Consider the following 72,089-nt stretch of genomic DNA (forward strand, 5'->3'; position numbering starts at 1 on the left):
CTATTAGAGAGATATTTGACACTTACTTTCTCATCAAATTATGAATCCTACCCTTGATGATGGTATTCAATGATCCATCATCTCCCTTCCATTTTGTGAAGAAACAACAAACTTCAAAATGATCCTAAATTGGTTTGATAATTTTAGTGAAGATGACAAAAACCTTCTTCCTATTTTCTTTGGGAGGCATCCAATCCTTACCATAACTACTTGTTTCAACAGACTTTCCACATACTTCTTTCCAAATACAAATCGAGGCCACATTAGGACACATCTCTTTCTCCACTAGCTCTTTCAATTTGATTCCCAAATGTGGGAGGATATACTTCGCCACTTTTTCTTACATTTGATGGAGGTATAGGGCTTTATTCATGAACATATCTTTTTCTATCCTTGTTGATTGATGTAGTTCATATTGTATCTGATTTATCAAAGGGGCAAAATAAAAATTGCCTTGGGAATTTTTATTATGTAAAACTACCTCTCTTATTTTTCCCTCCTTCAATATTATTCCAATCCAAGGCATTGTTCAGATAATCCTAACCCTTATTTGGAGAATGTTGCTTGAGCCAACAACTACTTTGAACATTTTTGAAAATTCTTATTTGTTCATTTGGTAGGAATATTTTGTTGATTATATGCTTTGCTCTCACTTTTGTAGTAAACATTATTTTATTTAGTTATTCCTTATATTAACTATATTGATTAACATATTTCTTTATTTATCAATTATTATAATAATAGAATTATATTTATTATTATTTATATTCTAATTTTTAAAAATTATTATTAAATCCTCATTCAAAAAGAGGACATCACAAATAAATAAATAAATATTTATACAGTTACACGTGTATAAATATATGTATATGCATATACATATGCAAATACACATGTATATTACTGTTTTTTATATGATATACACATTATATATGTAACATACACAAGTAAATTAAGTACTACATCCAATCAAAAAGTTTGTACTAACCCTAGTGTGATGTAGGATACTAACAATGAAAAGCCTAAGGACAACTATAACATTTGTCATGAGCTAGACAAATTCATAACAAACCTTTGACTCCTTGCACATCAAACATTCCTCTTTAGATGAGAGTTTCAATGCCTTGACAAATTTTTTGTTGTGAAGGTTATGCATGTTGTTGCAACTCCTATAGTAGGAGAAAGAGAATGTGACCCATATGGGTAGGAACTCAAAGAAGCTTTATGAATTATGAATGGATAAGGTTCATTCTCTCAAGGTCGAGGAATGATTTGACCAAAAATTAGTTTGGTTATTTTATGGTCTTTTTGCTGTTTCTGTGGATTTGTTGGGATGAGCTAGTTGTTAAACTTTTAAATTGGCACTGCATGAAAAATTACTCTGCTAAAAATTTGATAGTAGTATTAGGAGTATTTTTTTCATATCACTTATTAATACTCTTAATTTTTAGTATAGTATGATGTTATATAGATAATTTATTTGGTTATGCATGTTCTATGGGGATGTATTTTTGATGTTATGCTTGGCCGTGAATACACTGGTTCTTGTTCCGCTATTTGTCCAGTGCTAACGATTTTTCCTTTGTTTTCTGTTGATGGACCAACCCCCTAGTTTTGATTGCTCTTAATAACAAAAATATCAATATTTAAAATTAAAATTTAGAGAATACCTATGTGTGAAGTGTTTGTTGACATTGTACACACATAAGTAATATTGAACACTACACTGAATATGAAAGAATATTTAAAATTAGATCTTAGAAAAAATATTTTAGTTTATAAATAATTGTATTTGAATTATTTTTGCTACACATTTTCATAATTTCCCTCCTTCCTCTTTTCTTTTCTCATTTCTAGAAGCCCAAAAATACATATATAATAATTATTCCAATAATTTCACCTTACAAATTTCATTATGAGAGTTGATTTTGAAAATAAATAGATTATTGTTAAACTTTCATATGCTAATATCTCAAAAAAAAAAATCTTTCTTTTTCATTTAATGACCATTTGACACATTCTTTAAGAGAGTTCTAAACATTACTCTACATTTAATAATAAATTAAAAGAATTAAGATAAACAAATTATAATAGACCACCTACCCACCTAAAATTGCCTAGTCATATCAACATCAATAATTCAAAGTCCATATTGAAGAAAGTTCAAATATGAAAAGGTTAGACTCAAGTCATATAAATTACAATGAAGTACACGTAATTTGTAAAGTGAAGTATTTTTAGTTAATCAAACCTAAAATATGAAAAAGGACAAATTGATCTATGCCATTTTGACATATCACTTTGTCATTCTTTATTTATTTCAATAATAATCCCAACTGATTATCCTTCTCCATATACGTAGTTCATTATCCTATTTGTATTTTCCCCCTCTACAATTGTAGATATGTGTGTTTCGTTCCTCTAAAATGTACAAGATACATATAATAAATAAATAAATACCAAGACATAAAGTTTGTGAACACGATCCGTCCGAAGGTTGGGGAGGAACCATTTTGTTCTTTGGTTCCCTTCCTCTCGAGAAAAAACGTTGGCAGAGTTTCGGGCATCCTTGTCAGTGGTACATTGACTGCAAGGGGGTTGCCCTTAAAACGCTTTGAGGTGATAATAAGTAATAATAATACTCTAGGGGCCGAGGTTTGACTCATCTATTTTCTGAATTGGCGGAGGAACCTCAACAGCGGAGAAATCTCTGCTATTCAGATCAGATCGCATGGCCAGTCAGTCTCCGGTTGTTGGTATGTTCGATATAGTGATGTTTATATTTCTTTTGAATGGTTTGCTGGTTTTCTGCTTTCGATGAGATTAGTTAGAAATATGTTATAGAGAATCCATATCGTGGCATTGTTATGACAACAAATGTTCAATTGGGCGTCCACAGGAGGATTGGTCTGTATATGTGTTTGGCCCATGGAATTTGGGTTTCTACTTGATTCCTCAAATGTCTGTATACGTGGTTGACACATTGAGTTTGAGTTTCTACTTGATTCCTCAAATCTTCCATTAGTTGCTCAATTTGTCCGTTTGATATATGCCCATGCACTGTTTTTCAGTAAACTGAGACCGGGGATCCGATTTGATTTATCAACAACCTGCTTCGATCTGCTCTAATATTGTTACGTGGGTATTTTCGATTTAGGACAAGTTCCCAATTTTGCATTATTTACAGTCAGTATATGTTGCATTGTGCGCGGGCTTTCATGTTGGAAGGTCTGGTTACAGCACTAGGGGTGGTTAGGTAGCAACGGTGTCATCATTATTGAATACTCTTGATAGGGTAAATCCTTTCGCTGGTTATGTACTATGTAGAGGTAAGACGTGTGGGCTTTTTACTGTTTGTAGGGCTGGGGCAATACTCCATAATGACAAGGGTTGCATGTTCATCAGTGATCATTGCTTGCCTCTCGCCGAGGAATTTCTTCATAGTCAAGTGGGTGGTCTTTAGCTATTGAACCCCGACTCTTGCCAGCTGACAATTATGTAGGGAAAATGGCAGATGAGAAAATTATTCTCTTAAAAAAAATTATTCTGTGCAATGGACTAAGAACGAGTGTGGACTTTCACCGAACTTGCATTTTTATCTTGATATGTGCCTTATAAGAAGCAGATATTTTTTTTCATTTTAAGTTACCTCTGTATAACATTTTGTATTGGCACTTTATTTTCACAATATTCAAGACGCTCTGAATTTTTTCTTTAGATTTGGTAAATGGCTTTTTTTGGGGCAACCTTCCATCGAGAACTTATATCTGGTCTTCTCTTTTGGGAATTCAACATTTGGCTTAATTTTCAAATTTATCAGTGTTTCCTGGCCTTGTCTTTTAGGGCGTTTGGCACCCCCAAGTTGAAAACGGTGTGCTAGACATAATTGTAAAATCTATTGGAGCCTCATGCGAGCTCAAACGTGCAACAAAGTCTAAAGAAATATTTTAGAAACTAATTTATACCTTTCAAAACTACAATTGTCACATATCTATACCTTTTGCTTTTTCTTATGGTATGACCATGGAGTGCAGCCCATTTTAACCCTCTAGTGCACAATGCTTTCTCTCTAACTTTGTTTTGGAACACATTTTTATTTTGCTGCTCTCAAGGACAGCTATAATTCACGTGCATGTGAAAGGAAAGTTTACTAAAAATTACGATAAATGCATTCAAATGCCATGTGATTTTTAAAGATCTCTTTTTTGCTGCTATGGCGGAACATAGTGTGTCTAGGGGACTCATGTGGAGGTTATATGAGAAACTGACCTACATCCAGTAATGCTAACTTGTTTAAGGGGATTGGACAGTGGAGATTTACATATCATCTATAGTAGAATCAGGTTTGGTTCACTGAGACCTGTCTATGGACATCTCCACCAATAGGAGTCTTAATTGACTCTCATTAGTTTATATTGATTTGCAAGCATGGATATACTACTAGCATCTTTGTATAATTTGCAATTTCTCTGGTAGTTATCAGTATTACAGTTGCCAGAGTGCTTATTTGAATGCTTCCGAGTTCACAAATCCCTGCTAAGATGGGTTTTATCTTAAGAGTACTACAATTTTTAATGAAATTTTAGAGGGAGCAGTGCTGATTAACATAAATGACCATTGCCATGCTTTGATAGTACTTATTTATAAATGATAGAAATATATTTCTATTATTTTGTATTCTACATAAAGAGGCTGTCTTACCTGCGATTTCACATTACAGCGTACTTAACAAATATGTCTTAATCCCACAGTTACATCAGATCGAGAAGTTCATGCCGTATCTAACACAAAAAAGGTACACACACACACACATATAAATTGCTGTCTACAGATATATTCCTGCACACAAGCAGTATACATTAACTGGACAAACTGAATGGTAAGTCAGTTCCTTTGAAATACTCCTGCCGAATCCCTCTCATCTCCTCATCTCTCTGTCCATGATACCCAGCCTGTGTGCACTTCCATCTCCTTCAGTACCTTATCATCCTGGATATGCTGGCTGCATTGGTGTGTTAGTCAACTGCAAATGAAACAGGTACATTTATCGAAAGTGCATTGTAATGTCCCCATTTTAGCAGTTGACCAAGTGTGTGTGTGTTAGCCTTGTTCTACATGGTCCCGAGGGCTAACGAAGGGTTTAATGGGATCCTGGAGTGTTTTGGCCTAGTCATTTCCAGTTTGGGCCAAAACGAAGTTGATTTACTTAGTTTCAGACATACTTACTATTTTTAGTAAGTGGGCAGGACACAATGCAAGTCAATTTTGGTGATTGGATTTGATACTCCTTGGTGAGAGCTTTCCGATGAGCTATCACTCGCATTATTTGGAGTCCGATTGCTAATACATTTTAATGCCTGAAGTTTTATTAAAGTAATGTCTAATTTAATTGTAAAATATTAAAGTGTTACTTTAATATTTATTTTATGGGGATGTGTACCCAAGGGAGACATAAGGGGTATTTTAATATATGTTTTATATATTGCACATCTTTTATCCCACATTGCCCATATGAGTTGAGCGGACCCTTGGAAATAGAATAAATAGAAGCATTTGTGGCTTCATTAGACAGATTGAATATGAGAAGAAATTGGTTGTGAGTTGCAGCTCCGTTCTTGGCATTTGAGGACGTTTATCCTCTCTTGTAACATTCTAGACGTCATTCCCTTGGAGTTTGGCCTTTGGAATTCTTTGTTATCGGCTTCATTATCAGGCAGTTTAGTTGCATTTCCAGCTAAAGGCAAATTTTGGTATTTTGCTCATATCTTTTTCACTACTTATCCGACGCTTATGCCGCTTTGAGGGAATGATATTACGAAGGTAGTGGACTGATTGAAGGACAAAGTACTGTAGCAGCACTGTTCATGCGGCACTATTCAGGCACTGTAGCAGCAAGTTTCGAAAGCATGGGCTAGAGTATTATGTCAATAATGCTGAAGTAATTAGTGAGTTGATAAATCTGCCATGTATTTGGTTTTATGAATTCTGAAAATAACATTTTATTGGCAGCAGTTCATTTCCACTTTGCATATTATTGTAGTTTCTTTCTTGTTTATGTTGTATGATACCAATTCCATGCACAAAACACAACAAACAAATAAACGTTTGATTTCCAGAGTTATAAGGGGTTTAAAACATTAAACGGAGAAATAAGAGGTTGAATGCAAACTGTTTGACATAATTCCTTTCAGCAATTTGGTTTAGTTTTTTGGGACATTCAGGGGTGCCCATTTCATGCATCAGCTACAGCAGTTGATATGACTGTTAAAGGCACTGCTGCCACTGGAGCATCTGTTGCGCTTTCATCTCCTTCCCGCGGTTGCTTAAGCTCTGCCATGAAATCATGCAACCCTGTCTCTAACGACATCCTCTCCTTGCTGCTTCTCCCCCATATATGGCCACAGGATATCTCCCAGTTGAAAACTCTTACTGTTCCATCTTGCAACAGGTCCTCAAGTTTCTTCCTTGCTAGCTTCACGGTGACTAATACCCGCATGTCATGAGTCTCCCTTGAAATTCTGTAAGAGCTCTAACCCTGCTACTGAAAACATTGCCATTTCTAAATTTTGAAAAAGCCAAAAAATCTCAACTGAAAGACAAGATAAAAAACATTGCGATCCTTTCTAAGGCTTAGGACATTATCAATACAATCTCAAAAATACTGATATTCACATTACTCATCATTGGAACAAACAATCTCTGCAACCCTCTCTTAAAACTTGCAAAATGGGCACACCAAAATGATAGAGCAAATGAGAGAGTACATGGGTGAAATGTTTTTTTAGGGTTACATAAAAAAATATTTAAAAACATTATTTTAAGTTGTTTTATTTGATTTTTTGTGCCCTACTGCTGTGGGTCCTCCTGGGTTCGCTCGGGTTCGTGCTAGCAAGGACCCGAATGGACCCACAGTCCGAAATCTGGATCCTGCCCGGACCTGCAGAGAACCTGGACACGAATCCGGGCCCGCACGAACTTAGACCTGAATCCAGGCTGCAGGGTGTGAATCTGGTAACGGAACATGTGCCACGGTATATCACTACAAGTACACAATAACTTTCCTTGGCACCTCTGTTAAGTAATATGTCTAGATTGACTTGCAAAACTCATGCCAAAAACTGACATCGTATTCATTACTTACCATTAAGTAATATGTTAGCAATCTCTGCTGATCCGACAACACAAAACTTACTCATTTATTCATCTTTTAGCAATAAGTAACATGTTTAGATTGTTTATTGTATTCTTTCCAGATCCACAATGCAAAGATATGTACATAAATCTAAACAGCCAAGTGAACTGTTAATATGTCTTAAGTTATGTAGGGGCAGGGCACTGCAATAACCGATGTGACTATCATGATTAAACTATTCTTCATGACATATAAATGCTATGAGTTATTTAATGAGCACACCTGTTATAGGATCCCCGCAAGTGGGCTTTTTCGCTTTATCCTAGTTATACTGTTTTAGACCTCAAACTTGCTTGGGAATAAACTGGGTCTCACCAATTCATCCCCACTATGTGTTCTATTATACACACATGTCAGCTATTGAAACTTATGGTGTAAGTAAATAAATTAACTGCCATCTCAAATATGGGATCCTCTATTGTTTGGTACTGATACAAATGGGGGTTTGCCTATGTCTTCCTGATTTGCCTATGTATTCCTGATGGAGAATCAGAGTGTGATCCAAAACATTGGTACAAAGAATATGACAATTGTATCCAGAAACTTCAAAAACTCATTGTACACAATGTTAAGAAACAAAATATGCACACATATATCAGTGGCTTTAAAGATGAAATTGAAACATTGTCATAAATCATTGTTGTTCGTCTATCATTGTAGAAAAAGCTGCAAAACTTGAGCAAAAGATAGGAAACAACATTCTTCTTTTTGAAAGAGGATAATTATTAACAAAGGACAATTTCGTAAATCAAAGAGCATTCTAGCTTAGAGATCATCATAAAAGTTGGTTTGTTCTGAGGATACTGTTCTGAGGACTGGCCTGATGGCACTTCCTGTTGACCATAAATATCCATTTACACAAGCACAATCTACCCTTTTAAAATGAAGGTCATATTGGGGTGGCCTCCTTAAATGTTTATTTAACCTCAATTGGATGTTTATCAGAGATTATTGGGCCCAGTATCAAATAAATTTCCGTTGCATTTTTATTTGGTTTCAGGAAAGATGAATGCTTGTTTAGTAGTGAGTGTGGGGACCCATGGATGCCTGGAGACAGATTACTGGTACTAGTATAGAGACATCACTCAAATTTGGGTATGCTAAAAAATTGATAAAGAGATGGCTATTTTATATGTAAATGTATTTATCAGAAATTGTGGGTACAGGGACATTAAGGAGTCAATGCTCCTTTACTGGAGTTTCCTGGAAGCTATGCGGCGGCCTCTCAAAATTTAAGCCTTATGTTGCAGGTCAACATGGGCTGAATTATATGCCAGCTATTTTTTAAGTCTTGAAGACATATTTGTGCAAAAAGCATGAGCCAGACCTCAATTCATGAAATTACAATATAAACCTATTCGTTGATACAGAGAAATCGATTCATCTAAACTAGTACATGCCTATTCATACCTGTAATCTTTCAAGCGCAAGAGTAAAATAATCATTTCTTCCTGGATCTTATTTAATCAATTTTCTCATTTCTTTTGTGTAACAAATTGAGTAGGCTTTGTTCTCACACTAGTTACCATTTTCCAAGGTTGAAAATGCATAAAATAAAATAGTGGGCATGTGAGATTTTGGTACTTATGACAAATGCAAGTGATAAGCTATAAAATTGTATGGGTCAACCTCTTTTCTTTATTTATTTGTCAGTCCCTTATTGCAGCACCCTAACATCATTTGGTGGGTGTGCAACTCAAGGTCAGACCCCTTTTCAAAGTTAGGCAGCCTATTGCAGCTTCTTTTCAAACTCACACAAAATTTAGTGTTTTTTATTATTCACTTCTTAATTGACTTTTAATTCTTTCAGTTTATGAATTAATGTGAGATCCATGATCTATGAAATCCAGATTTAACCACAGTTTTTTAAGTGACTTTCATAAAAATAATTCCAGTTTTGATTAAAATAGGTCACATTCATTGAAGTTCTATTTCCTTTTTTTATCAGTAATCAATTTTGACTGGAGCTTCCAACCAATGGGGTCATAGTGGGGGACCATCCCTGTGGTGATATCACAGCTTGAGGCATTAACACCATTTGTTGATTTGTCTTATGCAGTTGTCTTCTCCACTTTAACCTCTGGTCACCTTTTCCTTAATTTATCCCTCCATCATTCCAAACCTGAACACCTTCACCCTTATATCTCCCTCACCCTTACCACTTCATGCTTCTTTTCACTCCATGCTCTCTCACAATCCACCTTATCGCTCTATGCACTGAGCCCTCCCTTATCCCTCCACGAAACTTTATTACTCCAGCTCCTTATATCTCCACACTCCTTATCTCTCTGGTCTCAACTCCATACACCTTATCCCTCCAGCCATCTACCTTATCGCACCACCCTCCAATCACAACCCCTACTACATCTGTCAACCTCCTTTGTAGTGGGCACCTTGGAAATGCCCAAGAACACAACCAACTGCTGATGAAGGTTTTAATGTGTTTGCATAGATTTTGAAACCACATAACATGAACAAGAAGGAATTTATGCAAACTGAAGATTGAACTACTGCTGAAATAATATTAGTTTTCAAACTAATAAAATTAAATACATAGCAAACTCACTAATTACTCCAGCATTATAACATGATATTCCAGTAATGACTTCCCATCTTGCTGCTATAGTAATATGAATAGTGCCGTGCTACAGTGCTGCTACAGTAAAAACTGCCTTCAATCAGTCCAAGACCCATATAAAATCATCCTTCCACAATGGCATAAGTATTGGACAAGGAGTGAGAATGATATGAGTGAACACACAATCTGCCTGTAGCTGGAAATGCGCCCACGCTGCCTGTTAATGAAGCTGATAGCAATGAATTCCAAAGGCCAAACTCCAAGGGAATGACATTTAGAATGTCACAAGAGAGGATAGACGTCCTCTAATGCCAAAAACAGATTTGTAACTCACACATCCATTTTCTTCTCATATCGTACCTGCCTAACAATAGCCACAAGCTCTCCTTTTATTCCTACTTTATAGGGTCGACCACTTTTCACAAGCAATGTGGGATAAATAAAATAAAATAAAATAAAAGAAAAAGCTAACGGTCACACAACTGGACAATTGCTAAAGTGGGGACATTACACCCTTACTGGCTTCAGCATTAATCACCTTATGACTCCGGTACCTCATCAACCAACTTCCTCGTGTACTAACTCCACCTACATATGCCTGGACAGATATCGATCTCTCTAGAACGCATCACCAATCACTTCCAATCAGCTGTTTCGAATCTCTATCCAATCCCTACCATCCACCCCCTCTAGCCCCTGTATCACTTACTATGCCTCAACACTCCTTCCTACGCTAGTGGTCGCCTCCACTCAACTCTCATGTACCTTTGTGCCTTGGTCTTTTCAGGCTGGTCTTAACACCCATGAGCAGTGTCAAAAGTCGTGTATGTATCTTCTGTCTGTGTGCCAAGCCTCCTTTTGCTCATTCCAAACCTTCAAGAGATTTAATCGCAATGCCCCTGTTAATAAGGGATTCCAACAACTGTTGTGCTGTAAGCTCATGCCCCACGTTCATTGAAGTTTTATTGTTTCTATGATTTTTAAATTTTATGTTTTTGTAGACTATACTAATACATTTATTATTAGTTGATTTTGTTACCCAATTCTCCTTTGTCTTGTTTGAGATCACGTTCCAGCTAGTCATTTGATATAAGCTCACCTTTCAGTAATATGCTTCCCAAGCATTAAGAATTTCTGTCCATAAGGGGTCATAAGCAGTTGTGTAAATTAAAAAGCAGGTTTATTGACTCAAATTTTAAAATTACAAAAATTAACAAATGACATCCAATCATTAGCCTTAACCTTAGGAAAGTGTACAACCTTCAGTTAAATATGATATAAACTCTTGTTTCAGTTATAGGTCTTCTCTTGCATCAAGAAGTTCTGCCCACAATGGGTAGCTGGTAAGCAGTTGTGAAAATCAGTAATCAGGTTCATTAGCCTTTTTTAAAAAATTGTAAATGCAAGAAGTTGGTGTTCAAGAACATTAGACTATAATTAAATCTTAGGAAAGTGCACTCAACAACCTATTTTTTGTTTGCTTGTGTATATTCATTGCACAGTTCCTAGAAACTTTCGGTTGCTGGAAGAGCTAGAAAGAGGAGAGAAAGGATTTGGTGATGGGACTGTCAGCTACGGAATGGATGATGGAGATGATATTTATATGCGGTCATGGACAGGAACAATCATTGGACCACATAATGTATGCTGTATATATTACTTTGTGCATCTCTTGTAGTTTACTTTTGGTGCCTAGTTGTTTCACGATAATTTGACTAATAGTCAATACTGTTTTATTCAATTTTCAATACTTATCTTAGATATTCTATGTTTGGTGGATCAACTAGAATTTTTTTTACTTGGTGCAGTCAGTGCATGATGGCCGCATATATCAGCTAAAGTTATTTTGTGACAAGGACTATCCAACCAAACCCCCAACTGTCAGGTTTCTTTCTCGGATCAACATGAACTGTGTAAACAAGGAAAATGGAATGGTGGGTCTGATTAAACATCTTCTCTTATTTCAAAAGCTTTTCTAAATTTTACTTAGATTAGGATAGATTGCCATTAACTGTTTCATTTTTATATTTATTGGAAAATACTCATTTATTTCTCCATTCTGTCTTCCTACACAAATGAACATAGAATGTTAGGAGATTGAAAGTTTTACTTCAAAAGTAAATCCAAACAAATTTTTATAGCTTTTTTCTTTCTAATGAAACTGCACACAATAATGTCAAAATTTGCATTACTAACTTAAGCCAAAATATTTTTGATCTTTTGTTCAACTCAACACAGTGGCATGGATGAAGATGTGGAATGATAAATAGAATCTAGCTTTACCCATCTTGAAAGAGTCAAAGTCATATGATGATAATTAAGAATATAATGATTGGATGAGCTTTATTCTATGTGTATGCTCAAATTGAAGAACTCTATTAAAGAAATTAGTTTTGAGCTTCATTTCATTTGGATGAGCTACTTGGGATGCAAAATCTATATCATCCCGCAAATAAATTCCATCTAAAAGATATTCAATTGGGAATATAAGACATTGTATTGACTGATTGTTGAGAGATTTTCTCCCTGGCATCCAAATGACAGCACTAGAAACTGGTAATATGTAGACTTCAAGAAGTTAAACACAAACTAAATGGAAGCTTTCAGTCAATGCATGGAATAAAATTATCCATGTGTAAGTATTCAGATTGGGATATACTCGTATTCTCTCTAATGTACTCTTTCTTAACCTATCTGTGCTCTTGCCTCTATGAGAAAGGCTATTGTACATTGTTAAGTATCTCAATGCAATATATTTCATCTCATTGATGATGTATTTGGTTCTCCCTCTGAAGGTTTCTGCAGGTCGTGATTCTGGCTCAGGAGCATTGCTCTAACATGGTGTCAGAGCAGGCATTCAACATCCTCTTTGTTGAGAGATTTTCACCTATGTTTTCTGAGATTCTGGGAGTTTTTCGTGTAGAGGATATCTAATCTCTGTTTTGTTTGCATCATTTGTTTTGATGCACAATCCTCGGGCTCCTTCTGTATTACTGTCAGTTTTCACTCACAATATAATTTGCCATTGCTATTTTGAATTGTGTTGGCTGTTGCACAGTTGGTCCATATTTGATTTGACTGGCATTTGATGCATTTATTAGGCTGGCATTTATTCTGTTGGCAGGTTTTACAAATGAGGTGGCTTTCCAAGCGTGTAAGCAACATTTTGTTTGAGAGGCACTATTTCAAATGGATTGATAGACATATGGCCTCTAGCTGTAGATATCTCTGCTCGTTGACTGAATTTGACTGTGTAGTCATTTTGGCTTGGATCTAGGAAACCATTTTTATTCTCTGTGAGCAATGAGCTTAGAGCTTTGCGTCTTCTATCATTTCTATTATTATTTTTTGTCTTTGAATGCAAGGAAGGTTTGATGAAAGAATAAGGAAGAGGGGCATAGACATCTCCAACACTTGTTAGTAGGCTCATATCTCCTTGTCTTTTGAAATCGCTTAGGCTGAAGAATTTGTATTACTTATGTAATCGTGAGTTTGCCCTTTTACATTGCATTGGCACTAATTATATTTTCAGCCGGACATTTGCCTATTCAGTTTGGGCATCCATTGATTGGCAATTTGATCTTAGTGGGACCAAGTGTCCGTATTTTATTAATGGGACTTATTTGTTAATAGTTCATGCTCATTGCATGGTGCCTTCATTTTTGCTGGTTTTTTGTTCATTCAGTTATTACATGCCAGGCCTCAGTTGCCATAAATGCTTGTGATCAGCCAATTTATTTCTTGATTAGAGAAATCTATTTAAGATGTATGTAAATGTATTGAACTAGATGAAGTATGCACCCACTTGTGTTATTCTGGAAACTGCCTCTACCAATATCCTCTTCGCATAATCCCCTTAAGGAGCTTTATGCAAAATATTTGTTGTTAGGGTGCCGGTAGCTGGCATTTTGGGTGATAACTTTGGGATCTTTAGTCCACATTGATAGTGCACTTGTCTTCTTGTTACATTTATACCATGGTGCACTGAATGTATAGTGTTGGTGTGGGGGGGGGGGGGGGGGATTCTTTGTGATGGATGTAGTTGATATAGAGGCATAGGGAACCAGGCCAACTTAGGCTCTTACCTACAACATCAGATCCTAATCTCTTCTTCTGCACAAGCACTTGTCCCAACTAACGTCCTTCGAGCCTCCATTTGATCCCTTTTAATTTTAAACAATTCCCTCATTTCGCACATAATTTGTGTGATAAGATCCTAGGGCCTCTCTAAATACTAACCCCTATAGGCTAGAGTTTACTCCAAGACTTCAAAATGCTTCAATCTTGTGGGAAGTGGATCATTGCACCTCTTTAACATCTTTTCGAACTTGAGCCAACCCATTCTCATAGGCTCTTGGATAATTCTTCTAAACACCAAATCCGACATCAAACTCCTCAGATCTACTTCCCCTTTTCATCTATTCAAAGATTTGTCTTCTAAAACTGGCCTGTCACACTGAGATGCCCGACTAGGGCTTGACTCTTTGATCCCTTAACCAAAGTTTCCCATTTTGAGCTTTTGGAATCATATAGTACACATTCTCCGTGCATTCCTCTAGTGGCTGTTAGATTTCCATGGTGGAATTGCTAAAAAGAGCCAAATTTGTTTAGAAATCCTTCAATAGCGAGGGCTTCAGACCGATTGCCACAAAATTGAATGGATCTCACTCAATTCTTCACCAAATCCTATCAAACCAAATGGATGATTCTCCTAGTTCACGCCTTCATGCAACCCAATGATCAATTCAATCAAACCAATCAAAGCATCAAAGCAATTAGCACGAAAACAAAAATTGCTGGAAATTTCAGTTATGCTTTATTTCTTAATACCCTAGTTACATTCTTCTCCTTCTCAAATCAATCAAAGAGGACTTATATAGGCCAAATCTATCCCATCCAACTGAATTTCAAAACATCTGACCATTGGGGGAAGTTTGGTGGCATATTTTGCATTTTTGACAAAGTTGTTACAAATGTTGCAAAACAACATTTAGACAACATTACAACATTTGTGCAGTTTTTGTCAATTGGGTTCCAATTGCTAGGACTCTACCCATATCACTTCTATGTGCCTCAAAACATTAAATCCTAACTCTCCTACCAATCTACTAACCTTTTGACTAGTTTTGACCTGTTGGCTTATCAATGCCAAATATTTCAATGGTGTTACAAGTGGGTTTTATTTTATTGCAATTTTGGTCCAAATGACCTTTATGACATTCTAACCTAATTAAATCCTTCCATATGGCATTCCTTGGGTCTTTATTGGTTCTCATAATGTTCATGGGGTGCTCCTACACCATACTCCCTAGTTGACTTGATCTGAAGTCTACTTGAGATGAGTTCTTCTTAACTTGAGCCATGTTTCTTGATCTCTACTTCATCCAACAATACTGCTTTTTCTTCTAAAAGTCCATGTCACTTCACCAAATACCTCTGGTAGGTTTTCTTCCTTGTCTTCTTCACAACTTGTGTATCCAATATTTTTACAAGTTTTAAGGGCTATTTAGATGGGTTATCCTTGATCAATTTTTCTTCTTGTACCTGCACATTAGTACTTGCATCGTCATCTCCCTTGTAGGGTGCTAGGTCTGCAATATTAAAACAATAGGAGAATTACCAAGGTTAGGAGGTAGCTGAAGTTCATATGCATTTAACCCAAACTTTAGGAGTATTCTTTAGGGACCTAGTTTTCTCCCCTAGAGTTTAGTATGGTTACCCTTAGGCAACCTCTCCTTCAACTTTGCCCACACCAAGTCTCCAACCTGAAATTGGACATCTCTCCTTTTCTTATTTGCCATCTTCTTGTATTTGTCTATAGATCTTTGCAAAGTAACCCTTACTTGGGAATGGATCTCTTTGATCTCTTCTGCAAATTGTTCTCCATGAGCATTGTTTTAGCCATGTCAAGGAAGCCTCCCAACTCCAATATCCCTCTGGGATTTAGCCCGTAGACTATCTGAAAGGGGCTCTTATCTGTGCTCCTATTTACTGAGTCATTATATGCATACTCTTCTTGTGAGAGTATGCATCCCAATTTTCTCCATATTGTTTTGTAAGGCACCTATTTACAACTTCCATTTGATCATCTATTTGGGGATGGCAAGCAAAACTGAAAGACAAATTGATGCATACTCTTCCTGTGAGATTATGGTATCCCAATTTTCTCCATATTGTTTTGTAAGGCATCTTAAGTTTCCAAGTGATCTGTTTACAACTTTTGTTTGACCATCTGTTTGGGGATGGTAAGAAGAACTGAAAGACAAATTGGTTCCTAACTTTCAGGGTTCCCCAAGAGTGCCCTACAAACTTAACATTATGTCGGATACAATATTCAGAGGTAATCTACGGACCCTTACATTTTCTTTGAAAAGAAAACTTGCAGCATAAGATGCATCACTAGTGCTTTTCCATGTCAAGAAATGTGCCATCTTACTGAACCCGTCAACAACAACAAAACACTATCAAAGCCTTTTGTGTTCTAGGCAAGCCTGTAAGAAAATCCATGCTAACCAAAGTAACGAGAATCAGAATCGTATCGGAATCGGCACGGCCGAATCGAATCGTGAATCGGGGGTGAATCGCCGGTGAATCGGCGATGAATCGGCAAATTTGAAAAAACCCTTTAAATGTAGAGATTTTAACAATTTAAGACTTATTTCATGCACCCTTTATTGAATATAACTTAAACACACTATAACATCATCAAATAGAAGTTGAAACTTAACATATATAAACATGGAAGTTTGTGTTTACCACATGGGGTAAAGAGTTTTTATAAGACAGCTTCACATCCAACACCTACTCCAAGTGCTTCAAAGCATATCACCCCTCTCAAAAGGCTTGCTCTATTGTTCTCTCCACCACAGACACTCCATGCCTGCAACAGCTTCAGGTCTCATCAACTGGTGAGACTTCCCACGACTGATAACCGCAGCGACTGGGGGTCTAGGGGGCAACGCCCCCAGCGGGGTCGAGGGGCAGCGCCCTTGCGGGGTCCTGGGGCAGTGCCCCGGGCGCGCTCCCTGTCGCGATACAGGGCGGGGTCGAGGGGCAGCGCCCCCGTCGCCAAAACCAAATTTGCACTCTGAAACCCACACAAAACTATATGGAACACAGTGTTTTTGTGATTTTCTTCTGATCCCACACTCTTTTTGGGAACCGCTAATGTTTTACTACCTGATTATGTCTTTCCCTTCCCTTGGGCATCATCCGTTATTCATTCTAAACATTTTTTATTTGTCGTCGTTTTTAATTTTTTAAAAATTTTTATAACCTATGGTTCTTCTTTTCTCTTCTGTTCTCTTCTAGTCATGCTTAACAATTAGAAGGCCCTTTAGAGTTATAACAAAGAGGAAAGGTAAAAAAAAAAGCAAAAAACTTAAGTGATTTTTTTATTATTTCCAACTAAACATGCGTGCTGTTGCCAGCCGATTTTTGGCGATTTCTAATGGCGATTCAGGCGATTTTTTGAGTGAATCGCCGATACATGCGATTCACCTGATGAAATCGCCGATCACGATTTCCGACTCCAAAAAAATCGGGGTGCATGAATCTGATCTCTGAATTGGCGATTCACGCGATTTCAGCGCGATTCTCGTTACTCTGATGCTAACACTTCCCCAAGATCTAGATGGAATGGGTAGGGTTTGATGTTGTTTTTGTGTAGCTAGGTCGAATTCCTTCTTGGTCGGCTCAAAGGTCATTTAAGGTTGAGATCGTATAATTATCATTGTGCAATATTTATGGGTCATGTAAGGTTAGATTGTATAATTACCATGGTGCAATCATTATATTGTTATTTGTTTGATAGTATAATAATTATATTGGTAATGTAATTATTATATTTATTTAATGATAATTAAATAAATAATTAATATATATCATTTTTGTGTGAGAACATATTTACATTTCTGTGATAATAATAATTATTATATGCTCGGGTAGGCCCAGCCTTACTATAATATAATAATAATAATAATAATATTATTATTTAAGGGCCTGTGCATTGGAAGGATTGTCACCCTCCTTGAGTCCTATTTGTTTGTATAAAAGAAGCTTGACCTTACTCTCTTAGATCAGGTTGAATACAATCTGCTTCATGGATGAGCTGTTGTGCTCAGGGGAGACAATTAGAGACTGTCTATGGTTGGGAGGGCTAATTCTAGCCCATGGTACACAAGCCCCAAAAATTTACATCATAGATTGCCTATGGTTGAGAGGGCTGATTGCAGCCCGTGGTAAATGAACACCTAAAATTTACAATTGATACATGCAGGCATTGGTTGTGACCCTTTGCTTTTTGACATATCAAACACAATTCAACAAATTTCCTTACATCTGATTGCAGCTTTGGTCAATAGTAAAACCTTTTAACTTGCACCAATGTCTTATCCAAACCAAAATGTCCACTAAGACTGCCACAGTGTTGTCCCTCACAGAGCATTTGGGTGTATAGAGCTGGCTACCATAAAACAAAAGAACATCTTGAATCAAATATTCAGAATATTCTACATGATATGAGGCCGAAAGTTTAGAGCAAACTTTGTAAATTTCATGAAGTCTTCATCTCCTTCATACATACCTTTTAGTTATTCTATGCTAACTTTTTGAAGTGGTACTTTTTGCCTCCACAATCTTTTTCTTTCACAATTTTGTCCCTATTAGAGCATTTGGGTATATAGAGCTGGCTACCATAAAACAAAATACCATCTTGAATCAAATAGTCAGAATATTCTACATGATACGGGGCCGAAAGTTTAGAGCAAACTTTGTAAATTTCATGCAAGTTTTCATGAAATTTACAACCTTCAATGATGACCTGGGCCCAGCCCAGGTTTATGGAGCATCCGGATAAATGGGTTAACCTTGTGGTTGCTTCTTCTCTAAATGAGATTATACGAATAACATCTCATACTACAGCCTACAATGATGTGGTGTTGAAGAAAGTTTTGCAGCTGATAGTGAAGAACTTGAAGGGTTTACACAAGTTAAAGGAATCCCTATGAGGTAGGAACAAATTTGCTTGACATGTGAGGCCACTAGCACACTCGATCTAGTTTGTGGGAATCGTAATGACGAAGAGGAGGCTAAAGAAATTCAGACCAGTGCAAGGGAAAATGTAGATAAGATGTTTTCAGTTGTTAATAAGGAACATACAAGTTTTTACATTGGTGATTTGGAAGTTAGCTTTGACAAACATGTTGATGAGGCTGGTTGTACTCAAAGTAACAACATGCTGGAGTCTTTGTATGATAGAGCATATGAACAATCCAAGATGACACTGCAAGAAGATAAGTTGTATCAACATGATGATAATGAGATGCATGTCTTAAAGAACCAACTGAAGGTTAGTGAAAACATGGTTGTGACATATTTGGTACGATATGACAACACTCACAGGATGGTTGAGGACCTCTATAGGAAGGAGGTTGGCTTGTTGCTGATTTGTAGGTAGTGAAAACATCTCTTGAAACTATGAAATCAGATTATTTATGTTTGCTTTCTGACAAGGATTATATTCTTAAGATTGCTGTTATATATGTTGATCAGTTGAACAAATAAAGGAATGAGATTATGGAGCTCAACATGGAGCTTAAATATGCTCATGAGGCATTGGATGATACTCAAATTTCTCTTCAAGAAGTAGCAAATCAAGTTAGGATCACAAATCATATTCAGGAGTATGAGGGTTGCAATTATGATCAGAATTGTACAGCCTACAGATGCAGCGATACTTCACACAGATTAACATGGGATCTAGGGATCTGGTTGATGGATGGGTTGTAGTTTGATACTCTACTTCGCAGTGCATCAGGATTTGTTTTTAGATTGGGCTATAGAGCTACTTACTGATTCGTATGGGATCTTGATATTGATTACTTGAGGACAAGCAATCTCGAGAAGGGAAGATTTGTAATGTCCCCTTTTTGAGATTTTAGAAAATTTAAGGACATATTCATATAATATCATAGTTACACCGCCCTAGGAGATGGGGGGACAAGTATCCAAGACAGGGGGACAGAGGGGCCTTGATTTAGGGACAGCGGGGGGATGGGGGTGGCGGCGAGGGACGGGGGGTGGCGGAGGGAGCAAGAGTGTATATACTATACATATGGTACTTAAAATGCCAGTTATGAAATGATGTACTACAACTATACAATATAAGATACAAAGATGTAAAAAACTTAAACATTGAACATTGCATTGAAGTTTTCAACTAGAACATTATGATTCATGATCAAATGACAAATAAACAGTGAACATTGAACATTAGAAAATAATAAATATTAGTCTATATATCAATCTTTAGATCAATAGTATATTAGTATGACTATCTAGTTTCTACTATTTAATAGTAATCAATGATCATATGAGTCATGACATAAAGATGATTACAATAAGTATCATGTGCCATGAATCATGATATCAAAATAAGTATATAATGCAAACAAAAACTATAAGTCTCCAAGAGTCCAAATCAAAATGCCAAATCAAATCAATGATCAATGATCATCCCCTAGAGGTTGGAAGTTGAAACTCATTGCCATTGGAACTATCAGTGTCTCCAAGATCAAGAGCCGAAAAGGGAACACCAACTAGCCCTGTGGCTGGATCTAAACCATCCTCCTCATCAATCTGTGATGGCTCCGTAGGCTCTACATCCCATTGTGGTGCCGGGCTTTCCTTGTAGACACTTGTCTTGCGGTCATTAATATGCAACACAATGTGTACAACCACTAGCTTTTCTGCTCTTTGAGAGGTAAGTCTATTCCTTTTAAGAGAGTGGATGAAGCTATATGTAGACCAATTTCTCTTAGAAGTTGAGGAACTAGAAACCTGAGATGAAAAATAATTGGCCAATGTAAGACTTGGGAATTATAAGTTGAACAATGATCATTGAACAATGAACAATGAAAAGTTAAAAGTTGAGGAACTAAGTACCTGGGACAGCAAACAAATAGCTAGTGTAGTGTTTGTAGATTTCGCTCCATATGCTGACCACCACAAAATGGGATCCTCTTGTGCTATAGTCTTGATATCTGCATTTGTTGCTTGATTGTAACCCCTAAGAGTAGCAAATTTGGTCCACTCAATGTGAACCTTAGCTGTTGTCTCAAGGTCATACATCCTATCTATGCACTTGAAGAACCCTTCCTTCACCTGAAGAAATTTAAAAAGTACAAATTATTAGCAAATAGAAGAATCAAGATGCTAGTAATGTAAATGATTTTAATTTATAAAATGATAAGAATCTAAGTTTTAACTTTTAAGACAAAGTCTTAAAGTGTTATATAATATAATTATATAAATCACCTCATCATTGTGAAGTGGTGTAACTCTACCAGGCTTAGTCATGTACCACCTCAGATTCAATGCATATGCAGCCATGTGTAAGGGTGTGTTAAGTTTGTCCCATCTATCCTGAATAATAGGCCGAATGTGATCATTATAGAAGGCTAATATGGGGTCCTCTTGCACAATTGCTTTCATTTGCGCAAGCATAGAATCAATGCACTCATACACCTCTCCAAGTGTAGGTGCATCCCCATCTCCATACCTGATCACCTCGAAGACTGGCCTAATAATAGAGACAATGTATTTTGCATCGCTCCAAAATACATCACTCTTAACTATATCCTTCACCCTCATCCCCTGCCCCGACTTGGAACCATCCCACCTATTCCATTCATTCGTCATAACCATTAGTTGTAGTGGCTCCTACAACTCAAGTATTCTCTCCAAGAGAATGAAATAAGATGCATGTCGTGTCTCAACTGGCTTCAGGAACTCCTTGGCGAAGCTCCTAAATAGTGCGAAGTGTGGTGGTTGCAGATATACATCTGCACATCTTTACCATCACTCACCACTCCCTTTATCTAGGTAATCTTCCTCATGTCCTTTAAAGAATTGTTCATAGCATGCACACAACAAGGAGTCCACCAAATATGCTGATATGTGGCTTCAATAAGCCTCCCTGCAACTCTGCACACATGAGCTGCATCTGTCACTACTTGGACCACATTTTGTGGCCCAATCTCCTTAGTGGCTTCCCGAAGAATCTGAAACTGAAAATCAGCATCATTTTGATGCCTTGAACAATCAACTGCCTTAAGAAAGAATGGGTCCTCTGTACATGTGACTATGACATTGAGGAGTGGACGGTGTCTAATGTCCCGCCACCCATCCATGACAATGTTGCACCCGATTCCTCCCAAACAGCCCTCATGGTCTCCATGGACTCACTAATCTTGGCATACTCATCATCCAAGATTTTAGTCCTCAATTTGTGCTCACCTGGTGGCACATATGATGGTAATCCCGCCTTCACTACTTTCTGAAATGCCTCCTTAAAATAAGGAGAGCGAGCAATGTGAAGTGGAACGCCATTGGCAAATAACATTCTCCCAATGCATGCATCTAACTTCTCTTTCGTTTGGGCTGCAAACAATTTTGCTATAGGGTTGTTGTCACTAGATTGTGCCCTGTGTTTCCCCTTGCTCGTCTCAGCTGCTGCTACACCTATAGAGCTATAAGTAGAGGAAGGTGCGGAGGTTGCCCATAGCAATGTAGTAGATGAAGCTCTATGCTGTGGTCTAGAAGAAGACATGCATTGGTGTTGTTGCCCCTGTATTTGTTGCTCATGCACCTCCTTTATATTTTGAATCTGTTGCCTACCAGCCAAGGCAGTAGGCATTGGAAGGCCCAAGTCCTCTGGAACTCCCCAAAGCTTGTTGAATTCAATTATAATCTTCAAGTTTTTGGATTCAATCAAAAACTTACATGGTAAGACACTTTTACCTGTTTAGTGTGCATTCACTCTAGTGATGCTACCATAACATTTTTCACCACAAATATTGCATCTTCACTTTCTTGTGCCACTTGTTCCTGATCTACTTGTTATTCTAGTGGCAAATTGTTTTAAAGGAGATTTTGGATCAAATTTACCCCTAGCCCACTGTACCAAAGATGGGGAGGGGTAATCAATAGATGGAGTACCAGATAGGATAAAATCAGTACCCATGGAAGTAGAACTAGTTTGAGCTCCTTGCTGATTTGGCCCAACCCCAATGTCACTCTCATGCTCACCCCTCTCAACGGTGTCATCATCATCCTCAGCCCCAACCTCAGGCTCAGGTTCATATTCTGATTCACTGCCACTATTTGAATGAAATTCCATCTCATCATCACTATGAGTATCAATGTAGGAGCTCATTTTGGCACTGCATTTCACAAAATGAAAAACCAAAAATTAATAAAGCTGAATAAAAAAACTGTAAAACTAAAACATCAAGAATCTTAATCTATTATAATTTATTTAAATTTATAAATGATAGTCATAGATTCATAACTATAACAAAATGAAACAAGTTACAACCAGAGAACAAAAAATTGGAATAGGCAAGGCTTATTGTTTATATATATATATTGTTATTTCTTACATGCTGAAATCAACTCAGAATAGCCCAAATCCTACGGAACCATTGGAAGTCAATTTTCAATACAGTTGAGAGATAATAGAAGTTGTTAGTTTAAACAAACGAAAATAGACAGTTGAAAGAGTTGAAAGATAATAGAAGTTGTTTAAACAAATGAAAATTTTATATTTAACATTCATAAACATGCATTTGAAAATTAGAAAAATAAGTTACAAACCTTACCTTTTGCTTGAAAAACTCCTTCAACAAGATTCGGTAAACCCGGAACCACCCTCCTCGTCTTGCTCTTAGGTTCTCCTTTTTCACTTGCAAACACTTTCTTCACTCTTGCACAAACCCTTATCTCAGCTCTTCAGTCTTCTTCTTCTTGCTGTTGCAAACAATGAGAAATGCAAATGTGAATTAAAATGAAGAATAGAAGGGTTTTGAACAAAGGAGGAGAAATGAATGGGCCCCACAATCCAATAGCATAAAAATTGAAACAATAAATCATTTAAAAAATGAGTTAAACTTTTTAATTTTTTAAGTGCTTGTTTTGCTTGCCGCAGGATATGTCTAGGCATCCCCTTGCAATGAAGGAGACTCCCTGGCGTCCCCCTGCACCCCCACACTCGAAGACGTTTTTCCATCTTAGAGACTTCTTGCCGTCTTGGAGATGTCTCACCGTCTCTGGTGGTGGTGGCGCTCTAAGTGGCACCGTCCGAAACGCCGAGAGGCCGTCCCCCCATCTCAGGGATGTCCCTGTCTCTGAGACGGCCCAGTTTTGGGGAGGACGTGTCCTCGTGTTACACTATATAATATTAAAATTGATTTTGAAAGCATGGATTAAAATAATAAAAGGTCAATTTAGTATTAAAAAGTGGGCTAAAAGTGACAAGGAGAGATAAGACGAAAAGACGTGAAGGGACTCGAAGAGTCACAACTTTGGGGATTAAAAAGGAGAGAGACTCATTCATTCGACATGCTTGGTTTATGATTCAGATTTCAGTTTCTCTCTTATGAGAGTTATTTAGAAAGCTTCAGCGTTCATCCAGCGGGAGGATGTAAACCCTCGTGATGGTAGACAATGCATGCAAACCCATTGTCCGTGGAGACGTCACATGAGGTGTCCATTGTCCGTGGAGACGTCACATGAGGTGTCTTGCGCATGCTTACAGGCTCTTTCTCAGCATTCCAATCTGATTGTAAAACCATGTTTAAGATTGGGCTTTTGAATGTTGGTTATTGTATTGCTGATCTATAATGCAATAGCATATTTCAAGGTATTTTATGAGAATCTATGGTTTTATATTATGGGTTTATAATGCAACTTCGTATGTTTATGTTCTGAATATTATTTTGAGGAAAAAATCGGGGAAATATCTATTGGGGATATTTCAAGTAAAGCCTAAAGTGTAGGGGAGTCAAGGTGATTCTCATTGGTTGGCTAGAACTGATTGTGGAATCTTGTTGGAGAATTGGCAAGCTCTTGTATTTCCAGTCTGTGGTTTTGGAAACCAACAAAGTCAAATGATAATTACTCATTAGAATAAACATGAGTAAAAGAAATGATATTTTAATGCAGCATAAAAGTAATTAGAAGAAATATATGCAAAATAAATGATATTTTTTACAGCCACTAAATAGTTGGAAACATATTAACTGCTTAAAGCCTTCCATGTGATTTGACTAATAAATAATAATTAAAGATGATAAAAAAGAAACTTCAATCAGAAGGCTCAAAAACGTTCTAAATAGTAAAATCCATTTTTAATATTTAAGTAAGAATTTGAAAGGCAGTAAGGAATGAAAATAGAAGGAGAGGTAAAATGTAGTGATCTATTAACCACTTTAAATATCTGAAAGAAACATTTAAAGGAAAAAAAGGAACAAGGGGAGATTGTTATTAATAATTATAATAGTGGGAAAGGAAATATAGGGGACAAAATAAAAAATTGTACATGTAATGATATTAGAAAAAAATAATCTAAAAAATAAAATGGGTCAAAAGAACCTTAACAATAAATAAAACTAAAAGAGGAATAGTATTTGCAATGTCGATTGATTTGTAAAATATTTTATATAAACCACCAGAAACATTAAAATCTTTGTCAATAATGAATGGTGTTTATTAGGCACTCAGTTGAAAACCCTAGGCTAGATTTTAATTTTTCCACTTATAATAAATTAGATAGATAAATATGTAAAATGATTAATACAAATGACTAATAAATTTGGGGACTAGTTTTTTTCATTTTGAAATCAATATAATATTATCAATGTGAAAAACAATATAATATTATCAATGTGAAAAACATGAAGTTACAAAATTTTGACGTTTTAAAAATACTTTTATTCCTTCCACATTACATTGATTCATATTTAGATTATCATTGTCCCTGATATATATTACTATTGGTGTAACTATTCTACCTCTTTTTGATTGCAAATGCTAGTAATATTAAATATAATGGGATGCATCATTCATCATACATTAAGGCATGGAAATTCAAAGAGTTGTGTTTGTAATAAAGAGTTATATTGTTGAGAATTTCAAGAGACCTTTCGTTGTAAAGTGGAGTCTTTCTCGTGTTATATATATCGCATCTAGCAAAAGGCATTATACACTTTGAACTTCTATGATCAATAAAATGATTTTTTGTTGTGTGGCTGGGGTTTTTATCAGACTTGAACAAAGGGCAGATTAAAAAAAAGACAGATTTAAAACCATGCATCACAATGAAAATTGCAAAAAAAATTGGATGCTGAATCCTTAGTTGGGTCTGGAAGAAAAAAGATGCAAATTTTGAACACGCTCTTGCAAATATTTCAAAAATTTTGAATTAATAATTTCGAAAAAAAAATTAAAATATTTCAAAGAGGCCAGGTATTTGGTAAAATAATGAATGTGTTATTAAACAAAGATCATGAATGATCTATATATACAAAATACAAAAGAATGTTTTTATAAGAACAAGATAGAGGAAATAGAAACATTCTTGTGAAGTGAAAGAGAAAGTTTCCATAACAAACAGGGGTTTATGAAAACATTATCAAATTTGTGACCATTAGAAAAAGACACAACAGAGAAAATAGAAACTATCTAGTATCGAGATAGTATTATCTTGCAATTTTATTGCTCCTGGCTGATGTCTCCTTGTTTAGAGTTTGAGCGGTGTGTAATAATCAAACCTTGCATAGCTAATAATATATAAATATTAAAAAACTGAATTGTCAGAGAATTAATATACAATTTGGTTTAACCTGCTGAATTATACATGGATTGTTCTGCAGCTGGACAGTGGAAACTACAAGAGAACTATTCAAGTTTGTATTTCCATGTTGACGTGGATGACATTTTTATTTTTCGTTCATATGGACAAATGAAACTAGTTTAACTATGCCCCTTATTTGATTGCACCATATTCCGTGAACATCCTGAAGAATGTGGCTTGAAATATATTTCCGTTATCAGATAATCTGTGTCATTTTATATACAGGTTTTTGAGGATTGATATCACCTTGGCAGAAGGATTGTGCATTTTGTTTAGTTCTTTGGAAAATATAGCATAAGCTTCAATCCATCTACTATATTATTGTAAAAGAATAACTTTGGTCATTAACGTAGGTTTCCTTTCTGTTCTAATTTGCAGGTGGAACCAAAGCATTTTCCAATGTTAGCGAATTGGCGATCAGAGTATACCATGGAGGATGTTCTAATGGAGCTCAAACGTGAAATGGCATCATCACACAATAGAAGGCTGTCACAGCCGGCAGAAGGGAGCACATTTTAATTGAGCCCATAAGTAAATGAAAATATTTTATTTATCTTGGCTTTGTGAAGACTTTAAATGTACAGTATTTGAGGTTTTTCATTCATGGCATACACACGCTACAATGACTTAGTGCTTGCTGTTCCAGAATTAACTATTATATTCAAAGGTTTTAATGAATTCTAAGTTGAATTTTAGTGTCTGTTAGCAAGAGATCATGTAGGATATTCAACATAATTAGTCAAAGAACTGTTTCTTAGTACATTGAATGATATATGGAATTTGGTGTTTTCACATAAATGACAGATTAATGATTCTGACATTGGGCGACCTATTTCTTTTAAAGTGGCCGCACAACTTTTTCCTATTCCTGAAACACAAACCCTTCGAAGCAATGTCACATTCGGCGGAATCTCCTGTAGTCATAAACTGTACAGCTTTGAGTATCAAACATGCTAATGTCTAAGCGAAACAAATTTGGTACTTTCAAATTTCATTTCACACATTATATTTGTATCAAAATTTCTGTAATTAGGGTCAGAGGTGTTTCTCTTTCAATAAATAAATTTACGGATATTTCTGAATTTTTTTGTCGTCAGCCATTATCTTCACTACTGTCAGCCCCACCTATAGTTCGCAGTCCATTCTCTCAGCATCTTTAGATTATTGAAAAAACAGAGAGTAGGGATAAAACCAGGAACCAGGGAGGGAGTTCAAGAAAGAAACCTAGGTCTGTTTCTCACCTGAAGTTGGAACAAAATCCACTGCTCAGAAGTTAGCAAAAAGACACTAAGTACTACCAGATGTGCATAAATTTTGATTGAGTACTATGCACAAAATTTAATAATGCTTTGTAGCCATTTAGGACTATATATGATTTTCTCCACCAAGCCCAGATCATTCAATGGTCTCGCCATGAGTATGGCTCGCTGCATAGATATTGGTGACGCCAAACTTAAGATTTGACCACTTTATTTCATGGCTCTGATCATTCTGGAAAGCTTTAAATTATTAACCATAATGCCCCATAAAACTCTCACCAACTATTCTCTGTCTTCGTTAAAGCATGGACTACATTTTGTGTCAATCATGCACGAAATGAGTGCTAATACATAATTGAGAATTATGATTTTCTTCCGTATTGATATGTGATAAAATAATTCACAATTGATTTGGTGTTTTTGATAGTTGAAAAATTGCATGGATTGTTATCATTGATCTTACATAATACTATTTCATTTGCTATTTTTTTTTTTTCTCTGGTTCGAAAAATGCATTATGGATTGTAAGAAAGCTTTGAATTTAAGGAGATTGTGGATTGTGCGACAGTAGAGGTCAATTTATCATCCCACTCGAGTTGAAGAGGAAGTAACTTGTACCCGGTGAGCTGAATCATGATCGGAACAATCCATAAATGGGTTGAAATTTAGTGGAGGCATCCTCAAAATGTATTGTGATGTACAGAACTGGTTTGATGAGAATTCTGTCATATGAAAGCTCTAACACCTGGCCGGAGAAATGGGAGGACAAGACATAAAATCTATGAAGTTTCAAGTAATATTTTTTAAAAAATATTTCTAAAATAAAATTATGCACTTGTTTATAAACTTGGATGCAAGATTTAACTAACCTAATTTTTTAGGGGTTCCCTATTGTGATTACTAAAGCAACATTACCTAACTTTATTATATTCATAAGATATTTAGATTTATTAGTCATGTTCTGTTTACTGGACTAAGGTGAATGTTCCTATTCTTTTCTTTCATTAAACATAATTGAATCTTATTAACTCTTTATCATTAATTTCTAATCGATTTCATAAACTGCTATCGTCTATATCACTTGCTTTGAATAACTTAGGTAAAATATCAACATTCATTAAGGAAGACACTATCTTATCCACTTTGTTAATCCATACACATTTAATGCCATAAGTAACTATAATCCAACTATTGAACGTTAAAATCAAATTTGTAACTTATTTTATTGATTCATAACCATTCATTATTTATAATTTCAATTATATTTGAATCATTTATTAAGAGAACAAATATTTGCTAGGTACATCAATAAAAAACAACTATATCTATGATCATATTCTTAATAGATGACATCCTTAAAAAAAGGAGAAATATGAGCAAGTAATATAAACTTCCATTTAACATTGACAACATAATATAACCCTTTCCCCTCTTTTTACCTAGAACCACTCATTTCTTATACATTGTTTTGAATTAAACTGATGTCAATATACATAATAATTATGCCTCATACATGACTTCGTACAAAAGATTAAAGCTACATGAATACATATACATTAGTACATCTTAACATGATACAATATACAAGATGAAATCTTTAAGTGCAAATTTGAAAAGTAATGTGTAAGGATCATCTAAGAGGCTACAAGCAACACCTCGATATAATGAAGATTAATCGCTTACCAATACAAAACAAAATAGGTCCACTCTCTCGAGTTAGGAGATAGAAACAAAGACCCACACAAGAGGAGATAACTAGGAAAATACTTAAGGTGACATTAACCTTTCAGATAACATAGTGTTATTGAAATTACAAAGAAAACCAAAAGCACTAGAGGTATGATTTCATTGTTAGGGATTCTAAGTTACAAGCTAGATGAGTGTAATCACATAACTCTCACCCTTTGGGTAGCCTTGGTACTATCCTTCCCGAGACCCAAATGGGAACATGTGTAACCAAACACCTTTCACAAAGACTAGGTTATTCGATTGTGCCATCACTATAACACCTCCAACACATCCTTGTATTAGCTCTAGTTATATGAGACAAACATCAATTATCCTTTTATGCGATTCCTCACAACCAAATTAATTTTATTAATGCTATCACTTGATTAAGATTACTCAATAATGGTTTACTCTAGTAGCAACTTAGGGCCCTGACCCATCATTGTAAGCCACTCACTTATTTACTTAGGTTCGTTAACCAAAATCCACATCATAAATGCATAAAAGAAAAGGATATCATCATAAATCATGACAACATAACACCTAGTACCATCTGATCAGGTTTAGGTGATCACTAGTTGTCCCTAACCACCATATGATCTTAAACTCCAATTTGACGCTCAAAATATTTCAAAACATAGAACAAGACAGAAAAATGCATAGTAAATGATATCATAACCATGATTAGTGTAATAAATGTCCAAATGAATAAAACATGATGTCCTAAAAGTCCTTGGTATCTAACAAACATCTAACACTTCACACCCTCTAAACTTGATTTATACCAAACCTGTTAGAATATTTAGTCCACCAACATGATTGGGAGGGGTGCTAATAAACTTTAACCATATGAGCAATATAATTAGAAACCACAACAAGATACTCATGCACAATAACACTAGATATGTTAACTAGGGAAACCCTTGATTAGAGGGAAAACCTTGGTGGGGATGGTACCCACAAGATGATGTACTCATATAAATATTCCTTCTTAGAGGATGGACCTTGTTAGGAGTCAATAACAACATTCAATACATATCAGTCTCTGTTAGGAGACTTTGAATCTATGTTAGGAGATTCCAACCCTGTTAGGAGTTGTGCCAACCTTGTTAGGAGTTTTGGAAGATAGCTAGACCCACTGCCCAAACAGCTTCAAGGGCAGGATCAATTAACCTACTATCCAAATGATCTCTGTATTATTCCTTGTAGAATAATAGAAATCAAAACTATTGCTCCTTCCTCTTTCTATTTTGTCAACTAGACTTCTGCTCTTGATCTTGTAACCAAATCACAAAACTCACATGCAATAATCCCTTGGATTGCTTACTCGCATTCAGTAAGCACTCTACTCCTTTTCACACTATGCACTCAATACAATGATCACAACATACTTACAAACAAGGAAAATATCTTTCCTTTATACCATATCTTCAAAATAATTCCTTGAGTCAGTCTTGAGGCTTTCCTAATTAATTATAATAAGATAATTAATTAATTTATAATTACAATAGCACTGTTGGCTTACAATCTATACAACTTCTCACATGTGTGATACTAGCACTTGCACATCTGTTGACATCGTCATCAAACTATCATTAGTCACTGGCTGACTGCGCATCATTATATTATATCACTCTCAAAAGATATGATGCAAACATTAGAAATTGCTTCTTAGGTACTTTGTCTCTGTACTGCTCTTTATAAATCAGGTACAACTTTCGTACATCTTCGACTTATGTGCTACACATTGAAACTTCACATCAAGATACATCGTAGAACATTTCCGTAGCCGTGCATCACCAAACAATCAAAACATTGTTAGTACAACTAAGATCTCTGTTTGCTACAATGGTAGTCTTCATAGACTTACTGCTATGTTTACATCAATGATAAACACAATCATGAATGCAACATGTCGATACTCTCCAATGCTTAGGATACTCCCCTAAAGTAGCATCATTAGCATTCATGCTAACAAAACCATAATAAAAATGCCAAGAATAGTCATTAATGAATAGTGGTTCATAACTTTCCCAAAATAATTAATTAAGACAATCGCTTTAGAAGAATTAATAAAACATTATTATAGACTCTATATCCAATTTTTATGAACATCCATTAGCAAGAAAGAAAGTTATGGATTTTATTCTAAAACCTAAAATCTTGGTTAGAGTTTAGACTTCCCTTCACTAAAAACGGTTGCAACTTTCACAAAAATATACTAAAATTCCCCCAAAATATAACATATGAACAATAAGAGAAAGTCATATCTATGATATCAATTCTAGATTTTTACATTGCCATATTAGTTTGTACCATTTAGATAAAGTTGACTAAAAAATCAAAATACGAATGGATATAAATAGTTTGACAAAATCCATACATTAGGACATTTATTCAACCTAAATGATAACCATTTGAGATTTTTGACTTTTCCTTCTATATCATCAACCAAGAAAAATCCTAGGCTCAATTTAGTTTTACAAAAATAATAAATCTCAAAAAATGGATTGCTAGAAATTGAGGAAAATGCATGACCACATTCTCTGGAATGAACTCAAACTTTTAAATACTTCTAGGAATGAAAAGTACAAACATCATACAACATTCTAATATATAATCACTGCATATTTGATAAAAAAAAAAAAAAAAAACATCATCAGGAGATTGAAACCCTACCTTAGACTTGCAAAGATTCAATGAAAGAAGCAAGAAGGAGACGATGCAAGGAAGAGAATCCACACTTGAAACATATCACTCAAAACCCTTTCTAGTTTTAGATATCTCCAAGACATCGATTCTCAATTAGCATCAAGAAATTCCTCTCTCAACTGTTGCAATCCTTTTAAAAATGTTCCTCCCCAAAAGAAAAGAAAACTATGGATTCTTCAACGAACATGTTCACAAACTCTCTCACACATCTCATGAATTTCCTTTAAATTCTCCATGAAAACTACAACCCATCTCCTCAAGGATCTAACCTCCGAAAATCCCCTTTAAAGGGAAAAGAGGAATCCATATAAGTAGACTTTCCAAAGCAATTCAACCCACTAGCTAACTTTTGACTAAATGTCATAATTAAATAACTCAATTATTTATAAACTCACAACTATAACTTACTCAAATATAACTATAAGGTATACTTTTATGGTCATTCATAAACAAATTTATTATTATCATAATAGGTGTTGAAGATACAAGTAATATACATATAATCTATCCACATAATTAATACTAAATAATTAAGAATACTACACTTCAACTTAATCCCAAGATATACACCATAAACAATATTCACACACACACACACACACACACACACACACACACCCACACCCATATATCTGTGCGAACACACACACACACACACATGGGTGCGCACACACATATATGGGTGTATATAATTAATACTTAATAATAAAGAATACTACACTTTAACTTAATCCCAATTTATACACCATAAACACTATCCATAACCATTACACACACACACACACACACACACACACACACACACACACGCGCGCGCGCGCACACACACACACATGCTAAATATCAAACACCATAATCTATTTGATTATAAGGTAATCGATCAAAATATTAATATTATTACATATTTACTATAAGATATAACACTCAAATATAATAAAATTACATGCCTCAAGATAAATATTATCATTTATAGATGCCATAAAAATCAACTATGAAACACATAGAGATAACCACAAGATCAAATAATGTATAGCACAACCAACAAGGAAAGTCAAGCCAAACTTCTGACCAAGCATGAAACTATAAAATATAATATAGAAAAAGATCAACTAAGAATCATCCCAAGAAGGAGAAATAAATGAAGTAAATAATCAAATAATACAACTAAATAAATACAAGGAGTCACATGCTACTATCCACAACCATGTCCAAATGGTTGAGGTAAACCTAGGTTATTCACCCTGCCAGCTAACTAAAAAATGAACTCCAATGTTCGTGGGTCAGACGATGGAAGAAGGGAGAATAATGTAGGGACCTTGGTACTATCTTCACAATAACAACCATCGAGTATTTTAGGTTACACTCAAACCCGTGACACTAGGTAAAGTTGATGTTTGGTAAATGTAGACTTGCATCACCAAAAGAATGTGTCTAGACACACACACACACACACAAATATATATATGTATAGATATACACATACATTTATACATACACACATACACACATATACATATACATGTATATACATATATATACATATATATACATATATATACACATACATATAGATACACACACACACACACACACACACACACACACACACACACACACACTATTGAAGTTGATGAAAAATCAACCCCATAGCTTCCAAGAATCACCTACATGCAAACACCTATCATAGAAAGAGAGAAGCAAAATCTATGGAGGTTCAAATTCCTACATCTATAGAGGAGACATTACAATTGAATCAAATAAAAATATATTGAGTGAATGAATTAGATTATAGAGAGATATCATCTTTATAAAGGAGATCAAAACCATGAAAGGTAAAACCTAGGTTGTATGATAATAATTAATAAAATGATTAATTATTAGATACCTAAAGTTTAGCTTAAGTTAATGAGAAAATATCTAATTAGTCTAATATCCCCTCTTAAGATAAACTTAGAGAGTAGCTAAAAACCTAGAAACTACTACTGAAAGTAGATTTGGGTCCCAACAACAAAGCTCGGTGAGGTACCCAAGCACAACCAAATCTATGTAAAGAGGAGAAATAAAGAAAATAACATGGGAAAAACTCTACTCCAAGAAGAGATGGAAAGAATACTGAAAAAACTAGTGAAGGATTGAAGAAGCCTCCAAACCAAGGAATGTCCTAGAAGATAAGAACAAAAGATGATCATTAGGAACACCACAAAGCATGTAGAAGTTGCAAAGCTCTGTCAAAAGTATCTACTAATATTAAGAACCTCCATTGAAATAGAACTTGACCAATAGAGAAGACTGAAATCTACACAAGTTCTCTTAGAAGACACTACTCAACTTAGGAGGCAAACAAGGCAAATAACTCAACTCAGAGATACAAATGACATAAAACACCAAAGCTTGAAGAGTTGATCAATTGAACATGAAAGGATACAACCAACAGAGGAATGAAAAGAAGAGTGTCTATATTGTAAATGATCCATCTCACCAAAATGTATAGGTACCTATCCACTACATTTGCTTAGTACAAAAGATCAAATATTGAATACATAGCTCACTTCATCGAACCAAGGAAGCATAAGAACCAATAGAAGAACACCCCCTAATACAAACAAGGGTGAGGTGATAGGCAATTGGAAAAGTAGGCCAAAAAAACTTCATGTCAAGGAACCATGATCAAGATGCACAAAAGAATACATATGTGTGTACTGAGGTGATCAATCTTAGACATGTCACCAGGCTAATGTCATGGATAGAATACTCACTGACAAAGGAAGATGGCAAACAAAGGTAAAACATCAATCCCCCATGAAACTTTAATCATAGCAGTGCATGTACAATAAGGCACAAGATATGGTGAATCCCTCTTAGTATCTCTAACTATTGTTGTCTATTAGTGTCAAACATTTAGTCATTTACAAGGTAGAGTTAGACAATCATCACTATGACCAAGCTACTCTATATAGGCTAAGTCATGTACATAAGAAAGTATGTATCAAGTTCTATATAAGCCGAGTAAATTTATGGTCACCGAGTATTTTCTATATGAGCCAAGCTCAACAACGATCGAACAAGTTTCAAGCATACAAGTGTTGAGTTACATAGTGTGTGCTGAGCACTATACAAACTAAGCAATAACAATACTAAGCATCAGAAAATAGTAAAGGCCGAGTTGCAAAGTTTACATAAAAGTTAGGAATGAAATAGATTTTGAGGTAAAATATATTCAAGCCGACTTGGAAAGAATATTTAATGTTTGTAGAGGTTGTTATAAAGATTTTTACACGTTAATACTATGGATTACATATCCCTATGTTTGTGATCAACGATTCAGATGGAGAGGCTATTATGGAAACATATAGAAAAATCTTTATGAAACTATTTAAATAATGAAGATCTTAACCTAGATCAATATGTGAGAGGGAGATGACAAGAGAAGTGTGTATGTGTGAACAAGGAGTAATATGCGAATAGTGAAGTGAAGGATCGAGATCAGATCAAAAGTTAGTAAAGGGTTCTGTTATCACTTAACATAACAAGAGACATAATCATAGTAGTGAAGAAGGAAAGAAACGTATTATCAGATCAGAGGTGAGGATCAATTAGCAAGGAGAAGACTTGAAATTAGCTTATAGAGCATACTGAGAGTCAGGTATTGAATCAATTCTAACCGACATGAATTAGGGAAAATATCTTAACAAATCTTTGTAAATTTCCTAATAGAGTCCTTACTTTGTTCTAAGTGTTAAATCCTCTAACAAGGTGAGACCTAGTAGTCTCTTAAGCTTTTGACATGGCAAACCTGTTACAGGGTAGATTATATTTTATGATCAAACATTGCAACCCTAATAGGTTAACTTTATTACTACATTAGTGAAGATTTGTGGGTGTCATCCCACTCGAGTTTTACCTTCACCTTGGAGGATTTCTAGATAACAAATATTGTGTTATGTGTTTATTTTCATGCATGTGATAGTTCAATTTTACATGTTATAGTAAGTTTATCATTACAAGTTTTACATGTATAGGATAAATGGTGAATGTGTGAATGAATTAGTGAAAAGTAAAAGTTCTTAAGATTCTGGTTCACCCCCCCCTCTCAATATCTTGGTTATCTTGTTTATGCCTCCATCAGTAAACAATCCCAAGAATACAATAATTTGTATGAGTGTCCTTAGATGACACTGCTCGAATTAGAAGGCAAAAATAAGGAAATGAAAATACAGATGCAATATAGAACTTCATCTTAGTGCATTTGCAAGAATGCATACAAGTGATCTCTAAATGGACTAGAAGAGACTTAAGACTGATACAAAAAATAGTACAACCCATAACAAATCATCTGAAGTAAAAAAATTGATCTTTAGACCTGAAACAACCAAGATATCCACCAGAGTGCAAAAATTAAAAAAATTGGATAGAATGTTTCTGGAGAAGAATTTGGAAAACAACCATCTTCTTTGTAAAGATCTCAGAAAAACCTTTCCAATGATATAAATAATTCCTAAAATGGAAATTGGAGATCAAAAGGTCAAGATATGTCTCTTGGAGTGCAAAAAAGAACTCTTGACTTTGACAACAAAATAAAGCCATAAAAAACACCAATTTTGAAAAACAACTTGTACCAATACAATGGAATTAGAACCATCTTTTCAGTGATATCTTATTTTCCAAAAACAAATTATGGATGAGTAAGTTATGGAAAACAAACCACAGATAGGTCCAAACTGAGCTAGAAGGGTAACCAAGTGTGTTGATGCAGTACTGACATCTAAAACTGACAAGCCCAAATTTGAGGGTCAAATGATCAGTGAAGCAAAAAAAAGACTAAAAAAAATCCCCGATGCCAAAAAGAAATCCAATTGTTGGGAAAGTGCCTTGTTCGTCAAAAAATATCTGTATTTGGAAAAAGATAAGCGATGCTAGAAAAAAATTGGTGCCCACAAAAGCATGTGTGAATTTTTTTTGAAGATGCCAAAACTTACCACGAAAAAAAAATTCCACAATCTGCCATTCAGGAAAAGTGAAATTGTCCAAGAGTCAAAATACTAGTAGATGTAAATACCACCAAACCACCTTTGATTTTTTAAACCCACCAAAAAGGCATCGAAACCACTTACACAAAAAGAGGCACACGCGGGGCCTAATGCACCAATGTATGTCTAAAAAATGCTTCACCAATCACCCATAATGCATGGATGGTGACCAACACAGTGTATCAAAAGCATCCCTTCTTTGTTAGTACTGAGAGGACTTGTTGTAGAGATGAAAGGACATGTGCGGTGGTCAGAAGGACATGGGGGCCTAAAATTGGCTGATAAGGAAAACAATGTTGGAAACTTGGCCGGCTATGTGTACACCAAAAAATTGCAAATAAAATATCACAGGTCCAAGTTGTTGGTAGAGGACGCCAAAATATGTGCCTAAACTCATTGTTAACCCAACACATTTTTGTAATCAAGAGCTCAAACAGATAGGGATGTTACCAAAAAAATGCTAAATCAGTTTTAACAGATTGAGTTAGGGAAAATCTCTTAATAGAGTGATCCTAATATATCTATATACAATCTCCTGACAAAATCCTTACTTGATTACAAGTGTAAAATCCTTGAACATGGTAAGACTAATATTCTTAAACCTTTTAACATGGCATACCCTTCACTAGGTAGATAATCTATTTTGATTAAAATTGTAACCCTAACAGGTTAACTTTATTGTTGAAACAATGAAGATTTATGGGTTTCATCCCCATCCCAGTTTTACCTTCACATTGAAGTGTTTTTGGGTAACCAAATCATTTGTGTTATGTGTTGAAACTTTTCATGGATATTATGTTTTAATTTCATTTCAACATTATAGTTTTGATGATAGATCCAAGATATGAGATAAATCAGGTGTGAAATTAGTAATTTGTTTTTTTAAATAAAATTTAAAGATCCTGATTCACCCCCCTTCTTAGTATCTTGTTTCATATTAAATCCTTCCGACAATTGGTATTAGAGCCTAAGTCTCTTGGAAAGAGTTTAACAACTTGAGAAGATTAGATCTTGGAGATCAATGAATACAAGACAAATTTTTTTATTGAGAATGAGATGACTGAAATCTAGATTATATTGCAACAACTTGAAGGGTTGAGAAAAGAGTTAAGAAAAATCTTAAGGAAAATGAAAGAAATTACAATACAAAAACATACACACTATTCAAGGAACTTGATATAGAAGGACTACTCGACATTAGAAAAAATGGTGACAGTGATGAAGAAATAACATAACTATGAGAGAAGAACAATGTTTTGAGCAAAGAGATAAAAGGACTCAAGAGAGATCAAGAAACCCAATCGGTAAGACTGTGAAGTGACAAAGCAAAAGAAAAAAAAATAGAAGCTAAAATCATGATTGAAGAAAATAAAGACAAATAATAACCATACTTGAAGAAATATCATTTGAAGTGCAAAAGCTCACAAACAATCAGTTGGATATGATGAATAAGTTGACAATATCAACTCAAAAAGTAAATAGGAAGGACATGAAGATCACATGTTTAAGGTGACATAATGAACAACTAAGAAATGAGTTGAGAATTGGAAAGGAAATTTTGGAAAGAATGAACAAACCAAGTGAAGCTATCAAATACATTGAAGAACTGATGAGATTACCAAGATCAACAAGAGATACTTTTGGTCTAGGATACAACAAGCACTTTTCATCTACTGAAGAAGGAGAATCATCAAATAATAGAGAACAAAGAAATACAAAATTCAAAGGAAAGCCTACATGTCATTATTACGGTAAACTTGGACACACAACTAACATTTGTAGAAGCAAGAATGGTATGAAAACATCTAAACTTAAGTTTATTGATAATTTCTTTAATTGCAAGAAGGTAAGACACCAAGCACATGAATGTAGATAAAATAAAAGTGATTCACCCAATAAATGTAGATTTGAAGGACATTGCTATAATTATCAGAAATATGGACATAGAGCATATGAGTGCAGATCGAAGAAAAAATCTAACTGTAAATCTTAAAAAAAGCACATGCACCAAGAAAAATAACTCTCACAATTGGGATTACAATACATGGTATAGTTGTCATTATTGTGGAGAGCATGGGCACATTTTAGAGAATTGCATTAAGACAAATTTCACAAGAAATTACAAGAAATGACTAAATGAAGAACTAGTTTGTTTTAGTTGGTAAAGAAAACATGGAAAGAGATAGTGGAAGATAAAAGTAGTAAAATTGAGATCACGCAATCTAATGGATCATGTGATGACATATGAAATAAATAAATAAAGAAGGTATGTAGGAATTGTATACTTAATGATGTATCTTACATCACTTCCTAACATAAATGTGCTAAAGTTCATCTCTTCATAGGAAAAGATGCATCAAGAACAAATCTATAAAGAGAAAAGTGAAAGAGAATCATTTACAACACAAAGTATCAAGCATCAATAATACAAACTGTATTGATTGAGAATTGCAATATAAACCAAGATCTTATGTAATGTGTTGACCGAACAAATTGGAAATTAGCCAAGTAATGTAGCGACAATCAAGTGTTTGTAGGTAAGCATGGAGACTGAGAAAACTATCATAGACCTACCAAATATGAACACATTTATTCAAGACCTAAATATAAAATTGAAGGTATTTATTGAATTTGAACATTAATTTCTAATTCATCAAGAAAATTCAAAGTGCACAAGTAATTCAAATGCGATCAAGGCAAGCTTTAGAGAACAAGTAAGTGAATCACAGTACAACATTCACAATCTTTGATAAAATTCAATAAGTATAAATTTTAGTGTTGAATTAATTATTTTCAGAGGATTGATAGAATATATAGTCCATCAATATAACTGGGGGGGGGGAGGGTGTGGTGGGGGTGAATCGATTATCCAACTAATATCATTGTTATCAACCTTATCAAACTTTAACCATATGAGCAATATAATTAGAAACCACAACAAGATACTCATACACAATAACACCATACATGTTAACTAGGGAAACCCTTGATCATGGGAAAAACCCCAGTGGGGATGGTACCCAAAAGATGATGAACTAATACAAATATTCCTTATTAGAGGATGGACTCTATTAGGAGTCTATTGTTGGAATTACAATAGGAAAGATAAATTTCTGAGAGGGGGGCGGGGGGGGGGGGGGGGGGGGGAGGGTGAATCAATGCTTCAAACTTTGACCCATAAAATATTCATCACACATCCATCTCACATATTCAATAAGTAAATTGAAATACTATGTAAAGCATGTACATATAAAACATATAAACAAATAAGCATTCACACATATGACACAAGATATGATTACCCAGAAACCCTCCAATGAGAAGGTAAAACTAGGGTGGGGATGACACTCACAAATCTTCACTATTGTAGTAATAAAATGTATTCAATGAAGGTTACAATGTTTGATCATGAACCATGATCTACCCTATGAAATGTTTGGCTTGTTAAAGGCTTACATAGACTGTTAGGTCTTACCTTGTTAAAGGATTTCAACACCCTATTAAAAGTGTGCCTTGTTAAAGGACTTCAACTCACAATTAAGTAAGCATCTTGTGAGAGGATTTCAATACAGCTTGTTAGGACTACTCTGTTAAGAGATTTAACTAATTAACCTATTAGAATGTCTCATTATTGATCCTACAATTAACACTCTTATGCTTGATGACAGATCAACTCTATCCTGCTGTGTACTTGATCCTTCTTGATCAGATGTCTCTCTGCTATTCACTATTTCCTTCCTCTGTTCTCCTTTAACTAATTTTGCAATACAATTCTAATCAAAATACCTTGGTCACCATGAATGTCTTGGTTTGCACATGCAAAACTCTCCTTAATCATTCATACGTTCCCTTTTTTGCTCTCTCTATGAAAGTTAAGGGTTTGTCATCCTTAAGAAGACCTAGGTCACTTCGGGTTAGGTGTGAATCAACAATTGCAATTCACCCATTTTGCCACCTAAACCTTCCTTTTACCTGATTGGATGCATGTAATACATAGGGATTCCAACTTAAGATTTGTGCTTATCACAAAAATATCATAATTCAATCTGTAAGTTGGCTAAAAAATGGTTTACATAGTAGTTTGTGCCAATACAAACAACTATGACAAAACTATGTTACTCAACAATTGAAGTCCCTGATGCTGGACATATATTGATTTCAATATTGTGACTCGACATTTGAGTGACTTAGCATCTCTATATTTTTGCAACAAAATTTCTCCTGTTGAGTAGATTTGCCTCAATTGATACTCTTTCACTTACTATTCTTACTCCCCCTTTGCTCTTGCTCTCCCATGCTTGCTCCCCCATGCTCTTACATGCTTTCTCTTACTTCCCCTTTTTGACACTGATATCAATGGGCGATACACTATAAGTGTGTTTGTCCGAGAAAGATTTATGAATCTCAAGAATAATCTTAAGAGAGACATCCCAATTGTCACAAGCTACCTCCAAAGACTTGATTTGGATGGCCAACTTAGCAACAAGGTGTACTAAAACATCTAATGTAGAAAGATTGGGGTCTTTCTTCATAAGAGTTTCTGCATAGCCTAACTCCTTGTGTAGAATCTCCATGTGAGGAGTCAATGTGGTCTAGATGCTTATCAGTTTAGCCCTTATGTTGGCTTCATCTATAGATAGTGTTGCTAATTGACTCTAGATTTGCAATAGGGTCCTGAAGTGTTTCTCACTTTAAGCTAGAGTCATGGGCAATTTGGCTCTGGATGATTGCATTTGACTTTCCAAGCTTAGAATGTGATTCCTTATTTCTTGTGTGAAGAGTGTAGGATTATACAATTTGGTGTACATAGAGAAAATTTTCTCTAGTACATTCTTTACACTTTCTATTTTAGTTGCCAATGCAACTTGTGTAAGTGCTATCTCACTAGATATCTTCTCATTCACTTTATGTTGAAACTTCTTTTTAGACCATGCTAATAATTTTGCATTTGTATCTAGGTATGTATCACTTACTCTTTCCACTAAGTTGGTTAATTGTTCAATAATTGACTTGGTTTCATTTGGAGTAGGCAGATTGAATGCATTTAAGAAGATGTCTTTGATATCAAGCAAAGCTTGCTTCTACCTATGCTCCCTTCTTAGCAGTTCTTGATGTTTCTTTCTTGCTAGGGCTTCAAGTGAAGTATACCCATCTGCTCAATTTTTATTGTTGCATAATCTTATTTTGGCAAAACAATTTCTTCATCTAAGCTCACATATCCATATATTATTACCTCTTTTTCCTTTGATGAACTAGGACTTGACACTAAGAATTGGAAAGGTGTTGCATCTGTGCTTGGCCTCTGAAGAGTTTGAATGGAAGGAGTTCTAGATACTAGTAATGTTATCAATGTTTGAATTGCTTCTATCTCCTTCAGCTTTGTTATCAAAAGTGGCTCTTTAGGGTTGTCCTTTTCCACCTTGTTGATTTTAGCTATACCTAAATCTTGTGCTATAGGCATAGGTACATTTACCTATCCTATTTGATTCTGTGTCTCCACCTTATCTATTGTATCCTCTGTTACATTTTTTGAGATTGGAGTGGCACCTGTGTGTGTGATAACACTAGTGACTTGAGGAGTGATTATAGGTGGTTCTTATGTTTTCACCTCCTCCCTTGTAGTTATAGTCACCAAATTCTAAATTTTATCTATACTCACCAATATAGGATTATCACATAATTTGGCCTGTAGTGTAGATTGGTCAAGTATCTTCTTCAAGTCTTTCTCTGTTAAGGGATTGATGTTTTGGCAGTAGAATCAAAAACATCCTTGACTGTAATAGTTTTAGTATTTACACTTATTACTTGTGGAGGGTTGACACTCAACATTTGTGTGACTTGTACACTCTTTTCTTGTTGCTGCTCTACCTCAACTGTTGCCTGATCATATATGTGCATAGCAGTGCCTCCCTCAACTGTGCCTTCTTCATTTTCATCATCTTCATCATCTTTAACCTCAATAGGTTCTTGTTCACCTTCTTTTGCTATGGCTAGTCCATATGTGATCTTATAGATTTGTTTGGACTTTTGTACAACATCCTCCATGTTGTTCTGTAGTATGCTAAATGCCCTATATTTGGGAACAAATCTAACAACATATATCTTTATGGCTTGGGATATTTGTGCCTAGTTGAGTTTTGGCATGACGTGGGTGAGGGATGTCTCCCTAATTTTCCTTTCTAAGTTCAAACAATAATGCCATTTTTGCTCAGCTCTTTCATATAAACTTTTGGGTATGGAGTTGGCAATTTCTAGAGGAGCCTACTTAAAAGTAGCCATCATGGCATATATTGCCTCCTCCACTTGATTCTTCTCAACTTTTCCAAGATTTTCAAAATCAATGTGAGTGAAACCTGATAAGTCAACATTTTTTCTAATATTTTCACATAAGTTATCCAGATCTGAAGATGGTATTATGACTCACCACTTGGAACTGGTTGATGTCATTAGATTTAGTCCTTTCCTCATCAGATTCAACCTGAGCAACATATTTTCTTCTGGGTCTTTTCTGTGCTCCACCTTTATGCTTTGTAGGCTTTTCTTTCTCTTTAGCCTTTTGTACAATGACATGTGTATTGGCCCTTGTGGTAGGTGCTATAGGTTTTGGCTGGCTTGGTTTAGCAACCTTCTTAGGTCTTGTCACTACTTGTGCCTTGGCCTTTCTCTTCTTCTGATCAGTGGAAAAAGGTGCTTCCTTAGCTTCTTCTTCCTTGACATCTTTTGTAGTCTCTGTTTCTTCCTCCTGTTGATCCTCACCCTATCCTTGTGTCAATGCATGTGGTGCTTGAATCTAAGTGTCTTCTTCCTCTTCATTCTCTTCCTCTTCTTTCTCCTCGACACCTTCACCATTTTTTTCTTAGTTTCTTTACTAGTTTATCCTTCTTTTTGATGATAGAGACAGTCTTCAAATCCATAGTAATTTTTTATTTGGCCAACTCATAGTTACCAAAAGATTTGACATTTTTATCCACTTCTTTTGCAAGTAATGTGGTGATTGCTAAAGAGGCCTCATCAACATTAATCTCATAACTTAATGGCCTTAGCCATCTCACTTTAGGAATTGCTGCCTAAACAGATGTGTGATCAACATCAACTAGAAAACAAACATCATCATAATGTTTTTCCGCTAATGACATTGGAATCCTTAATCTCTTCTTCATGGATTGTTTGAAATCCTCAAAGTAACAAGTTATTACTGACTCAAACTTTTTACCTAACTATTCAATGAACTCTCTTGTTTGAATTGCAATAGACCTATTTGTCTTCCATGCAATAGTAACAGATGTAGGAAATGTGTTCTAAACATAAAAGAAGATACATACCATAATAGCTCCAAATTTACACTGAGCACTCTTGGTTTTCCTTATTGCTCCTAGGTTTTCAATCTATTATTGTAGCTATATGACAAGATCATATGTATGATCCTTCTTCAAAAACTTGTAGTACATATCTACTATAATATAGGGTACATTGTTCAATCTACTTGATTGATAAAACTTATGTGGAATTACCCTTACCACAAAAGCTATAAGAGGATCTGTGATAGTATCTATGGTCATTCCTCTCTTGTTCCACAAAGCCCCTGGGTTCTTTTCAATAGCTTCTTTGGACTCACTTCTCATAGTCTTTGGTTGATCTAGGGTTGGATACCCTATTACCCTATGGATTATCCTCTTTGTGATTTTAATTGGTCCATTGTCTAACCACATTGAGATATCATGAATTCTACTCAAAATAATCTTGATCCACTCAATTTTGAATTAGGGAAATCTAGGGCATGAGTTAACCCTTTCTTTTCTACTATCTTGAATTCTTCCCTCAACACACTATTTTCACATAGTTTTCCATATGCTTCTCTGATTTCCATATCACCATTATTACCAATCTTACAATTATAACACTTTCTAACATCTTGAACTATTAAAACCTTTGGTGGTATCATAGATAACACACCTAAGGGATCTCATTTACATGCTATGTGTAGAATGGCCTTGAAGATAGTTATTTTATCTCATTGCTAATCAAATGAACATTTAGAACCTCTTTTCCCTCTATGTCTTTTACTTTTGAAGAACTAGATGCCATTTTACAAATCTAGGGTTTACAAAATTTGAAACAACATAGCTCAGCACATGATAAATACCTTATAAATCTTGATGAAATGATGTCACACAGCTGCTCAAATCTCTTGCAAACACTTTAGATTAAATTTCCAGATTGCCTCTAGCTATTCTTGCTCTCTCTCAAATTTGAATGATGTTAAATGAGCATAAATCAATCAAATACCACTTTAGAGTGTTGCAATTAATGCTAAGTGCTTACACAACTATAAGCTTGGAATCAACTAATTTCTAGCTCACTCAACATCCACTTGTCTTTCTATTTGATCAGAAACCATTACGAGCTCGATATCAACTAGCCTATCTGTTAGCTCGACATTCACTAGAATTTCAGTCAACAACCATAGGAAACTTTTCATGCTTGGCAGTAACATGAAAGTTTGATAAAACTTTTTTTTTTTTGATTCCTACTAACACTTTGCATCTTTATTCATGCTCATGTAATCCTTTCAGAACTAATTCCTTTGGAACTGATGTATGGTATAACTTTTGAATATCAATTCCACATACCTCTTGATTGCTTAGTTTGATGAGCTACGATCACCTGACCGATTGGGTGAAGTCATCCCTTCTACACTTGATGTGCTACAATCCTCCTTTCTCTTCCATGTCTTCATTTCATTTCTAACATTTTCAATATCTGCCTTGCCTTTTCCTTTATTGAACTCACAACTTGGTGCCTTTGACCTTGTTGGAAAATATCAGCTGATGTGACTAGTCTTCAAACAACTAAAACATGTGATTTGACTCAACCACCTTTTGTAGTCAATCCTAAAGTGTGTTGTAATATAGTTCTCAAGAATATTTCCATACTTTTAATAGTAGTGAAAAGTATACCTTGTATTAGAGTCCCAATTATAAGTTTCCATTGTTCTTTACCTTTTCTTACTTTTTTGATAACCATTTTGGGTTGGCTCTGCACTCAAAAGTTCCATGTCCATACTTCTAATAGTTGTAAAAATATCCTTCAAATATTTGATTGTGCATGGTCTTGGTTCTACGTTCATGTGCTTGATGGCCTTGTTTGTTTCACTTATTGTAGTAGCCCATGTTCTTTTGCTTATCATTCTAATTTACAATCTTTCTCCTGCATATGTTGGTAGTATGTCCTTTTTGACCACAATTATGACAATTAGGTTTGAAATTCTTACCTTTGCTACTTCTTTCTTGAACACTTTTGGATGATTCTCCTTCTTTAGTACTTCTGTATCCCCATCCAAATATATCATTGTTAGATCTAGGGGATCTCATCAATTGTTCAAAATACTTGATAGTTTCACTAGGTTTATTGAAACTTTCAACAAATTCCTTTTCTCTTTTTAGGTCATTGCTCAACTGTTCATTTTGCAACTTCAATGTTGTTATCTCAATGTCCTTGGCATTTAGTTCATGGTTGGCATTCATTAGATGACCCAAAGTTTTGTATGTTAGCAATCTTGATCACCTCTGATGATCTCTCTTCCAATATATTGGTCAAAACTCTTTTGTTATCTTCAATCATGGTTTTGTCTTCCACTACTTTCTTTTTTTGTTTAGTCACCTCACATAGTAATATGGCTTGTGATTCTTATTCTATCTTGAGATTTCACATTTCTTCAGTTTGGGTTATGTTCTTTTCCATTATATCTGCAATTACTGCACCAAATTCATTGGAGTCCATTTGCAATTAGCTTAGTAGTGCCCATCTCTTTGTATTGTGTGTCATTCTTCTCAATGGTGATTTCCTTCCTTCTCTTCAATGACTTCTTTAGATAATCTCTTGCTTCATTCAACTGACATAGGATAACTTGTATTTCAATTCCCTGATTCTCAATGATCTTTCCCAACTTGTAGACTTCCATTTCCACAATCACTCCTCAAAGATGCAAATCTTCACTTTTAGAGAACCAGTGCTCTGATATGAATTGTTGGAGTTACAATAGGAAAGGTAAACTTTAGAGGAGTTTGGGGGGGGGGGGGGGGGTGTGAATTAGTGCTTCAAACTTCAACCCATAAAATAGTCACCACACATCCATCTCACATATTCAATAAGTAAACTGAAATACCATGTAAAGCATGTACATCTAAAATATGTAAACAAATAAACATTCACACATATGACATAAGATATGATTACTCGAAAACCCTCCAATGAGAAGGTAAAACTAGGGTGGAGATGACACCTGCAAATCTTCACTACTATAGTAATAAAGTGTATCCAATGAAGGTTACAATGTTTCATCATGAACCATGATCTACCTTGTGAAAGGTCTACCTTGTTAAAGGCTTACAAAGACTATTAGGTCTTACCCTATTAAAGGATTTCAACACCTTGTTAAAAGTTTTCCTTGTTAAAGGACTTCAACTCACAATTAAGTAAGCACCTTGTTAAAGGATTTCAATACAACTTTTTAGGACTACCCTGTTAAGAGATTTAATTGATTCACTTGTTAGAATGTCTTAGCATTGATCCTATGATTAGCACTCTTATGCTTGATGACAGATCACCTCTATCTTGATATGTACTTGGTCCTTCTTGATTAGATGTCTCTTTGCTATTCACTATTTCCTTCCTCTATTCTCCTTTAATTGATTCTACAATACAATTCAGATCAACATACCTTGGTAATTATGAATGTCCTAGTTTGCGCATGCAAAATTCTCCTTGATCATTCATACATTCCCTTTTTCACTCTCTCTATGAAAGTTTGGGGTTTGTCCTCCTGAAGAAGTCCTAGGTGACTTAGGGTTAGGTGTGAATCAATGGTTGTGATTCACCCATTTTGCCAATTAAACATTCCTTTTACCTGATTGGATGCATGTAATACATAGGGATTCCAAATTAAGATTCATCCTTATCACCAAAATATCATAATTCAATCTGTAAGTTGGCTAAAAAATGGTTTACATAGTAGTTTGTGCTAATACAACAATTATGACAAAAATATGTTACTCAGCAATTGAAGTCCCTAAGGCTCAGGATATACTGATTTCAATCCTATGACTCAACATCTAAATGACTTGACATCCACTATTTGCTTAGCTTCTAAATCACTTGGCATATAATGTCTTCTTAGTACATGAGTGACTCGACACTCATTGTTGACTTGACATACTCTAACTTATACATGTTGTGCTCGATATATGCTACTTATTCAACATGAACTAAGTAAATGACTTAAGTGTATAGACACTCACTTGTCAAAATAAATCTAAGATCAACAATTCCCATAACAAAATTCAATACATATTAGTCCCTATTAGGAGACTTTGAATCCCCATTAGGAGATTCCAACCCTGTTAGGAGTTGTCGAAGATAGATGGACCCATTCTCCAAATAGCTTCAGGGGAAAGACTAATGAACCCACTATTTAAATCATCTCTGTATTATTCCAAATAGAATAATAGAAATGAATAGTACTACTCCTCCCTCTTTCACTATTTTGTCAACTAGACTTCTGCTCCTAATCTTGTAACCTAATAAAAAATCTCCCATCCAGTAATCCATTGGATTTCTTACTCACATTTAAAAAACACTCTGCTCCTTTTTACACTTCTTAGTCAATACAATGATCACCACTACCACTTCTACAAACAAGGAAGACATCTTTCCTTTATATCATATCTTTAAAACAATTTCTTGAGTTGGCCATGAAGTTTTCCGAATTAATTATAATAAGATAATTAATTAATTCATAATCACAATACACTGTTAACTCACAGTATATGAAACTTATCACACGTGTGATACTAGGGTTTGTGCATTTTTTGATGTCATCATTAGACTACCTTATGCATTGACTAACCACACATCTCCAAATTATATCTTTGTTAGATGATATAATACAAACATTATAAATTGCTTCTTAAGTACTTTGTCTTTGTACTGCTCTCAACAAATTAGGCATATCTTCTATACATCTTCAACTTAGGTATTGTGCATTGAACCTTAACATCATGAACAATATCCAACATGTCCATGAACACACATCACGGGATAATCAAAAAACTATCTGTAAAACTAAGATCTATGCCTCCTACTTTGCTAGTCTTTAGAGACTTACTGCTATGTTGACATCAGTAAAAAACACAATCTTGAATGCAACATGTCAATACTCTCCAATGGTTAGGATACTCCCCCAATTTAGTATCATCAAAATTCATGCTAACAATCTCCCCCTTTGATATTGATGGAAACATATATAGATGAAAAAAATCTATGTTTCAAGAATAAAAAAATAGTATTCTACTGCTGCTACTGTTCTCATATTTTCAAATCCTCTTCATCAATCAAATCTAAAAACCTCTAGAACATTGCTCTATTATGAATCTTCTTAGGATCGGCAATGGTTTTTAACATTATATAACTTACCATACACCAAAGTTCTTCATAGTGCATATCTCCCCATAGAGATATTCCTCTTTTTGCCATATACTTAGGAGATGTTTTTCATGCATACTCTCCCCCATTAACATTGATGAAAAAGACCTCATTATGTCAATTTACTACTCCAAGTCTTCAACAAGCTCAAGTGTCCAAAGACACTATTCAAGACCAAATACCAAGAGTCCTTAATGACCTAGCTCATCACAAATACTCCCCCATACAAGAAGCATCAACATTTAGTCTAGTCTAATAATAATGCTCTGTACCACTAGACTGATGCAATCTCTACATCATCTACTCAGAAGTAGGCAAGGGCATAACCCCAAGCATAACTCTCAAGTAGTCAAATGTATCTTTAGGTAAGGGCTTTGTAAAGATATCTGAAATCTGATCTTTAGTGCTCACATATTCCAGTCTAATCTCTTTTTCTGCCACCTTCTCTCTCAAGACATGATACTTAATATATATATGCTTAGTCTTAGAATGCAACACAAGATTATCAAACATACTTACTATACTTGTGTTATCACAGTATATGATACAAATTTTGTAAATTAAATCTTGATATCCTTCAACATTTGTTTCATCCACATAACTTGATTACAATTGTTTTTTGCTGCAACATACTATGTGAAATACAATCTTAGTTTTTTTTCTTATCCAAGAAAGAAATCTTTGTCCAAAAAAAGATACTCCACCACTAGTGTTCTTTCTATCATCCGTATTGCCTACCCAATCTGCATTAGTATATGCACCTAGAGTGAAATCATTGGATCTATCATACACAATTCCATTATCAAATGTTCCTTTCAAATATATGAATATCCTCTTTACTACTATGTAATGATACTATTTAGGATTATCTTGAAATCTGGCTAAAATACCAACTGCATTTTTTATGTGTAGTCTAGTGTGAGTCAAATATTGTAAACCTCTAATCATGGATCTATACTTTTGCTCAACTATAGGTGTCTCATCTTTTCTAGATAACTTGTGACTAATTATCATAGGTGTACCAATAGACTTACAACTTTCCAATCCAAAATTTTTCAATAAATCTTTCAAGTACTTAACTTGTGAAATAAAAATACCATCACTATTTTGTACAATTTGCAACCCTAGGAAAAACTTTATTTCTCCTATCATGCTCATCTCAAACTCATTCTTCATTTATTCAAAAAACTTATCATTTGCTTCATCATTGCCTCCAAATATTATGTCATCAAAAAAATTAGTCTTAACAACAATTCATTCTTAATTTCTTTCAAATACAAGTTACTATCTGCTGTACCTTTAGCAAATCCAAGTTTTGTCAAATAGTTATCCAACCTTGCATACCAAATTTTATGTGCTTGCTTCAGTCCATATAGAGTTTTCTTTAGTTTTCATAACATATCTTTGCCTTTCATCAGAGAGAAACCACGAGGCTACTTAATGTAAACCTCTTCTTCAGGTTCTTCTTTTAGGAAGGTTGATTTAACATCCATCTGATATACTTTAAAATTCTTATTCACTGCATAAGCCAAGAACATTCTTACTACTTCCATTCTAGCTACAGGGGCATATGTCTTCTCATAGTCGATTCCTTCTTTTTGTGAATATCCTTTGCACACAATTCTAGCCTTATTTCTTACAACTTTGCCTAGATCATTCATCTTGTTTCTAAATACCCATTTGGTTCTTATAACATTCTTGTCTTTAGGTCTAGGAACTGATTCCTATGTTTCATTCTTTACAATCTAATCTAGTTCCTCCTTCATTGCTTGAATCCAATGATCATCTTTACATGCCTCATTTGCACTCTCAGGTTCGACTTGAGAAATTAGCCATAATTCCTCATTGACTCTATTTCTTGTCATCACACCTTTGTCTTTGCTTCAAATTATCTACTCTAGAGGGTGATTCTTTGTCATGTTTCTATTAGAGGTAGGAGTTTCCAAATTAACTCTTATCTCATCTCTTGGTCTAGATCTCTATTCTCCTCTTTTCTCAATAATTTTTACATTATCTTTTAGATCATTGTTAGTCTCAAAGAAAAATTCTACATTCTTTCTAACAATTATGGTATTATCTTCATCAATAATAGCTACTAGAGCTAGCTCTTTTTTAAATTTCTCTTTCTTAACTATTTTAGGCTTATTGTCTTCATTAGAAAGTGAACTCTTTCTATATTTTCTTGCTCTCATAGTACATCTTGACAAAAAGTGACCAAGCTCTTTACATGTCCAACAAATGAAAAATTTCATTCCTTCTAGCTCTCTTTTCATAAGTAGATCAATTCCTTCTTGGATCTTCATGTCTTCTTTGGTTAAGGATATGTATGCACTTCTATTCTTTTGTATGCAATAAAAGGATTTTGGATTAGGAAAATCAATGCTCAGATATTTACACATATTTGACAATACACCAAGAAGTTCTATCTTTTGTGAGACAAATTTTTGTATATCTAACTTTGGACTATCTCTTCTTGCCATGATCTCCCAAAGCTACTAAGCTTTTCCTTTAAGGACCCAAAGCTATAATACCAATTGTTAGAATACATAATCCACCAATATAAATAGGGGGGGGGGGGGGGGTGTGAATCAGTTATCCAACTAATATTATAGTTATCAACCTTATTCAACTTTAACCATATGAGCAATATATTCATAAACCACAACAAGATACTCATACACAATAACACTAGATATGTTAGTTGGGGAAACCCTTGATCAAGGTAAAACATAGGTGGGGATGGTACCTACAAGATTATGTACTAATATATATATTCCTTGTTAGAGGATGGACCTTATTAGGAGTCTATAACAAAATTTAGTACATATCAGTCTCTGCTAGGAGACTTTGAATCCCTGTTAAGAGAATCCAACCCTATTAGGAGTTATGCCAACCCTGTTAGGAGTTGTAGAAGACATATGAACCCACTATCCAAATGATCTTTATATTATTCCTTGCAAAATAATAGAAATGAATAGTACGAATCCTTCCTGTTTCTCTATCCTATCAAGTAGACTTTTGCTCCTTCTAATCTTGTAGCTAGATAAAAAATCTCACACCCAATAATCCTTTGGATTGCTTACTCACATTCACCAAACACTCTGCTCCTTTTCACACTTCTCACTTAATACAATGATCACCACTACCACTTCCAAAAACAAGGAAAACATCTATCATTTATACTGTATCTTCAAAATAATTCTTTGAGTCGGTCTTGAGGCTTTCCCAATTAATTTTAATAAGATAATTAATTAATTCATAATTACAATAGCAATATTGGCTCATAGTCTATGTAACTTATCATACATGTAATACTAGGGCTTACACATTTGCTAATGTCATCATCAAAATATCTTATGTCACTAGTTGATTGCCCATCCCTAGATTATATCATCATAAACTACTTCTTAGGTACTCTATCTTTGTGCTGCTCTCTGCAAATCAGACATATCTTCTGTACATCTTTGACTCAGGTACTACACATTGAACCTTAACATCAGGACATAGTATCCAACATGCCCATGAATGCGCATCACTAGACAATCAAAACATTGTCCATACAACTAAGATCTATGTCTTCTACTTTGCCAATCTTCACAAACTTACTACTATGTTAACATCAATGACAAACATAATAATGAATGTAACATGTCAATACTCTGCAATACTTAGGATACTCCCTTAGTGTAGTATCATCAACATTCATGCTAACAAGGATATCATAGAAAAGTTTGTTTTTTAAAGCCCTAGTTTGAAATGACAAGTACACGCGAAAAGTTTAAAGAGAGTAATGCACAAATCATGAGGAACAAGCATCTTCTTATTAGAGTAATTAGATATTTTCTAATTAACTCTAGTTTTCTTAAGCTAAACTTTAGGCATCTAATAATTAATTATCTTATTAATTATTATGATTCAACCTAAGTTACAACTTTTTAGGGTTTTTATCTCCTTTATAAGGATGATCTCTTTGTAATTATTAATTGATTCACTTTTAATAATAGTAATTTCATTTTTTGCTCATCAAGAATGTCTCATCTATGGATTTGGAAATTTTAGCCTCCATACCTTTTTGCTTCTCTCTTCTATTATAGGTGTTTGCATGTAGATGATTCTTGGGAGCTATGGGGTTGATCTTTCATCAAATTCAACATGGTATCAAAACTCTAGTTCTTCATGCCCCTATTCTGTTCTTGAGAGATTTGACATCAGTTTTTAGATCTTTGGCTTTCAGAGGATGTATTGGATATTGTGGGGGGGGGGGGAAGGAACTAATTTTTGGAGCACTTTGAGCCCAAAAAGACATCATCATTGAGCTTAGAGCACTCAAAAAACCCCATTTCCATATAAAATACTTCTAGTTTGGATGTTGTTGAAATTTGAGGCAAATTTTTTTGCACTTAGGTTGCTTTGACTTGGGCACACATTACAAGGTAGAGGAAATTTTATTTAATAAAATTTTTGGTGATATATTTTCTTTGAAAAAGTATCTTCTTTTTTACAAAAAAAATATATGCATGTGATTTACAAGGAGGCAATTTTTTGTTTTAAAAAATATTGGATATGGTTCTTTTGTTTTGGGCCTCACGCCTGTCTCGGGCCTGAATCACTTCATTGGAGAACTTCTTTTGTACCTGCACGCTTCCTTTGGTCTCTAATAGCACCACTTGACACTTCCTCTACTTCTGTGCCCTAGATTGTTTCTCGAGTCACCTCTATCCACATGCCATTATCACTTGCATGAATTTTTTGGGGGTCATACTTCTTTGTTCACTCCATCTTTGATGCCTTCTGCTATGATCCAACTTTTGGCATCAATTTTTCCTTGGGTGTGGATTTTTTCTTTGTCTGTGGATTCAACCAGTAGCCTAACATAATTTTTATAGACCTTGTGCATTGACTATGGATTCATTTTGGGAGCACACTTATTCATTAAGGTTATCAACATCTCTTTGGTTTGGCTCACCCAATCAGTGGCCCACTTCCCATGTCAATGTCAAATTTGACATGAAAGGAATTGTCTAAATAATCTATCCAATTTCACCAACACCAACTAAGCCCTAAGCTCAATATATATTTTGGAGCTCATGCGCCTTGGATGTTGCACCTCGTGCCTCAATATGTGTGCATGATTTATGAGGCTAATGATTGGCATGCCCTCATGGGTCTTGTAATTGACCTTGTGCAACACATGGAGCCTCATCCCCCTAACTCATGCATTTGGAGGTTTGATCGATGTTTTGGAGGTTTGGCATGAGATTGGCTACTTATTGCACCTCTATATTCTTCATTAAGCATGTGATTCTATATTTCACACAGAGTATACAGTAGACATTTTTTGACTTTTGCTAAGTTCTTTCTATCCACTTTAGCTTCTCTGAATGATGCGTATGCTCATGCTCAACCCCCTTCATGCTCTTATTTTTGGACTTGACTCTGGAGGGTTCTTCAACCAATTGAGTTTAGTGGAAGTGTTTTTTAATTGGGTCAGTTTATGGATTGGTATGTGTGATGGGAGCTATCGGATATATGCCATAACTATGCATTGAAAGTGATTGCATTTTTAATGACATGATTAATGGGATATAGTGTAATACTTTTTTAATAAAAAGTTATTTCTTAGCTCACGTGGCATGTTTAGAGGTTTTTTCATGAGCTTTGTCCTTCTTTGATTTTCCCCTACACTAATGTATTATGGGCATGGTTTTTTAACACATGTCATTTACTTGGCACACATTAATTATGGCCATCAGAATTTGTTTTCTAACATTGGCCTTATTATTTTTGGTGTTTTGATATTATTTTTGGCACTATTTTCTGGCAAGGGGGTCTTTTTTATGGAAGATTTTTACCTTGATGGCCATTTTCCCATCAAATTTATGCTCATCACTTCCTGATGTCAACATTGCATCAACACTTCTATCACCTCTTTAGGCTCTATTTTGACCTACCTTCACATTTTTGCTCATATCTCACGCATATAGAATCTATTTTCTATAAACAAGATATTGTTGGAAAGATGGTTCTGAGCCCATCTTAGCGGTATAGTTAGTTTTCAATTTTGATGCTTTTTGATGAATTTTTCTACTTTCAAAGTTAGGGGTATAGTTTTTCACCTTGGGAGTCATATCTTGAGCATCTAATCTCCAATTTGGGAATTCTTTATATCATTGGAAAGGTCTTTCTAAGCTATTTCTAGTGATGATGGTTGTTTTTCTAGATTCTTCTCTAGCACATTCTATTAAGTCTTTTGCATTTTTGTATTTTGGTGGATATCTTGGATGTTTCAAGTCTAAGGAACAAATTCATTGCTTCTGATTATTTTTCATGACTTATACTATCTATCATATTAGTCTTATGTCTCTTCTAGTCTATTTACACATAATTTGTATGCACTCTTGCAAATACACTAAGATAAAGTGCCATATTCCACCTGTATTTTTATTTCAATAGTTTTTTCTATTTGTTTGCCTTCTAGTTTGAGCAATGTCATCTAAAGACAGTCATGCAAATAATTGTATTCTTGGGATTCACCATATCTTGTGCCTTATTATATATGCACTATTCTAATTAAAGTGCCATGGGGGTCGATGTTTTTCCTTTGTTTGTCATCTTCCTTTATCTAGTGAGTTTCCCTTTTGTGACATTAGTGACATGACATGTCTGAGATTGATCACCTCAGTATGCACATATGCAATATTTTGTGCATCTTGATCATGATTCATTGACTTGCAGTTCTTTTGGCCCACGTTTTCATTTTCCTATTATCTCACCCTTATTTGCATTATTGGGGGTTCTTCTATTGTTTCATATGCTTCCTTAGTTTGATGGAGTGAGCTATGTATTCAATTTTTGTTCCTATGTACTAGGCAGATGTAGTGGTTGGGCACCTATACATTTTGGTGAGATGGATCATTTACCATATAGACACATTTTTTCATTATTATTTTGGATACAACCTTTCATGTGTAATTGATTAGCTCTTTATGATTTGGTGTTTCATGCCATCTATATCTTTAAGTACAGTTGTTTTCCTTTGTGTGCCTCCTAATTTAATGTAGATTATAGTCTTCTCTACATGATCAGGTTCTATTTTAGTGGAGGTTCTTCAGATCAGTAGTTACTTTTGACAAAGATTTGTAGCTTCTACATGCTTTAGTGGTGTTCTTCATGATCATCTTTTTATCCAATATTCTAGGACATTCCCTAGTTTGGAGGCTTCTTTAGTCCTTCACTAGTTTCTTTTAGCATGTTATCCATCTCTTTATGGAGTAGGGTTTTTCCCATGTGGTTTTATCTATTTCTTCTCTTTTCAGAGATTTGGTTGTGCTTGGGTGCCTCATCAGGTTTTGTTTCTAAGACCCAAATATACTTTTAGTAGTAGTTTCTATGTTTTTAGCTACTCCCTAAGTTTATCTTAGGGGAGGTGTTAGAGTAATAAGTTATTTCCTAATTAACTCTAGTTTTCTTAAGCTAAACTTTAGGCATCTAATAATTGATTTTTTAATTAATTATTATGATGCAACCTAGGTTAGAATTTTTTAGGGTTTCAATATCCTTTATAAGGATGATCTCTCTTTGTAATTACTAACTTATTCACTTTTGATAATACAAATTTCATTTTTTACTCATCAAGAATGTCTCATCTATGGATATGGCAATTTCAACCTCCATAGCTTTTTGCTTCTATCTTTTGTGATAGATGTTTGCATGTAGGTGATTATTGGGAGCTGTGGGGTTGACCTTTCATCAACTTTAATACATCTTGGTGCAAACCATTGCACCAAAACTCTAAGGTGCTAGTGAAGGCCATCCACTAGGATCATAACATCCCACCACGCTCCATAGTGGAGACTTTGGGCTGGATGTGTACCCATACGGTGGGATCTCCCTTGGCCGTATAAGCCCTAGATGAACACTACAATGTCAACATTTCTACCTGCTATGAGACTTGAACCTAGGTGGAGGATCTAATACCACATGGTACATACAATTGCACCAAAACCTTGAGGTACTAGTGAAGGCTGCCCACTAGGATCATAACATGTCTCCCACCCAATTTCAAGGATTGTGCAAACATTGAAGTAACTAAAGATGAAATTGGTGTCCTGTTGTCAATTCCACTAAGGGTTTTGAAAATTTAGAAGGTGAGATGTTTTTACATATGTAAAATTGGAAAAATTGGAGATTTTGAGTTAAGAGTAGCTTATGAGAAGTTTTCTAATAATGGAGTATTGAGGGATGAACACAATATCATTACTGAGAAAGGGCTTACTCATGCCTTAGGGTTTCCAAAATTTTTCAAAATAGAGTGGATAAATATTGTACTTACTTGAGTTCATTATATGGGGTATGGTTAGAAGGAGGACCAATCAAAATTAACAAGGCCATAATATGCTGAGTTATTGGATACCCTACCTTACATAGACCAAAGAGCATAAGGTGTGCAACATTAACTGAGATTGAAAAATCAACCAAAGTGAATTGGAATGGTAGAGGGATATCAATTGATGGAATTAATGATCATATGATTAAATTTTTTGCATGAGTGATAGCACACAAACACTTCCAGTCTAGTAGATTGAACAGTGTGCCATGCATTGAAGCAAATCCAGGCTACAAAATTATAAAAAAGGATCACACTTATAATCTTGTCAAGCTATAACTACAACAAATGATAGAGAATATTAGAGAAATAAGAAAAGAAAACAACACATCACATAAGTTTGGATCTTTATTAATTTGTACTTTTTTCTATGTACAAAACTCTTTTCCTACAATCAACATAGTAGTATGGGATATGGACAAGCCAACTATGGAAATCATAAATGACTTGATAAGTTAATTGGGAGAAAATTTTGAAGCAATTATGGATATCTATTTTGAGGAATTCAAAAATAAAATGAGAAATTGAATGAGGATTTCCAAATCTATTGTAGATAAATATTTTGATGAGATAATTTTCATGGTAGACACAGATTTTGTTTAAACATAGGCAATATTACCTAGAATTGCATGATTAAGGACAATGCCTTATGAGTTTAATGTTGATGAAGTCATATCAATAGTGACTACAAAAGATATTGATGCAAATTTTGAGCCATTCAATACATATGACATAGTAAAAGATCGAATGAATGTAGAGTCAAGTGAGTCCAAGACAGATAAGAAAAGGAAGAAGGAAAGTCTTGAGGAAAGGATAGTGAAGAAGGGGAAGGATTAGAAAAATTAGCTAAAGCTAAGGAAGGAAAAGGAAAGGAGCTAGTTCTTTTGAACCTAAGGCAACCAAGTAGAAGAACATGATAATTGTTGATCCCAAAGTAAAAGATGATCTCAGGAAAGGTGTGTAGAAGGTTTCTACACCTCAAGAGCCCAAAAGAAGAATATTAATGTGATCAAAGATATCCCAACCCCCAGCTATGAAAAAAAAACAAAATCTAGCATAGAGGATACATGCTAGTTTTCCTAAGAAGAACACTCCTAAGAGGCCGAAGAGAAAATTAGTTGTAGCAGAAGAGGAAGAAGATGGTGAAGAAACTATAATGATGATCTAAGAAAATTTTAGATTTTTCCAAGACCACCTCTGACAATTATAGATAAGGTATATCAAGAAATTACTAAACTAGCAAGATTGACAAGATTCAAAGACATCAATTTTGATTCATTAAATAAAGAAGATTAAGAAAAACTTGAAAAATATTTGATATAAATGATGATACAATTTAAGTCTACATCTATAGAGTTAGGAGAAGGCATTCCAAAAAAATTGTACAATAAGGTTGATGCTAAGTGTAAGTGGGCATTATCCACTAAAGGACAGATTAGGGAAACCACTTTAGTACAAATAATGCAATATTTAGGGAAGAAACATATGTCTATTTCCCTAAAAGATTTTGTGAAGAAATTCATGCCAAAAGAGAGAGCATACAAATTTTTGATGAATAAAGGTCATGAAGTTGAGCAAAAGAGAATAAATATATGGAAGGAAGCATTTGAGTTGCTCAATCCATTAGCCAATAAAGGAGATAAGGAAGAAGAGGAAAGAGATGGAGAAGTCAAAGAAGAAGATGATACAACAAAAGTTGCAAAACTTGCTAAGAAAATCAGGAAACTAGTAGAAGGATGTGAAAAACAAGATGTTGTCACCATTAAATGCATTCCAATTTTATCATCTCATGATTAGGATGTGTTAATAGAAGAAGACCTGAACAAAGCTAAATCTTATGCATCTCTACCTAGCACCAATCCAATTTTGTCAAAAATCTTATATTATCCAAGGATTGAAAGTGCAAAGACTGATAATTTTGAAGTTACATCAGTTACTAAGGATACAAGTGACAGGAAAAAAGGAAAGGCTATAATTGTGTTTCCATAATTCACTTGTATGTGTATATTAAAAAATAAGGTGAAGATATCAAAAGTCAAGGGAAAAAAAATAGTAGAAAAGGATAAGAAACCAAAAGAGCAAGAAGATACATAGGTTCTTACATAATTGCCAATTGCTAAACCATAAAAAATATTGACTGGAACACCTAAACAATAGGTGATACCTACTCAAGAGAAGCAACAATAGGTATCTTGATCGATCAAGAAGGGTACATAATTGCAAATATCACTACTAGTGATACAACCTGGCGATCTTAGATTATGTCTCAAACAAAAGAGATGAGAGATGAGCCAATAAGTCTAGATAAGGTAATCACTTTACCCATGCATGACTTAAACAAATTGACATTAAAGCAAATGTAGGAATTGCAAAATTTTCTAAACTGCAAGGCAAAGAAAGAACAACTAAGGAGATAATAGAAAAATAAATAGGTATTACGTAATGTTAAAGACCCTTTTTTTGATGTATTTGGAATCACTAACTTGAATAATCAACATCAAATTTTGGAGTAGGTAGTGTATATAATTGATAAGGTTCAATCAGAAGATATTCAAACCAATGATAAATTGATGCAATGGCCTGAGAGAAAATTTGAGCACAAAGTTTTGGACAAAGTCTCTAGATAACTTGTAAATAAACAAGTAGAGTTTTCTAATTTAGTCATACAGTTAGAAGAAATTTTGAAGACTATTCATTTTTTGTTTATGAAGCTTTGTGATATTGAGTTCTTCACATTAGAGAATCAATGATCTATTGATTTAATACACATTGACATGAGAGCTTGTATTGTATCATTGGGCAAGAATGCAAGCTCAATATCACTCTCATATAATTTTTGATCTCATTTTGGTTTTGATAAGGTAGTGAAAAATACTTAAGTCATACTCTAGCATAAACATAGTGTATGTTGAGTGATTAGAGCAAGTCGTACAATCACCGAGAGCTGAGCATCAGTTGCTAGACAATACATGTTGAGCAATATACTTAGTTAGTGCTAAGTACTAGTATGTGCCAAGCAGATAGTATGCAATGATTTGCTCAAGTGCTGAGCAGTCTATACATGCCGAGTGATTCAAGTGCTGAGTAAATAGTGTATGCCAACCTATTTGGAAGCTGCGTTACAACATTGAGAATGTAGTGATGCCCAAGCATTAGAACCTTCAAATGTTGAGTGAATAGTTTTTGGCATAGTTGTTTGTTATGGAACAAACTTCTATATAAACCATTTTTGGATTGACATAATGATTGTTTTATGATTCTAGAAGATAAGTACGAAGGTATATTATGAATCCCTATGTAGTACATGCAACTGATCAAATTAAGGGATGAATTAAGTGACAATATGGATCAACCACAACTGTTGATTCCTACCTAACCCATTCCACCTATGTTTCTTTAATAAGAAAAACCTTGAAGAGTTTGTATTTGTGAAAGGAGATGAATGCTAAGTGTAGAGAAAGAATTCATGGTGGATATGGAGGTTATGACAATGTTCTAAATTATAGAATCTATTAGAGAGAATAAAGGAATGTAGAGATAGGATAGAGGAGACCTATTATATTAGAAGGATTGATGATTTATCAGCAAAGAGAAGATTTGACATCTAGGAAAAGTGCGCTAACTAAAGGATCATGGTGCTGAATTATTTTAATAGGTGATGTAGAGAAAATCTCTTAATAGAGTAGTCTTAACAGGCTTTTGTAAATCTCTTAACCGAGTGCTTTCTTTATTATAAGTTTACATCCTCTAACAAGGTGAGACCTAAAAATATTTTCCCTCTGTGAATTGGAACTACTTAACTTCTCCTTCTTGGAATTACAAAATTTTAGAAAGATATGACAGTAAACTTCTCCCTCTTTGACAACACATGTTAAAGACATTTCTGATTAGTGTCAATGTACCTTGAGTATAGATTCATTTTCAATATGTCCTTGTCAATATCATATCAATTAATTGATCTTCAACTTAGTTCCTATTGATGCATCACCAAACTTTATTTAGTGAGATTTGGATAGGGGAATGACCCCTAACTTACCTCTTAGATACAACAATGCATCCTTAGGTAATGGCTTGGTGAATATATCTACAATTTATTCTTTTGTATGCACATTTTTCAATATGATTTCCTTGTCCTCTACTAATTCTCTTACAAAGTGATCTTTTATAGCAATGTGCTTTATTTTGGAATGCATCACTAGATTCTTTGATATGTTGATTGCATTGGTGTTATCACAATACATGACTATTGGCACTTTGATTTCAACCTTCATTCCTTCCAATAATTTTTTGAACCAAACAGTGTTAGAGCAATTCACTGCTACAATCACATATTCTCCTTTTGCTATGGATTGAGATGTGTAGTTTTGCTTCTTGCTTGTTCAAGATACTAGCCTTTTACGAAGAAAGAATGCTCCACAACTAGTGATTTTTCTATCATGAAGATTTCCTACCCAATCAGCATTAGTAAATACTTTTAAGTCAAGATTGCCTCCAAGTTTGTACCATAAGCCATAGTCTTCCGTACCTTTTAGATATCTCAAGATTCTTTTTATTGCCATCATGTGGTTTTCTTTGGGTTTTGCTGAGAATCTTGCCACTATCCCAACTACTAAGGCAATATAAGGTCTTGTATGTACTACATACTGTGATTTTCCAATCATTGATTTGTATAAGGTCTGATCTACTTCTTTGGAGTTATCATCTTTTGTAGGCTTAAGTCTAGTACACATGGGGGTTCCAACTAGTTTTGAATCTTCCATTCCAAATTTCTTAAGTATCTCTTTGATGTACTTAGATTGTGTGATATAGATACCATTTTTGTTCTGTTGTATTTGTAATCCAATAATTTTTTTATTTCACCAAATATGGACATTTCAAATTATTTATTCATTTATTCTGAGAATGCTTTGCATAAGTCATCATTTCCTATGAATAGGGTATCATCCACAAATATTTCTGCCAACACAATCTTCTTATTTGCTCCTTCCTTGATATATAGGCTACTGTTATCATTTGTTCTTTGAAAACTAATATGTATCAAATAGTTATGTAATCTTTCATACCAAGCTCTAGGAGCTTGTTTTAGACCATAGAGCTTTGTGTAATTTGTAGACCATGTCCCTTTTGTCAAGATCAACAAAACCTTTTGGTTGTTTAATGTAGACTTCCTCATCAAGAATTCCATTCAAGAATGCAAATTTAACATCCATTTGATATACTTTGAATCCTCTATGAGCTGCATATGCCAGTAAAGTCCTAACACCTTCTCATCTTGTAACAGGGGCAAAAGTTTCACCATAATCAATACCTTCTTTTTGAGAATAGCTTTTACATACCAACCTTGCTTTGTTTCTTGACACTTTTCCTTCTTCATTTAGATTATTTTTGAATACCCATTTTGTACCAATCACATTTTTATCTTTGGGCCTAGGAACAAGAGTCCAAGATTTATTCTTTTCTATCTATTCTATTTCTTCATTCATAGCCTCAATCTAACTTTTACTTTCCAGTGCATCCTTAACATTTCTAGGTTCAAATTCAGCAAGTAAACATGTATCTTTTAGTTTGCTTCTTGTCATTATTCCATTTGATTTGTCTCCAATGATATGATTAGGTGCATGATGCCTTCTAATATATTTAGCCAATACATGTTCTTTGACTTTTGAATGAATTGTAATTTTTTCATTTTGAATCTCAACTTTAGGCTTGGCTCCTTCTATTTGTGGCTTGAGTTCTTCAGACTCAGTATGCACTAAATCAGTAGCCTCTAAATGTGACTCGGGTCCCTGTGACTCAGTTTGCACTTCCTGCAACTTAGCAACTATTGGAGACTTGGAAAGCTCGAGAGATGAAGTATCCATTTTGTCAAATATGTTTGGCAATGTATTAGGTTCATAGTAACAAATCTTCTATAATCTTCTAGCTCCTTTTTTCTTTCTTCTTCACTCTTTTCTACAAATTCATCAATTCTCACATGTGCACTTTTTATGATTTTGTGAGTGGACAAATTCAGACATTTGTATGCTTTACTTCTATAGGAATATCCTAAAAATATACCTTCATCACCTTTTACATCAACTTTTCTAGATTCTTTCAAGATATTACATTTGCTGCCAAATACTTTCAAGTATCTTACATTTTTGTTTGTGGCCATACGATAGTTCATAGGAAGTTTTTTTTGAGTCCTTCTTCAACTGAACTCGGTTCAAAGTATGAACTGTAGTGCTGATAGCTTCCTTATAGTATTTGATAGCAACATTCTTCTTAATCATTAGTTTTTTTGCACAATCCATGATGGATCTATTTCTTCTTTCAGCTATTCCATTCTACTCAAGAGTACCAAAGGTTGATACTTGTCTTTTGATTCCTCTTTCAATGCAAGAATTATTGAATTCATTTAAGATAAACTCACCACCTATATCTAATCTTATGCATTTCAATCTTTTTCTAGTTTCTTTTTCTTATACTCTAGCCAGAAACCATTTGAATTTCTCAAAAGCTTCTAATTTTTCTTTTAGATACATAACAATCATCATTCTAGAATAGTCATCAACAAAGAGAATGAAATTTTTTTCTCCACTATAACTTTCTATTCCAATGGGTCCACATAAATTAGTATGCACAATTTCCAAGACATCTTCTAATGATAGTTTTTTCTCTTAAAACTAGTCTTTCCCATTTTACCAATTTGACAATTTTTGCATAATCCAATAGCAGGTTTCTTCAAACTAGGGATACCTCTTATTCTTATGAGTTTTCTTATCTTGACTATATTATCAAAGTTTACTTGACATAGTCTTTTGTGCCATAACCAAATTTCTTCTACTTGATCAATAAAACATGAGGAATCACCAAGATCAAGGTAAAAAAGGTTACCTTTTGTTTACTTGCCTGATCCAATCAAATTTCCTTTGTGATCTAGTAGTCTTGCCTTGCCATTCATGAATTCTACCTTGAATCCATTGTTGTTCAACTGTGCAACACTTAGCGAATTATGTTTTAGTCCTTCAACCCAATAGGCCTTGTCACATACGAGTTCATTGGTTAATGAGATACAATTGTTTCCTTTTATGCAACAAGGTTCATTGTTTCCAAACCTTACACTGCCTCCATCATAGTGTTCAAAATTAGTTTTATCTCTAGTCATATGGTGAGAACGTCCACTACCTATGATCCATGTATCATTTTTAATAAAATGAGAGGCAAGTGTCATCTTATGTCCTTCATCATCATAGTCATCTTTTACAACAATATACACTATTTCATCTTCACTGCTATCAGAATCTCTAGCCATGAAACAAGTTTTTTTACCTTTGTCTTTGTAGGATTTGTGACCTTTGAATTCCTTCTTTCCTTTATACTTGTGTCTTTTCTTCTCCTCCTTGCTTTCTTTGTTTGAAAACCTAGCAACAATATGACCAATTTCTTTACAAGAAAAATAGATTAGAGGATTTTTACCTTTGCACTTTCCTCTGCTCCTAGAGTATTTCTTTGCTAATAGGGCTTCAACAATTTCAAGATCACTATCAGAACTTTCTTCAATTTCTTCCTCACTTCCTGATTGATTGTCTTTTATTTTATTTCCCTTTTCTTTGAGTGATATTTTAGCTTCAAATGCAAACTCAATATTCTTGGAAGTAGGAACATAGTTGTCAAAGTTGTCTAGTTCAAAAGTTGTCAATCTTTGTACTAGGTCATCCAAGCCTATCTTGTTATTTGGATCACATCTCTTTTCTTGAATAGAAGACATTCTTATTGCATAGATGGGAAGCATAGTTCTAAGAATTTTTCTTACAAAAATTTCCTCTTTGATTTCTTTTTCTCAACAATACCTTCAACTTATAATATTCCAGTGGGAGTTTTATAGTCTTCATCAAGATATTTGCAACCTGAATCAATTATGGTATCCAAATGAAGCCTCATAAGTCCTTTCCATGCTACAAAGTTGTCTTTGTACAACTTTGGAATTTCTCTTTTGTAAGACATCCTAATCTTTAGCTTAGGTCCTTGAAACCTTATCTGCAAGCACCAAAAGCTCTGATACCAATTGTTGGAAATATAAGAGGAGTAACTGAGAGGGGATGGGTGAATCAGTTAATACTAAAATAAATCCAAGATCCCTTAGATGTCAAATAAATTTCAGACTAATAAAACTGATTACTGTTGATACTCGGTAAGAATACATAAATTATTGTAACTCTGTAAATGTAGAGTGTGTTTAACTTAGGAGATCTTAAGATATTGTTAGTAATTTACTTGCAAGCATGAAAGAAATAACATGAACACATATGACACTAGGATTTAATATGGAAACCCAATTTGGAAAAAACCACCAATTGTAACTAGTTACTATTTTTCACTCTTCTAAAGTTAACCCTATTAGGAGCCAACCCTATTAAAGGTTACAAAATACACTGTTAGTTTTGACCCTGTTAAATAATTTAATCACCTTGTTAGGAGCGGCCTTATGAGAGGTCTTGAAATAACTCAATAGAATTTCCACCTTGTTAGAGCATTTAAAAATGGCTATTAAACCAACTCTATTAAGAGATTTTAGATCACTGCTATAATGGTTAGAGAGTAACAATGAAATGACCTAATTGTGATACAACTAAAGTGCTGATTATAGATCTCTGTTCTAGCTTATAATTGATCCTTCTTGATTGAATAACACTTTTCTACTCCACAAGGATACCTACTTATACTTCAAGTTCACTTCCTCTCTTCTTATCTCTTTTTATTCATTAAACTTACATATTTTGAAATCACAAATTGACCTTTTACTTATACCTTCCAGATTGTCAACTCAGCTCAAATATAAATTAGAACAACCAATATTCATTACCTCAATTAGCTAGAATCAATAGGTAAAATAATTATACTTTACATGCCAAAATAAGAAAATCCTTTGGTAGCCGACCCAACTCAATAGAAACTTCTTCTGAAGTGATTTCTTGTGTTAACCAATAGGAGCTCGATTAACACTGCCAACTTACAAAAAATCCTTGGGTAACCGAGTGAACTCAGTTAATACTAGCTTTGCTCAATTTTCCATTTGTTAACCAAGTGAGCTTAGTTAACATTCATTTTTGCATAAATTTCTTTAATGCCTGAGTGAGCTCAGTAGATACTACCTTCTAGGTAGAGCAGACTCAAGAATGCTCATTAGACAAGGAAAATTGTCTTCACTGACCAAGTGAGCTTGGAATGCATTGACTGTCAACTGATATGACATTTGTGTAACATTAAAGACAACAAACAATTAATTAATTGTATCCAACAACTCCAATTACATTTCCACTTGCATCACATTCCACTTGGAATACCTTATTGAAATTAGGAAAAACTAACACAAATAATTTAACAACCTTTTGTTTCAAAGTCTCAAAACTGTTATCAACACCACATGACTTGAATTTCTTTTTAACTCCTCGCATTGTCTTAATCAAAGCCTATCTTTAGAAGAAACTTGAAAATTGGCAGTAGAAAAACTATTTTCTTGTGTTTGTGGTATTTTTAGAAAGACTAATTTACCTATTTTTGCATGCCTATATTTGTGGTATTGCAAAGTGACATGATTTTATTTGACATAATGTTCAAGACACACCTAGATATGATGAATTACCCTCTACACTTGAGAAATGAAATCTAACAATGGTTTGCATGTCTTGGGTCACTTTTGACATGCAATGGCCTACACCATAAAATTTTTGTGTACCCTTCACAAAGGATTTGACATATAAAATAGTTGAAAATGAGATAAATTGATCCATAATCAAGGGTAGGAATGTCACACTCTAGCATATAAGAAAGTGGATTTAAATGAGATGCTCTCAAAATAATTTTATATGCCTTAATACAAGGTATATAATAAATGTCAATGCCATGCTACATAATCAAGGGTTAAAATTAAGAACAACTAAAAATGTAGAAATAAACATTCTTACACTACCACACACAAAATACAAAGAAAATATTGATTATAGAGAAACCCTCGAATAGGAAGAAAACTCCTAGAAGAGTAATTAGAATTCTTCATGCCACTAGATTTCAATGCTAGAAGAGCAGAGGTGGAGTCTCTTATACCACAGAGGCTTGACATGAGTACCGTAGAAGTTGTTGGTACAACTAATTTTATAATGGTAACTATTGTGTTTCCATAACACATGCCTCATTTTTGACTTTGAAAATGGGGACCCCCTTTTTTGGCTCACAAATGCTCATTTTTTAGAATATGGTATCTTGCAAGGTACCTTAGGGGGTAAAATTTTTGGATTTAGGAGTCTGGTTTGTTAGCATCATTTTAAATCCCTAATACTAGTATATTGATGTTTATCTTTTGTGTAGGTCATCATGGCATTCTCATCATCCATAGCACCAAAAATTACCATTGTATTGCATGTGCATTTTCAAAATAGATGCCTTGGGATTTCAAATAGAAGCAAGAGTTCAAGTATATGACAATTTTTGTCTATAAAGAGGGAATAAATCATCAAAAATATCAAGAATAAGTACACTAGAGTGCTCCTAGATCCCATTTGAGAAAAACCCAAAAAATATTTTCAAAACTAAGAAATTTGATTTTTGGGTAAATTGAGCACCTCATGCACTTCCTTGAAGGTGAGCAGGTGGGAAGGTGTGCAAGTGCACAAGTGTGCTTTTTGAATGTGCAACACAAGGTGCACTTTTCTCTAGGTGCACTTTTTGAAGGTGAACAAAGTGTGAATTGCAATTTTAAATGTGCATAAGTTGGTGGACTCTAGAAGGTGCACACATGCAAAGCTGTGCAAGTATGTAGGTACATAATTTGATGAATAGGTAAAGGAATTGTATCTAGAAGGTGAGAAGGTGTACAAGGTGCCAAGGTACACGTGTCCAAATGTGCATAGGTGTGTAATTCTAAAATTATTGAAGATGCCCAAAGTCCCAAAGATTCTAAGGTCTGCAAGTGTGTAGTTTTAAAAAAATTTTGAAGAGCAAAGTACATAGGTGTGCAAGGTGTAAAAATGGGCCAAAATCATGAAAAAGATCAAAATAAGTACACAAAATTGATCTAAAACCCTATTTGAGAAAAAACCCAAAAACTATTTTCAAAATTAAGAACTTTGAGTTTTCGATGAATTCAGCACCTTGTGCACTTCTTTGAAGGTGCACATGTGTGTAGGTGCACAATTAGAAGATTTGGTGAATGAATTTTCTCTAAAGGTGCACAAGTGCACATATCTAAAACATATAGAGGTCCCTCAAGGTCTTGAACATTACCATGTCTTCCTTGTCTTCTGTAGTACTTAGACCCATGATTTTCAAGTTCCAGGTAATGCCCAAGAAGTAGCACTTCATGATTTCCATAGGGAAGTGAGGGTAAAGTATGAATCTTTAGACCTATTATATCCTTGAGAAATCACCTTTTTCATTCAAAAGTTCAAAGGGAAATATCACACATTTTTTGGTATAAAGTGGAAGAAAACCCAGATGCTGGAAATCAAGTTTTAACAATTAGAAGAAATTTTGGATTTTTAGGTCTCGTCACCAAGGTGCACAGGTGCGTAGGTGCACTTTTCTCAGAGGTACACCAATAGTTTTGAAGAAGATGTAGTGCACTAATATTTAACTATCAGTTGCTATTTTAGAACACTCCATTCATCAAAAACACATTTTGACAACAATTCAACTCCTAGAGATACCTAGAGAAGGCTGAGTTTCCATTTTTAAAACCCCTAGAGACTCCCATATCATCTCATGGATTCTACCTTCTTGTTATTTTATTGTTTTAAGTCATGTAAAGGTTCATGCACCCATTAATTGATATAAACAAGGGTGGAGACCTACTTAACACCATTTATATATTTAGTTTGTATGTAATTAGCTTTATTTTATTAGTTTTTCACATGAGTATGCATTAGAAGAGATCTCACTCCTAAAAAAAAGGGAGGAGAGGATTTATTTTACTACATGGATGTAATATGTACTCCTAGTCATTATTTTGAGTGTAGTATTTCTTTCTAGAGTGTGTTATTTTTGTGAATGCATGTTCATAAATAATAATGGAGCCAATAGTTTTATTGTGTTGTTATGATTGTGCAATATTTTAGTTTTGGTGTTTTCCATGTGTTAACAAATTCCAATATTGTGATGAATTAGAGAAAGGATTATCTTTGTCCTTGCATAGCGTTTTGTCCTATGTGAGCACACTTTTCATGGCCTAGTGATTTGTTGAAGTGGGAAAAATATTTTGGCTATTATTGAAGTTCTCATCAATGATTGCATTAGTGGAGTTGAGGAAACACTACTCCTAATTTCATTGGTTTTCTACTAGATCCTTTTGATAATTTAATTTGTAGACATGTTATTACTTTGGCTTATGTCTATTAGGAATTTCCCTTTTAATTATTTTCTTTAATCTCTCATTACCGTATATTTGTATTTGATCTTTAAATGTGTTGTTAAAATAGGAATTCATATAGTTGCATTGATAAAATTTCATTCATCATCAAATAGAAAAAAATATAAAAATATATCTCTTTGTGGTTACATTTAAGAATAGGTGTGCACATTGGCTAGAATCAGCAAAGGCCTTCTCATGATCATACACATTTATCTTCAACTAAGTTATCCAATAGGTTGAAAAAATCCATCTAGAACCTTGGAATTGGTCTTTGATCAACTTTTCAAGTGAGATATTTGAAAGGATCTTTGTCGTTCAACATTGTGCAAAATGACCACTGAACAATAGCCATGGAAGATTTTTCTTCTTCTTAAGATGCTCATTATGATGTCAAGGATGATCACCATGAAGACTAATTGAGGGATATAATATCTAAACATGATTTTTTGTAATCTATGATGTCTATTATTAAACTTTTAAACTTTGTAACATTTTCTTCATCATCAATTTTTCAGATCATACATCACTATCTAAAATTTAAGTGCTGCAATATTAATAATAGTTATGATCTAAAATTTAAGTGCTTCAATATGGATTGTAGAGTTTTTTTTCTTTAGTTGTAGAACTTTTACTCCTTGGCTATACTTGGATTTTATAGTATTGTTAGAGGCTACAATTAGAGCAATTGTTGTGTTGTCCTTGATGCCAAACCTTACTGGTGAGACAGTTTCTACCTAAGTAAAGTGCCATGTCAAGATGATTGATGAAGAGGATTTGAGAATAAGAGATAACAATAAGACCTAGTGGAAAGGTTAAGTTATGTGGAACTATTAGAAATAGGTAATACTGAGAGGGGGGGAGGGAATCAATATTCTATAAACTTTTGCACAAAACTAAATATCATTAGTTGCCTTATAAATTGCATATGAAAGTAAACCAACAATGATGAAAAATAACAACCATACACAAAGAGAAATCAAAACATGGTATTTTGTTAACTAGGGAAACCCTAGCCAAGGGAAAACCCTGGTGGGGATGGTACCCACAAAATGATCCACTAAAAAAAAGTATGCAAAGTAAGGATGTTGACCTTGTTAGGAGTCTATTAAGTACATACAGTGTCACAATCCTTGTTAGAGGACTAAACCATATTAAAATCCTTAACCCTATTAGGAGTTGGTATATATAATCATGGAATGTATGCAAGATAAGCCCAATTCCCAAACATGCAATTATATAATACAATTACTTTATACAAAAGAGATAGATACAAAAAACCTCTAACTGCCAATATCTTCAATATCTGATCTTACCTTCACTACACTTGACATACCTATAATCATACATCATAATTTGAATCACATAGCTTGCATATTACTTCACATATCACATGTACAACTTTCACATTACATCACATAACAAAATCTTTTCTTTATACCTTTATATTTCATAAAAATTGCCTAGTCGACCTTCAAGCTTTCACACAATTGGAAAAATAAAAAATAACTCTTTCCATCTTAAGTTTAGCATATAGGATGTCATCCCTAAATAGTTAAATAATTATTTTTTACAAAAAAAATTCTTTAACCTATAATTATCCAATTACTTATATGGTTTGCTCACTTTCTTTACTCGTGTTTATTGCATAA

At 34.5% G+C, this 72,089-nt stretch overlaps 1 protein-coding gene across 1 annotated transcript; it reads left to right on the forward strand.

Annotated features, from left to right (window-relative positions):
- Positions 1-2,476: 2,476 nt before the first annotated feature.
- LOC149561884 (ubiquitin-conjugating enzyme E2 variant 1D-like) lies at positions 2,477-27,158 on the forward strand. Its single transcript, XM_089825413.1, has 4 exons — positions 2,477-2,756; positions 11,273-11,412; positions 11,579-11,704; positions 26,842-27,158. The coding sequence occupies exons 1-4, from the start codon at positions 2,732-2,734 to the stop codon at positions 26,980-26,982; spliced, it is 432 nt and encodes a 143-aa protein (XP_089681539.1). The 5' UTR covers positions 2,477-2,731; the 3' UTR covers positions 26,983-27,158.
- Positions 27,159-72,089: the final 44,931 nt, after the last annotated feature.

Source organism: Cupressus sempervirens, chromosome 4 (genome assembly GCF_028749045.1).
Source record: "Cupressus sempervirens isolate cs-2001-9-10 chromosome 4, ASM2874904v1, whole genome shotgun sequence".
In the NCBI taxonomy this organism is placed as follows: Eukaryota; Viridiplantae; Streptophyta; class Pinopsida; order Cupressales; family Cupressaceae; genus Cupressus; species Cupressus sempervirens.

Coding starts and splice junctions, on each gene's coding strand:
- LOC149561884 (XM_089825413.1), top strand. CDS start 2,732: ATGGCCAGTCAGTCTCCGGTTGTTG. Junction 2,757..11,272: donor CAGTCAGTCTCCGGTTGTTG/GTATGTTCGATA, acceptor TTCATTGCACAG/TTCCTAGAAACTTTCGGTTG. Junction 11,413..11,578: donor CAATCATTGGACCACATAAT/GTATGCTGTATA, acceptor TACTTGGTGCAG/TCAGTGCATGATGGCCGCAT.